The sequence below is a fragment of the Paramormyrops kingsleyae genome, chromosome 6 (assembly GCF_048594095.1).
Source record: "Paramormyrops kingsleyae isolate MSU_618 chromosome 6, PKINGS_0.4, whole genome shotgun sequence".
NCBI classification, from domain to species: Eukaryota; Metazoa; Chordata; class Actinopteri; order Osteoglossiformes; family Mormyridae; genus Paramormyrops; species Paramormyrops kingsleyae.
In genome coordinates, this window is record NC_132802.1 from 39097914 (window position 1) to 39170002 (window position 72089).

A 72089-nucleotide genomic window follows, 5' to 3' on the forward strand; every position below is an offset into this window, starting at 1 on the left:
ATACATCTTTGTCAGGATGTGGGGGGGGGGGGGAGGTCTATGACATTCGGGCTAAATGGGGGCAATAGCTTGGGGAGCCAGCCTATCTCAAAGCCTGTGGCCTGTTTGATTCTACCCCATGTTTCCTCCGTGTATGTCCGCTGTGATATGCTTAACAGACACGTTTGATGGCATTATTCTAACATAGCATGTTGCTAAATACCGCTCACTAGTTCCTACAGCTATTAAATGTATTTAAATGAAATCGGGGCATCTTGTTTAGAATAAAACTAAGAAAATACAGGAGATCGATCTTTCGCGTGTGTTGCTGCCGCCGCCATTTTGAAAGGCGCGTCTGCGTCACTGCGCATGCGCAAGCTTCGCATCCCATAAGGCAGTTATTTCGCCCGCATTGTTCAAACGGGTGGCACGCGCCTGGCCCTGCTCCTTGGATAATGGCAGCCTAGATCACGCTAGCTTTGTGCTACACTGACGGGACCCAGAGCCGCTATGGATGGATCTTCGCCTTTGGTGAAGTGTTTTTTTTTTCTCTTTGACATTGAAATAAAACTGTTAAACTGATTACGGCTTTTTCTCATTTTTAAAAACTTGGGCTAAAGTAGTTGTGCTTGTTTCACACTTTCTCTTGTTTCGCTTGGGTATGCCTCTACTTAAATATTGTGTCTCTAGTTAAAAGTTTTGGACCTGTGTCTCATTCACATAGGCTTTCACATATGCAAATTGCCACCCCTCTTCTGGGCTAATGCCGTACGCTCATTTTGACAACGAATTACCAGCGTTATTCGTTGATTTTTTTTGTCTAAAATGTTTATTATTCACATTGGTAGAAAAGTGCTTCAATACTTTAAAAAAAGGTCATGGTTTATTTGAAATAACTGGGCACTCCGTTTGTTGCTGCCATATTTTGAAATGGGTTGTCTAAGGAATCCTTATTCTTTGTTTGATGCCCCGGTTTCGGGTAAACATCCGCGACGGTTTATGACTACACCACATGGCCAAAGTGGCCTGCGAACGGACAATCACCCTGATAACAAAATACAACTAAATACATCTTTGTCAGGATGTGGGGGGGGGGGGAGGTCTATGACATTCGGGCTAAATGGGGGCAATAGCTTGGGGAGCCAGCCTATCTCAAAGCCTGTGGCCTGTTTGATTCTACCCCATGTTTCCTCCGTGTATGTCCGCTGTGATATGCTTAACAGACACGTTTGATGGCATTATTCTAACATAGCATGTTGCTAAATACCGCTCACTAGTTCCTACAGCTATTAAATGTATTTAAATGAAATCGGGGCATCTTGTTTAGAATAAAACTAAGAAAATACAGGAGATCGATCTTTCGCGTGTGTTGCTGCCGCCGCCATTTTGAAAGGCGCGTCTGCGTCACTGCGCATGCGCAAGCTTCGCATCCCATAAGGCAGTTATTTCGCCCGCATTGTTCAAACGGGTGGCACGCGCCTGGCCCTGCTCCTTGGATAATGGCAGCCTAGATCACGCTAGCTTTGTGCTACGCTGACGGGACCCAGAGCCGCTATGGATGGATCTTCGCCTTTGGTGAAGTGTTTTTTTTTCTCTTTGACATTGAAATAAAACTGTTAAACTGATTACGGCTTTTTCTCATTTTTAAAAACTTGGGCTAAAGTAGTTGTGCTTGTTTCACACTTTCTCTTGTTTCGCTTGGGTATGCCTCTACTTAAATATTGTGTCTCTAGTTAAAAGTTTTGGACCTGTGTCTCATTCACATAGGCTTTCACATATGCAAATTGCCACCCCTCTTCTGGGCTAATGCCGTACGCTCATTTTGACAACGAATTACCAGCGTTATTCGTTGATTTTTTTTTGTCTAAAATGTTTATTATTCACATTGGTAGAAAAGTGCTTCAATACTTTAAAAAAAAGGTCATGGTTTATTTGAAATAACTGGGCACTCCGTTTGTTGCTGCCATATTTTGAAATGGGTTGTCTAAGGAATCCTTATTCTTTGTTTGATGCCCCGGTTTCGGGTAAACATCCGCGACGGTTTATGACTACACCACATGGCCAAAGTGGCCTGCGAACGGACGATCACCCTGATAACAAAATACAACTAAATACATCTTTGTCAGGATGTGGGGGGGGGAAGAGGTCTATGACATTCGGGCTAAATGGGGGCAATAGCTTGGGGAGCCAGCCTATCTCAAAGCCTGTGGCCTGTTTGATTCTACCCCATGTTTCCTCCGTGTATGTCCGCTGTGATATGCTTAACAGACACGTTTGATGGCATTATTCTAACATAGCATGTTGCTAAATACCGCTCACTAGTTCCTACAGCTATTAAATGTATTTAAATGAAATCGGGGCATCTTGTTTAGAATAAAACTAAGAAAATACAGGAGATCGATCTTTCGCGTGTGTTGCTGCCGCCGCCATTTTGAAAGGCGCGTCTGCGTCACTGCGCATGCGCAAGCTTCGCATCCCATAAGGCAGTTATTTCGCCCGCATTGTTCAAACGGGTGGCACGCGCCTGGCCCTGCTCCTTGGATAATGGCAGCCTAGATCACGCTAGCTTTGTGCTACGCTGACGGGACCCAGAGCCGCTATGGATGGATCTTCGCCTTTGGTGAAGTGTTTTTTTTTCTCTTTGACATTGAAATAAAACTGTTAAACTGATTACGGCTTTTTCTCATTTTTAAAAACTTGGGCTAAAGTAGTTGTGCTTGTTTCACACTTTCTCTTGTTTCGCTTGGGTATGCCTCTACTTAAATATTGTGTCTCTAGTTAAAATTTCCGGACTTGAAATGCCCTTAGATTCAGAACATGAGAAGGGTAACACATTGAATAGACTAAAATGAAATTTGAATAAATAAATCATGTATATATGTTTTGTTTTAGGGCGTAACACTAGAAAACGCAGACGGTACGTTTTGCTGCTAGGTTGTTTCTCTTTTGTTTCAGGGACCGCAGGTCTGGGCCTTATGTCCTAAAAATTATATGACAATATTGCAAAATATTTATCACAAATGCATATGTAGAAAACAGACTACGACAGGTGCTTTTGAGTTTTTCTGATTATGATGACCGAATTGTTTTATTAAGAGTTATGGAGTATGTGACCGATATATTATTAAATTACACCAACAACCTCAATGGTATTTATGTAAAAATAGTATATTATGATTGTTAATTATGCAGATGTTTAGGCTATATTATGATGCTCAGGATACTCAAGTTAATGCTGATGATATGAATGCTCTATAAGATATTTTATCGATATCACAGCCTGATAACCTTACAAGCTGCATTACTTCTGCATGCATGTTATGTTGTTAGAATGAGCGTGCACCTCAGAGTAACAGTAAGTTTACACAATGTTTTATTGTTTATGTTTTAAAGCATCCAACGCATTTACAGGCCAGTCCTGATGCAACAAGGTTTTGCCTAGACGGTGTGTTCAGATGCCCATGCTGCACTTATGCAACTGACCAACAATTCAAATTTACAACACACATTCAGAGCCACGTGAGACATGCAGTACAGCATAGAGGTAATTCCTAATGATGTTTATTGGTCTATTGATTTTGGTGGTTTTAAAACATACACATGCTTAAATGTAGAATGCACTTCTTACAATCAAGATAGACAAAATGATGTGGAGTTCCTTAGTGGGAGTCCCTGAAGTCATGTGAATATTGGTAAGCTAATTTACCTATGTTTGTGTTTTGTTTGACACTGTAACTTTCTGATCAGCTACTCCTGACCTCACTCCCCCAGTCCCGTTCTGTGTATACCTTTCTTTTCTGTTGATAGCTTTGGTCTTCATGTTGCCGTCTTGCAGGTTTCTTCATCAGCAAATGCAACAATTATTGCAGACCCACAGGACACTTTCATTGTCTTTATTGCAGCCAAACAATAATACGCAAAGACCAGTTTAAACATCATGTATCCCAATGCATCAGTGAAACCAAGCCAACCACAACGGAAGCGCATCAGTCACCTCCCGCCTCTCCTGCTCCCTCCTTTACTGCTTCTGAAGCTGCATGTCCCCCTCCCCCAGTCCCCATCCTCCACCCCTCACTTTCTTCATGTTCCTCTGATCCTGGCTCCTCAGCAGCACCAGCACTACCACCCTCTCACCCAAAGAAAGCAGAAAACAGTGAAGTGTACTAGCTGTGGCCTAATCCTTAATAGACGGAACCTACGGATACATCTTCGAAGACGTCACACTCCCATCAAAATGGACATTACGGCACAGAACCACCTCAGTGCTCAGTGTGTTGATTACACAAATGGAGTGTTTGCAGTAGCAAAGTCTTTTATAGCACCCAGCACACCAGTACGTGTCATTAAAAGGACATGGGGTCCTGAACAAAAAACAATGTGTGAGCTGGATATCTGCAGAATTAATGCAGAGTTTGCAGAGAGGTCAAACCTTCGTCCATTTGAGTGCCACCACATTCAGTCCCTCGTGTACTGCCCTCCAGCCAGAATGGACACTCCATCACTTACAGAGGATGTTTTGCAGGTGATGGTACATGACAAGTGGTTTGGGGAAGACAAAAAGGAAAGGTGTTTGGTACGTCAGAGAGAAGCAAATGATGCAGGAGTCCCGTTGTCCTGTCTGGTGACTGTGTGTGGACCCCCCTACAAAAAGCACATTTCTGTATACGAGTCAACTATCTCCTATTACAGCCGGCTTGGCAGAGTGGTGGTAAGGTACAATTCTAAAATCATTTCATGGCATTGTCCTTGCGCGAACCCAAGGCAGTCATGCATACCTAAATATGTTGCCAAGTGGCATTTATTTGAAACAGACCAGGCACTCTTCAGAAAAACCAGAAGTGTGGAGGAGAACATCACAGAACATTTTCCAATTGACATGGAAAGTTTTGACCTAGAAGAAGGAGCTCCATACTCACCTGAAGGCAAAAATCTGTCGCGGATGGTTCAATACATTTTTCATAAGAAGAAACTGCCTGCGATTTTCCCCTCAGACGTGGTCAAGACCATTCATTTCCCTGTGCACTTCATACCATCAGAAACCTTTTGCTCAGAATGTTTAGAGCCCACTCCTCTAAGCGAACCTGTGCTGATTACATCTAAGGCTAAAATCCTAACAATCACTGATGTCATAGAAGGTATGTTCTCTCTTTATTTAAATATTTATTATCGATATTTTAACATTTCATTACTCACTACATGTACTGTAAATGTCAGTGTAGCCATGACTTCCACTATCAGCAGCTTAGCCTCCTTCCCAGCAATTCACACTTGTATGCTTACTGAGATAATTTCATACACTGGCTTTTAGTACTGTGCAAAGTATAGAGACATGTCACAGTGTAAAATGGTGAAAGATAAATGTGTAACATTTACTGGTGCTTGTGTCCATTAGGAATTTCAGTGTACAGAAAATGGTGCTACAGGTGTGGTATGGCATATCGATACCAGGAGTGGACTGATGGTGTCCACAATTTCGATGACCACACACTTCTGTCCATATACATGTGCCATTTTCTACGCAATACACTTCAGGTAGGAACCATGTTCTGTTGTTTTAATCATTTAAAACAATTACGAATACTTTATCAAAATAATATATTGTAAAGCCTTTAAATGTCATACATCAATTTCACAGACTCATCAGGCAGTAGGGAGTGCCATGGATGTGTTGGAGAAGACCTCTGGTAAAACCTATCCATCCAGGGAAAGGGTCCTGCAGGCTTATTTAAGCTTTGAAGCACTGTCAGACCTCGGTTACACATATGCTTGTGTATCGTGTGGTTATCATCCAGTATCTGTTGTGATGGACCTTCATGAGAAGGGCGTTTTTAGCATGCCTGGTAAGTGAACACATTTATTCATTTTCTTAGTCTTACATTGTTTCAAGCACCACATATCCAGCTATGACTGTTTGGAACATGCTTACTTAAGTCTTGCTTTCCTTAGTGAGCAGCATTGAGGAACCATCTCAGACTTTTGATGGAAAGGTAAGTGTTGAAAATTTCTGGGAGATGGTTTCCCTTGAAATGATCAGCCGTGGGTTGGTCCCAAGTAAGTACAGTCCGCACAATGTTCTAGGTGGGATGACAGTATTCTAGCATTTACTTTGTTTATCGTGGAATAATGTACTGTTATGTTAATAATATTTTCTAACATCATTTAAAGGCAACAAGTCAAACCCATTTGTCGTCCATCCCAGTTACCATAGTTGGGCTCCGTGGATTGGTCCTCACACAAGAGATAGGGATGTTGTACTCAACACTGAATACAAAGAAGTGTATTCTGCTTGTAGTGCAAAGGAGGAATCTGAGTTTAACCTCACAGAGGACCGACTGACTGATGAACTTCTTAAGCTCAAGGTACTGAACTTAAGTCAATTTTTGTCAGTTTTGTCAAAGATGTGTGTTTTTGAACCACGCCAGACCAACTATACTAATGTTCATTATAGATGGAAGCTGTGCGTGCTCTGTGCCGACAGTGTGGCATAGACCCCAAAGGCTCACGGATGGACCTGGTAACGAGACTTCAACAAGAAATGAAGAACAGAGCGAGTTATGATAAGGTGTTTTCACAGATCTGGGGAGCTTCTGGTAAGTTGTGTTCTATTACTGAGAGACCGTTTTTACAGACAGTTCTTAGTTTCATTACTTGGAATGGTTGCACTCTGATTTACAGTTTCCTTAAACAGGTGGATGGGCTGTGGTCACCTGTCCTTGTGCTGTGGTGTATGGTGTTAAGTTCAACATAAGGGCTGAGAGCCCCCGGGACTTTGCTGACCTTTTATTGTCGATGAAACATTTTCCAAACATTGTATTATATGATTTTGCGAGAGGGTTGGCAACACATACCAACCTAAGAGATCCAGAATCATTACCCTTCAAACCTCATGGGGGTAGGTTACTTGAGCCTACTGAAGATAACATCAGATGTGCCACTACTGGACAGATAAAAGTGAGCTTGCCATGGCTAGTCACCAAGAAGCCAGTTCCTGATGAAAATGGCCACCCTATAACTGGATCGTCTGAGCATTATGCTCTTTATGATAGATTTCATGAGGCAAACTCAAAAGATGCCAGGGATGTCTTGCGAAAGGTGGAACTGGTCCCAGAGTTACGTGGTTGGATCAACAGCCCGTGTGCTGAACAGCTCTTTGCTGGAATGAGGAAAAACAATCATTTTCTCAACATGATGACTCCCTCATCGCATGTCTTTTTGATGCGAAATATTTTGTGTCACTACAACAATGCTAGAAATTCAAGAACCATAGAAAGCATGAAGAAGAGATTGGGCAAAGGAGTGGACATACAGTTAAATTCCAATGGTCAGACAGTTTTGGGTATGTATTCCACCCTCATTCTAAATTATTAGTGGTAATGTCATGTTTATGTCATGTTTATGTAATTTTGCTGTCCGGTGCCGTGAAGTTATATTTGTCTTTTAATTGTAGGTGATTCCTCATGTTTATTTTGCAATTTGAAAGATCATAAAGCTATAACTTACAAATCTGTCAGAAATGCTAGACAGCATAGCGTTGATGAGAAATGCATGCAGTACAACCGATTTAACTCATTCTAAATCATTTGGTTTAAAATGTGCTTTTTTGCAGCACCAGCTGAAGCACCAGCCGAACAAGCACAAACAACAACAGCAGCACCAGCTCATGGTATGACAACTGCAGCATCCCCTGGTATGAAGACAATATATATTTTTTGAGGGCCTGGTTGTACAACTTAATAAAAACCTTAACACATCCATGTTTTTTAGAATATGTATACTTATGTATGTTTGCAGTGGGTACTTGATCTGCAGCTAAATGTATACCAACCTTCAGCCACCCTAAGAAAGTGTTATATGCTTCATAAGATGGCTCAGTATCACAGAAATGTGGTGAAACACTTATTTGGTTAATATTTTCATGCATGGTCTGATATGTATGACAGGAGATCTACCAGTGTGCAGTGATGACTGCTGGGGACTACCACATCTGGAGCACACAAGTGCCCGATCGGAAATCAGAGACTCAGAGGTGCATGTTTTATGTTTTGTTCCTCCGTATTTGTTTGTTTGTTTATATATTGATTGACTCATTTGATTGATTGCCGCATGGGCTCTCTTAGTCGCAAATTTGGAAACCATTTAACAATTGGCAACCATTTCATGTAATACAGTTGTCATTGTTTATGGGTGTTATAACTTTTAACATCTAATGTATCGGTTATTATATTATTTATAACTTGGAAACAAACTATTCATTAATCAGTAATACAATTCCTTTTGTGTCATACTTTTTAAATATTTTCTGTGATGCCTCGTAGTGCATGGCATATAAGTGAAGTGATTAGTTGTCATTGACACACCACAGCACACAGTGCACAACAACAAAATGTGTACTCTGCATTTAACCTATATGACACCATGACATTGCAGAGGAGAGCAGTGCTTGGGGGTGGTACCTTGCTCAGGGTACTTCAGTGGCACCTTTCGATTACAAGTGCACTTCCCTATCCATTAGGCCACCACTGACCCTATTACAAACAGCAGCATAATTTAATGGAGTCAGATTAATTGGTCTTAGTGATCTGATCTGAAGGTGGGGATTAGGGTTGTAACGGTATGAGATTTTCACGGTATGATAATCGTCTCAGAAAATATCACGGTTTCGTGGTATACGGTATTAAACTATCATTATTATTAGTATAATCATCAGCTACAATGACCCTTAAATGAATAAAAAGAGATATGGTTTTTGGATGAACATGGTTTATTGTAACAAACTTTTTTTTAATGAAAATAAAAAAAACTTATGGAAGTATGAGTCTAACTTTTGGGGGAAAAATAAATAAAATAAAGCTGCGCATCTCCCATTTGAACAAAATAAGGAATAAGTTATTTCTCTTTATATTAGACAAGAATAAATCAAACTGTCCTTCCTCTTTAACAGCATATATGGGAGAGCAATATGTGCAGGGTCATGTTTGTTAATATTTTCCTGAGATTATCATAGCAGCATGCATTTCTTTGCTTTTTTTCAGGTCAGATTATGATGAAGAAATGTAAGCATGTTGAGATTTTCAGGGCTCAATCTTGACCGCTGAGGTGAGAGAATGTGTCCACTTGTACTAAACACCTATGAGTTTTCAGTTAGTGTATTTGATGATTATTCTTTTAAATAAAATTATAAAATGATCATTAAGTGTTCTCTTGAGAGTAGCTCTGGATATGTTCATGTGTTCACGTCTTCACATAGTGAATGAGACAGCAGACGCTTTAAAAACCATGACCATCATGCAGTGGCGGTTTTAGGCATGGGCGAACGGGGCAGCCGCCCGGGGCGGCACTTTTTCATGTCACGTGGGGGGCGGCACACGAACTTGGAGGAAAACAAAAATAATCTAAATAAAGCGTTTTTCTAGAGGATGGGCGAGCGGAGACGATAAGGGATGAAGTTGGGAGGGCGCCGGGAGGGATTCTATGGGGGGCGGCACACGAACCTGGAGGACAAAATAATCATCTGTGCCGCTGTGTGTGTGTGTGTGTGTGTGTGTGTGTGTGTGTGTGTGTGTGTGTGTGTGTGTGTGTGTGGGGGGGGGGGGGGGGGGGGGTAGTTGGTTAATGAGCAAGCGGCAGCCTTTTTGCGCTGTATATTCACAGACGCACATCGCGATTTAATTTGCTGCACAGCTATATTTTGATTTATTCATCCATCTATCTATCAAATCGGACATTTTACGTGGCATCTGAATTATACTGTAATTGACTCCAATTACATGACTGGATTCCGGGATTCCCTCTGCATCACAGAAATAATACGGCTTTAAGTTATAAATGGAACTTACCTTTATCTTCACGGAGGGATGGTGTTCGCGAATATGGGAGAACATGTTCGACGTATTTCCTCCTTTTGCGGCCACTGTTCGTCCACATTTCTTGCAAACTGGATATCCACCCCACGATCATTTTTCGGATACCCAAAATATTCCCATACTGCAGATTTTAATTTTTTTTTCGGCAGGAAATAGAGATTAGAATTTGCAGCCACTATCGGACATTTTCGCCGCTGTGCATTTATGGGTGGAGTCTAAGCAGTAAAGCGGAAAGAAGTTGCATATACACAGCAGCGCAGGTGAGATCTGGTTTCTTTTTTTTTTTTCCAAACCGCGGATAGGCAAATGTGCATGATATGATAATCGTACATGTCAATATCACAATAAACCGCCATACCGGTATACCGTTACAACCCTAGTGGGGATTGATACACCTTACAAAGTTGATGCTGTAATATTTATCACTCTGATGCATTGTTCTGACCCATATGCATATAAGCCTTTCAGTCTGACAAGCTGGTAGTATCATGACTGCCTTTTTCCAGGTCTGGTGCCCAACGTGATCAAATTGTTTTACACCTGTGCCCTCAGGTGGAGTCAACTCTATGTGATACCATTACAATATGTCATAGTTTTACAATAGTTGTGACAATATAATTTCTTTTAGGAAAATTCAATGTGTTGAAAGCACAGATGGTAGAGGAGGAGGAATGGGTTCCATCTCCATTGAACAGGTATTTATGTAGCTGATCTTACAGCTGAACCTGCTGTTTTTCTCTTTTTTTCTCTGTGCTTACTGTGCTGTACCCTACAAAAATGTGAAAACAATGAGCTTCATTTTAAGCAGTTGGAGTTGGAATGTAGAAGTCATGCTATTTTTGTCTGTTTTTGTTATATTACAGAACTATTGTAAAATAATATTTGCGTGCTTGTATGATTTCTTTCACAGATCCCCCTCGACGTCCTGGAGGATATCCTTTTAGAAGTAGTCCTGTTCGAGGGTGACAAAGCTTTTTTAAAGCTGTCACTTGTTTGTCACCTTTTTTTGGGACTTAGTCGGAAGGGAAACATTCCGTGCCCGAGCGCATTTTCAGTGGCTTGACAGTAGGTATAAAACATATTATGATATTTGAATACCCTTTGAGTTAGGATGTTTGTATTCCCATTAACAAGGGATTTTACTCTAATGAATCATTCTTAAATTTGAAACCTACAGGTGTAGTCCCATGGAAACTGTACAGTGCGGCCTATCAAGCACAATTCCGACGATTGTATCGCCTGGAATGCTGCCAGCACTGTCTAGAGACTTATAAGAACAGCTTACCAGGTATGCATACTGTGTAAGAATGTTGACAATTGTTGCTGAAGTCAGTGGTTGCAAAAAGAAAGTCACCAGAACAATTTATTGTGTGTCAGGTCCTGAATATTTTCTTGAAAGTATGCAATGAAAAACATTGTTGCTCTGTTTTGATACTAAGTATGCTTGCTTATTATTTATTGTCCCATAGGCTACATTGGGCGTGGAAGACGAGGGGAACTTCACACAGCCTGGGTTCTGCAGCGAGTTCTGCAAACACCTTACGGAAGACTTGGGTGTGTGAATGGGTGGGTGGGTCAGTGAGTGAGTGAGTGAATGGGTGGGTATGTAAGGAAAATAGCAAATTGGATGACTTTGGAATAAAAAAATAACAGCTACTATGCCTCTGTTTCCTTGTCTACACACAGACTACACACATGACCGAACCACATTTTAAGTTTTATCAGCTTTTCATTAAAAAGCACAGTGGCACCCAATTGTGATGAGTTACTGTATGTGGAAATGAGTGGCACCTCTGTATCATTTGTGAATAATTTGTCATCTCATATCGACATTAAATCATAAGTTTATTTAATTTTAATGTTGGCACAGAAATAAGTTACAGTGCCTTTGGAAATGCAATAAAATGCTCATTTGGAAAACGTTTAACTATCCTTTGTAATTGAGTAAAATTATGATAACTGAATACTTTTATAAGGCACTGTATACTTGATTGCAATGGGTTTTATTACTTTCCGGCTATATTAATACACCAATCAATATGTTAACCAATCATCACAGACAAGCATTACATCGATATCGGATTGAAACTATATTATGGCCATCCTACAGCTACATAAACAAGGGTAAATAGTCCTACTTTCACTGTCCTGGAGAGAGAGAGCGAGAGAGACAGAGATGTAAACATGTAAGCAGCAGCAGAATAAAATAGAAATATGATTTCAGAATGTTTTACTTACTGTATGCAAATGTCATTTTCGAGAAATGTTTGGCTCGCATTATCACCAAATTGATGACAATATCACCATTTACTACAAAACTTTGAACTCAATAATTAACAAAATAATATATAAGAAATAAATTGAGAAACTAAATTTCCTGTTACAGACAATTTATCTTAAAATAGTTTGATGTTCAGAATGCTCCTCACTCCACTTCACGCAACTTTAAAACAAGCAAGGACCATGTTAGGCCAAAAGCTGAACAATGTTTGTGGGCAACACTCTTGATTTCCCCAGGAGATCTAGACATAGCATATATGCTCACCTAAAGGATTATTAGGAACACCTGTTCAATTTCTCATTAATGCAATTATCTAATCAACCAATCACATGGCAGTTGCTTCAATGCATTTAGGGGTGTGGTCCTGGTCAAGACAATCTCCTGAACTCCAAACTGAATGTCAGAATGGGAAAGAAAGGTGATTTAAGCAATTTTGAGCGTGGCATAGTTGTTGGTGCCAGACGGGCCGGTCTGAGTATTTCACAATCTGCTCAGTTACTGGGATTTTCACGCACAACCATTTCTAGGGTTTACAAAGAATGGTGTGCAAAGGGAAAAACATCCAGTATGCGGCAGTCCCGTTGGGCGAAAATGCCTTGTTGATGCTAGAGGTCAGAGGAGAATGGTCCGACTGATTCAAGCTGATAGAAGAGCAACTTTGGCTGAAATAACCACTCGTTACAACCGAGGTATGCAGCAAAGCATTTGTGAAGCCACAACACGCACAACCTTGAGGCGGATGGGCTACAACAGCAGAAGACCCCACCGGGTACCACTCATCTCCACTACAAATAGGAAAAAGAGGCTACAATTTGCACGAGCTCACCAAAATTGGACAGTTGAAGACTGGAAAAATGTTGCCTGGTCTGATGAGTCTCGATTTCTGTTGAGACATTCAAATGGTAGAGTCAGAATTTGGCGTAAACAGAATGAGAACATGGATCCATCATGCCTTGTTACCACTGTGCAGGCTGCTGGTGGTGGTGTAATGGTGTGGGGGATGTTTTCTTGGCACACTTTAGGCCCCTTAGTGCCAATTGGGCATCGTTTAAATGCCACGGCCTACCTGAGCATTGTTTCTGACCATGTCCATCCCTTTATGACCACCATGTACCCATCCTCTGATGGCTACTTCCAGCAGGATAATGCACCATGTCACAAAGCTCGAATCATTTCAAATTGATTTCTTGAACATGACAGTGAGTTCACTGTACTACAATGGCCCCAACAGTCACCAGATCTCAACCCAATAGAGCATCTTCGGGATGTGTTGGAACGGGAGCTTCGTGCCCTGGATGTGCATCCCACAAATCTCCATCAACTGCAAGATGCTATCCTATCAATATGGGCCAACATTTCTAAAGAATGCTTTCAGCACCTTGTTGAATCAATGCCACGTAGAATTAAGGCAGTTCTGAAGGCGAAAGGGGGTCAAACACCATATTAGTATGGTGTTCCTAATAATCCTTTAGGTGAGTGTATGTGTGTATGTGCACAATGAATGAATGGAATAAGCTGCTACAGTTACATTGAACCATGTGCTTGTGCTCATGTGCACAAGCACACACACACACACACACACACACGCCGATGGGCTTTAAAGTTTAACTTTAGGTTTGTGAAAGCAGACATAATTATTTCTGTCAGGACCTCGATGTGTATCCAAGCCCCAAAAACACACTAACTCAGGCGTTCACGCAACTTATCGCGAAAAACCAGACAGAAATAGACTTGAAAATTTTAAAGAAAAGACATTAGCGGTTTTTGTTAATGTTTAAAGGTATAAAAAAAAAACCTTTGCTGCCTTTCTTAAATGGCTAGAAAACATTGCCTCAACACTATTAAACACGGAATCCGCTGTTTGTAAACGGTCCGCATTTTACCCTCACCGCTAAAATAGTTGTGCTTGTTTCACACTTTCTCTTGTTTCGCTTGGGTATGCCTCTACTTAAATATTGTGTCTCTAGTTAAAAGTTTGGGACCTGTGTCTCATTCACATAGGCTTTCACATATGCAAATTGCCACCCCTCTTCTGGGCTAATGCCGTACGCTCATTTTGACAACGAATTGCCAGCGTTATTCGTTGATTTTTTTTGTCTAAAATGTTTATTATTCACATTGGTAGAAAAGTGCTTCAATACTTTAAAAAAAGGTCATGGTTTATTTGAAATAACTGGGCACTCCGTTTGTTGCTGCCATATTTTGAAATGGGTTGTCTAAGGAATCCTTATTCTTTGTTTGATGCCCCGGTTTCGGGTAAACATCCGCGACGGTTTATGACTACACCACATGGCCAAAGTGGCCTGCGAACGGACGATCACCCTGATAACAAAATACAACTAAATACATCTTTGTCAGGATGTGGGGCGGGGCAGGTCTATGACATTCGGGCTAAATGGGGGCAATAGCTTGGGGAGCCAGCCTATCTCAAAGCCTGTGGCCTGTTTGATTCTACCCCATGTTTCCTCCGTGTATGTCCGCTGTGATATGCTTAACAGACACGTTTGATGGCATTATTCTAACATAGCATGTTGCTAAATACCGCTCACTAGTTCCTACAGCTATTAAATGTATTTAAATGAAATCGGGGCATCTTGTTTAGAATAAAACTAAGAAAATACAGGAGATCGATCTTTCGCGTGTGTTGCTGCCGCCGCCATTTTGAAAGGCGCGTCTGCGTCACTGCGCATGCGCAAGCTTCGCATCCCATAAGGCAGTTATTTCGCCCGCATTGTTCAAACGGGTGGCACGCGCCTGGCCCTGCTCCTTGGATAATGGCAGCCTAGATCACGCTAGCTTTGTGCTACGCTGACGGGACCCAGAGCCGCTATGGATGGATCTTCGCCTTTGGTGAAGTGTTTTTTTTTCTCTTTGACATTGAAATAAAACTGTTAAACTGATTACGGCTTTTTCTCATTTTTAAAAACTTGGGCTAAAGTAGTTGTGCTTGTTTCACACTTTCTCTTGTTTCGCTTGGGTATGCCTCTACTTAAATATTGTGTCTCTAGTTAAAAGTTTTGGACCTGTGTCTCATTCACATAGGCTTTCACATATGCAAATTGCCACCCCTCTTCTGGGCTAATGCCGTACGCTCATTTTGACAACGAATTACCAGCGTTATTCGTTGATTTTTTTTGTCTAAAATGTTTATTATTCACATTGGTAGAAAAGTGCTTCAATACTTTAAAAAAAAGGTCATGGTTTATTTGAAATAACTGGGCACTCCGTTTGTTGCTGCCATATTTTGAAATGGGTTGTCTAAGGAATCCTTATTCTTTGTTTGATGCCCCGGTTTCGGGTAAACATCCGCGACGGTTTATGACTACACCACATGGCCAAAGTGGCCTGCGAACGGACGATCACCCTGATAACAAAATACAACTAAATACATCTTTGTCAGGATGTGGGGGGGGGGAGAGGTCTATGACATTCGGGCTAAATGGGGGCAATAGCTTGGGGAGCCAGCCTATCTCAAAGCCTGTGGCCTGTTTGATTCTACCCCATGTTTCCTCCGTGTATGTCCGCTGTGATATGCTTAACAGACACGTTTGATGGCATTATTCTAACATAGCATGTTGCTAAATACCGCTCACTAGTTCCTACAGCTATTAAATGTATTTAAATGAAATCGGGGCATCTTGTTTAGAATAAAACTAAGAAAATACAGGAGATCGATCTTTCGCGTGTGTTGCTGCCGCCGCCATTTTGAAAGGCGCGTCTGCGTCACTGCGCATGCGCAAGCTTCGCATCCCATAAGGCAGTTATTTCGCCCGCATTGTTCAAACGGGTGGCACGCGCCTGGCCCTGCTCCTTGGATAATGGCAGCCTAGATCACGCTAGCTTTGTGCTACGCTGACGGGACCCAGAGCCGCTATGGATGGATCTTCGCCTTTGGTGAAGTGTTTTTTTTTCTCTTTGACATTGAAATAAAACTGTTAAACTGATTACGGCTTTTTCTCATTTTTAAAAACTTGGGCTAAAGTAGTTGTGCTTGTTTCACACTTTCTCTTGTTTCGCTTGGGTATGCCTCTACTTAAATATTGTGTCTCTAGTTAAAAGTTTTGGACCTGTGTCTCATTCACATAGGCTTTCACATATGCAAATTGCCACCCCTCTTCTGGGCTAATGCCGTACGCTCATTTTGACAACGAATTACCAGCGTTATTCGTTGATTTTTTTTGTCTAAAATGTTTATTATTCACATTGGTAGAAAAGTGCTTCAATACTTTAAAAAAAAGGTCATGGTTTATTTGAAATAACTGGGCACTCCGTTTGTTGCTGCCATATTTTGAAATGGGTTGTCTAAGGAATCCTTATTCTTTGTTTGATGCCCCGGTTTCGGGTAAACATCCGCGACGGTTTATGACTACACCACATGGCCAAAGTGGCCTGCGAACGGGTCAGGGTAAAATGCGGATTCCGCCGGATTCCGCCGAACGTAAACAAAAGGAGGAGCTCAGCGTTGCGGTGCAACTGCGCAGTCAGTACAATACGGATGTCCGAAATCGTATTGTTCTTAATGTTAACATTAATGTCATTGTTAATTTGTTAAACATGTGAAAATGTTCTATATATTATCTGTTGAGCGTTCTCTGGTCGAGGATAATCTACATTTTTCCCCTCTCTTTTCCCGTCAGACAGATGTGGATGTCCATGGCTACCAACGTCACTGTTCATGGATGCCTGTTAATTCCTGACGAATAAAATAAATCATAATAAATCAATAAATAAATATGTCTTTCACCAAACATGTCAGTATTTTATTGTAATTCTGTATTTCTGTAGATCTCACATCCAAGCACTATTGAACTGTTTTGGTGTTATCTGATTAAATTTTCTCATATAAGTACAGCTATAGCCTACTGTACAGCTTGAAAGCACTCCTGTGAAATATCTACGTAGAAACGTGGTTGCCACTCTACAAGCCATTTTATCAGAATTAATACACGAAATAAATAAAAGAAAAAGGATATTGCAATTAAAGCATCTGTTATATTGAAACATGGAAGTGGCACGTAGAAATCCTGCCCTGGGACATGTGATATATTTCCGGAAAGCTGGCAATTTGTACTATACGAAAATGCATGGAAGTTCCCAGGGCAGGATTTCTAAATGTGCACTTCGCCCTGTACACTGTAACCATGGGGAAGCTGCCATAAATAATCTAAAACTAAAAGTCCACGGAAGTGGCACGTAGAAATCCTGCCCTGGGACATGTGCTATACTGCCGGAAAGCTCGCAATTTCTACTATACGAAAATGCATGAAAGTGCCCGGGGCAGGATTTCTAAATGTGCATTTCGCCCTGTACACTGTAACCATGGGGAAGCTGCCATAAATAATCTTCAACTAAAAGTCCACGGAAGTGGCACGTAGAAATCCTGCCCTGGGACATGTGATATACTGCCGGAAAGCTCGCAATTTGTACTATACGGAAATGCATGAAAGTTCCCAGGGCAGGATTTCTAAATGTGCATTTCGCCCTGTACACTGTAACCATGGGGAAGCTGCCATAAATAATCTTCAACTAAAAGTCCACGGAAGTGGCACGTAGAAATCCTGCCCTGGGACATGTGCTATACTGCCGGAAAGCTCGCAATTTGTACTATACGAAAATGCATGAAAGTGCCCGGGGCAGGATTTCTAAATGTGCATTTCGCCCTGTACACTGTAACCATGGGGAAGCTGCCATAAATAATCTTCAACTAAAAGTCCACGGAAGTGGCACGTAGAAATCCTGCCCTGGGACATGTGATATACTGCCGGAAAGCTCGCAATATGTACTATACAGAAATGCATGAAAGTTCCCAGGGCAGGATTTCTAAATGTGCATTTCGCCCTGTACACTGTAACCATGGGGGAGCTGGCATAAATAATCTTCAACTAAAAGTCCACGGAAGTGGCACGTAGAAATCCTGCCCTGGGACATGTTATATATTGCCGGAAAGCTCGCAATTTGTACTATACGAAAATGCATGAAAGTGCCCGGGGCAGGATTTCTAAATGTGCATTTCGCCCTGTACACTGTAACCATGGGGGAGCTGGCATAAATAATCTTCAACTAAAAGTCCACGGAAGTGGCACGTAGAAATCCTGCCCTGGGACATGTGATATACTGCCGGAAAGCTCGCAATTTGTACTATACGGAAATGCATGAAAGTTCCCAGGGTAGGATTTCTAAATGTGCATTTCGCCCTGTACACTGTAACCATGGGGAAGCTGCCATAAATAATCTTCAACTAAAAGTCCACGGAAGTGGCACGTAGAAATCCTGCCCTGGGACATGTGATATACTGCCGGAAAGCTCGCAATATGTACTATACGGAAATGCATGAAAGTTCCCAGGGCAGGATTTCTAAATGTGCATTTCGCCCTGTACACTGTAACCATGGGGGAGCTGGCATAAATAATCTTCAACTAAAAGTCCACGGAAGTGGCACGTAGAAATCCTGCCCTGGGACATGTTATATATTGCCGGAAAGCTCGCAATTTGTACTATACGAAAATGCATGAAAGTGCCCGGGGCAGGATTTCTAAATGTGCATTTCGCCCTGTACACTGTAACCATGGGGAAGCTGCCATAAATAATCTTCAACTAAAAGTCCACGGAAGTGGCACGTAGAAATCCTGCCCTGGGACATGTGCTATACTGCCGGAAAGCTCGCAATTTGTACTATAGCCTACGAAAATGCATGAAAGTTCCCGGGGCAGGATTTCTAAATGTGCATTTCGCCCTGTACACTGTAACCATGGGGGAGCTGGCATAAATAATCTTCAACTAAAAGTCCACGGAAGTGGCACGTAGAAATCCTGCCCTGGGACATGTGATATACTGCCGGAAAGCTCGCAATATGTACTATACGGAAATGCATGAAAGTGCCCGGGGCAGGATTTCTAAATGTGCATTTCGCCCTGTACACTGTAACCATGGGGAAGCTGCCATAAATAATCTTCAACTAAAAGTCCACGGAAGTGGCACGTAGAAATCCTGCCCTGGGACATGTGATATACTGCCAGGAAGGTCGGAATTTGTACTTTACGAAAATTCAAGATTGAAGATTCAAGATTCAAAAGGTTTATTCGTCACGTACACAGTTGTACACATACAACATGTAGTGGAATGTAACCCTGGTCACTCTGAGCAGCTGTGCATGATAAGAGAGTAACAAAATATAGAAAAAATAAGAAAAATAGTAAAATAAAAAATATATGAAATGTTCAGCTGTACATAATCTATACATAAGTGATAGGTAAGAGGTATATAAGTGCAATGTGGAAGAGGCCTGAGGTATGTGCCAATGATTTGGACAGCGTGAAGCAGTACCTAGAGGCATTGAGTATTGTCCTGATTTAGGAGCATTATGACCTGGGGGAAAAAGCTCTTCCTTAACCTTTCCGTTCTGTGGTGCGTTTCCCAAAACCATAGTTCGAAGGAACGTTCGCAAACACTATCCTTAAGTTGCGTATTTCAAACAACTCACGAGCTGTAGTTAGAAGCTTAATACCGGGTAAATACGTCAGCGATGGTGGAAAATGCATTCTAAGCAGTGGCGTAGGCAGAAATTGTATTTTGGGCGGGCCATTGAAAAAGTGAGCGGGCCTATATTTTTTCCTAGAAAAAATATTACTCAAATAATAATTAAACCTTAGAGAGTAGAAAAAATAATAGACAAACAAACTGCAAAAACACACCTTTATTTTGCAATATTCGGCAAAGGCAATAACAAAACACCGTCTAACCATCATGTTCAACAATAAAAATAAACTAAAAATGTATTTTGATCAAACTTGCCTGGGTGGGCCAGGGAGTAATGTGGGCGGGCCAGTGCCGCCCTGGCCCATTACTGGCTACGCGCCTGATTCTAAGAAGGGTATAGTCACCGTGTAAGTAAAAAATTTAATAATCTTTCATAACTAATAGGGAATAATTTAGCTCTACGATCATATATAATGTGAAGTTGTGTGAAAATGTAGTTTGAAACGTAATTGTTGTGTGGGTCTCTGGTCATAAGTACGGTAACTGTCGGTAGTGAGCAATAGGGACACCTTGCTGGGTGATGCGGGAAGAATCCTCTGTGTGACCCATCTGTACGTTGACGTCGAAATTCAACTCACCAGTGGCACTTGCACTCTCATCTAGCACATATTGTATGTTCTAGTCACTCTTTGGCTTCTTCTCATGTTTAGAAACATGTGTGAACAGTTTTGAGTCATTGTGTTTAAATGATGACTACTGTATGGTGGCTGTGCTGAACTTCTGCAGCCTGTGTTTTCTATTTTGCATCAAAGTTCACCACAGTGCTAAATGTGTTTTGATGAATGGGAATGTGTTTAGAGTTTTGCTCAAATCTGCAAATTGTGTTTAAAGTTTCACCAGAACAGTGATTGATTCAATAAATGAGTTTTGGCAATTGGAAGTTTTGTTCCAAGAATGAGGTTTAGTCTTTTAGCAATTCAGAAAAACTGTAACAGAAACATAAGGCAAGGTAAACTTTAACTTACCAAAGCTCTTTGGGGCGGTCAAACCAGATGTGTCCAGTTTGTACAGATACTGCACAGTTAGGGGTAAAATGCTGTTATGGGCAGGGTTAATCAATTGTACAGTTGTGCTTAAAATGAGGTATAAAATCCTTCAAATACTACAAAAGTTATGTAAGAGAACTTTTGTTTTTTGTTTTGTAAACAAGTACACCTACTCTTACAGTTTTAGACTTAACAGGTTTAAAAGAATTTTGTGTTATATTATATTATATTATATTATATTATATTATATTATATTATATTATATTATATTATATTAACATGACTATAGCGAATGTCTGTCAGCCCCTTTTGACAGAAGGGCCTTTTACCTATGTTTTCATAGAATCTGAGCTGGAAAAGTCAGATTGCTATGCCAAGAGTACAACTAATTTGAGATAATGCAAAAAACAGTGTCTGTGAAGTCATTTGAAGACTGAATTGTGTTACAGTGGAAAAAAAACTCAACAGCACAATAAAGGGCAAGTGACTCAGGCAAAGTCAGTCAGAAGGGTGTGTGAACATGATTGGCAAACTGGGTGATAAGTATAATGATGAATGCCTGCTCACCAGTAAGTTTATGCTTATTTCCTTACAGTATCTCTTGAGGAGGCCTGCCAATGGTGTGGACAGTTTCAAAATGAAGATGGTGACTGGGTGAGGAAAATTACTGTAGTCATTTGATAGATGGGAAAATATGGCTACTTGTCCTATACTGTATGTTGTTAATCCCACTGTAGATACTCTGTGATGGATGCCAGAGGTGGCAACACCGTGTCTGTACTGGCATGACCAAGAGCCAATTCAAACACAGAACAAATGTTAAATGGTATTGCACAGCATGTGAAGAGGAGTCTTCTTTATAAAAACGTAGCCACACTACAGTGGTATGCAAAAGTCTGCAACCACTTGTTAATTTAGCATTTTTTCCAACTTTTGACCTTTTACTTTTAACTCCTTCGTTGAGCCAATATATTTATTTGAAAACAGTGTTACAGGGGACAGTAATAAAAATCAAGTTTTTATTCTAGCTTGGATTTACTTTTCTGAGTTTGTTTGTTAAAGCTCCCATGTCAGTTGTCTTATTGAGTAATATGCGTAATGTACTTCTCTGGCCAAAGGTGCAAAATAAATGAGTATACTTCATATATAGTAGAACAGACATGCGTCAAGCTTTCTTCATGTTCGTGTAGGTGGCCTTGAAAAAGGACTTTTTGTGTCTCAGTGATGGCTCAGTATCTGGTGGGCCACACTTTGTTCTTCATCACCTGCCTGCACCATGTTGGCTTTGAGTGAACCAGTTTGATGAGGTGATCATGGGTGATATCAGGATTCCAGGCTGCAATGAGTGACTCAGTCAACTCATGTTGTGATTTTGGATGTCTCTTGGATATCTCCAAAGCCACCTTGTGCCACAAGTTCTCAATCGGATTCAGATCGGGAGATTGGGCAAGCCAGTCAATTGATCGATGTTGTTCTGACGCTTCCAGTTGATCACCTGTTTGGAGCAATGGCACGGTGCATTGTCATCTTGGAACAGGAACCAGCTTGTAAACAGCTGCTGCACTGACGGCACCATACACTTTTGCAGTACTGTGATGTACTTGGTCCCACTGACCATGCCGTCAACGATGTGCAGACGTCCGACGCCACTGGCGGCCATGCAGCCCCAGACCATGACCTTCAAAGGATGCTTCACAGTGAGGTTGAGGCACTCAGACTTGAACTCCTCTCCAGGAAACCTCCTCACATAGGTGTCTGCCTGGCTACCAAACAGGCAGAAAGTGCTTTCATCGCCGGAAAGCACCTTTTCACATGGACCTTTCACATGTCCAGCGTGAGTTCTTCCGCGTCCAGTCAACCCGGTTGCACCTTTGGACATCAGTCATCAGTGGCTTGTTGCGTGCCTTGCAACCTCACAGACCAAACTGCGGGCACCGGCGACAAAACTGTTGATGAGGTGACACTGACATGGCAGCTGTCTGACCACCCACGCAGTAGCTGAGGTGAGGTCAACTTGCGATTGCTCAATGGAATGCGTCAAAGTGCATGACCCTAGCATGATTGTCATGCTTGTGGATGACCAGACCGAGGCGTGTCTGCCACCAAACTCACTTTCTTCTTTTGTAGAATCTTTACAAGTGCTCTGTGACTGCAGCCGACTTTGTTAGTAATCTGGCAGCATGAAAATCCATGAAAATTTGTTGTTCCAAGGAATATTTCTTAAATAATAGTTTATTTTCATTTGTAATTCTTCATTCTGCCAATGCATATTTATTTATTTAATAAATTGTGTTGTTCACAAAACTACAAAAAGTAATGTGAGAACATAGTAATTCACTACATTCACTACTGTTCATGGCTTAAGGGCCATTTGTTAGACTGCACAACACAATTGTGAAAGAAGGTGAGAGCTCCCCTAGTGGCTATGGGAGTGTATTTCCATAGAGCAGATATTATGTACACTGTATGGCAGCCTCATTGCTTTTAGAGCACAAGGTGGGATAGAAGGACAAATCAAATCAATTTGCTCATTTAATATTTAATAATTTTTTTAGGCTTGATTTTTGGAAGCCCAAATTTAGAAACCCACCGCAACTGAAAATGGAATGCCACAGATATAAGTCTCTTCCATGTATTGTTAACCATTTGTTGGCCCAGAGTAATAGCTTTTAGGCTAGGGATCTGTGTCAGCAATTGGAATATTGCTGGCTTAAATCATGGTGAAAGGTTAAAACAAAGGCAGTACCCTGTCATGCTATGCAAATATACATCAGAGCTATTGGTCTTCAGGAGAGTGGGCAGGTCCAGGAGCTGCAGAGTGAAATAAACTTTATAATCTGTGTCAATGAGCACTGCCTTGCCTGAAATGCTTACCTGGAAATTAACTTAAACGTGTATTACATATTATAGGAGAAATACTTAAAAATTAATTAGATTGGCTGGCTGGCTCTTGAAAGTAGGAACTGTAAATAAACTGACCTTAATGAGTATTACAGTCAGGTACATTGCAATTCATTCCACTTGAAAAGTTACAACTGAAGCTAGTTCAGTGTAAGTGTATAGCTCAGTAGTCTAAGTATGTGGCCTTGTAATCCAGAGGTTGCTGGTTCAAACCCAGCTTCAACTAGATAAGTGCATGTTTAGGGGCCCTTGAACCATGAAAAGTAGTGAATTGCCATGTTCTCAAATTACTTTTTGTAGATTTCTGAACAACACCATTTATTAAACAAACAAATCCGCATTTGCAGAATGAAGAATTAAAAATGAAAATAAACTATTATTTAAGAAATATTCCTTGGAACAACAAATTTTCATGGATTTTCATGCTGCCAGATTACTAACAAAGTCGGCTGCAGTCACAGAGCACTTGTAAAGATTGTACATGAGAAGAAAGCGAGTTTGTTGGCAGACACACCTCAGTCTGGTCATCCACATGCATCAAAATCATGCTAGGATCATGCACTTTGACGCATTCCATTGAGAAGTCACAAGTTAACCTCACCGTGTCATGTCAGTGTCACCTCATCAACAGTTTGTTGCCGGTGCCCGCAGTTTGGTCTGCGGGGTTGCAAGGCACGCAACAAGCCACTGATGACTGATGTCCAAAGGTGCAACCGGGTTGACTGGACACGGAAGAACTCACGCTGGACATGTGAAAGGTCCATGTGAAAAGGTGCTTTCCGGCGATGAAAGCACTTTCTGCCTGTTTGGTAGCCAGGCAGACACCTATGTGAGGAGGTTTCCTGGAGAGGAGTTCAAGTCTGAGTGCCTCAACCTCACTGTGAAGCATCCTTTGAAGGTCATGGTCTGGGGCTGCATGGCCGCCAGTGGCGTCGGACGTCTGCACATCGTTGACGGCATGGTCAGTGGGACCAAGTACATCACAGTACTGCAAAAGTGTATGGTGCCGTCAGTGCAGCAGCTGTTTACAAGCTGGTTCCTGTTCCAAGATGACAATGCACCGTGCCATTGCTCCAAACAGGTGATCAACTGGAAGCGTCAGAACAACATCGATCAATTGACTGGCTTGCCCAATCTCCCGATCTGAATCCGATTGAGAACTTGTGGCACAAGGTGGCTTTGGAGATATCCAAGAGACATCCAAAATCACAACATGAGTTGACTGAGTCACTCATTGCAGCCTGGAATCATGTTATCAGCCATGATCACCTCATCAAACTGGTTCACTCAAAGCCAACATGGTGCAGGCAGGTGATGAAGAACAAAGTGTGGCCCACCAGATACTGAGCCATCACTGAGACACAAAAAGTCCTTTTTCAAGGCCACCTACACGAACATGAAGAAAGCTTGACGCATGTCTGTTCTACTATATATGAAGTATACACATTTATTTTGCACCTTTGGCCAGAGAAGTACATTACGCATATTACTCAATAAGACAACTGACATGGGAGCTTTAACAAACAAACTCAGAAAAGTAAATCCAAGCTAGAATAAACACTTGATTTTTATTACTGTGTCCCCTGTAACACTGTTTTCAAATAAATGCATTGGCTCAACGAAGGGGTTAAAAATAAAAGGTCAAAAGTTGGAATAAATTCTAAATTAACAAGCGGTTGCAGACTTTTGCATACCACTGTAGTGTGGCTGCGTTTTTATAAAGAAGACTCCTCTTCACATGCTGTGCAATACCGTTTAACATTTGTTATGTGTTTGAATTGGCTCTTGGTCATGCCAGTACAGACACGGTGTTGCCACCTCTGGCATCCATCACAGAGTATCTACAGTGGGATTAACAACATACAGTTTAGGACAAGTAGCCATATTTTCCCATCTATCAAATGACTACATTAATTTCCTCATCCAGTCACCATCTTCATTTTGAAACTGTCCACACCATTGGCAGGCCTCCTCAAGAGATACTGTAAGGAAATAAGCATAAACTTACTGGTGAGCAGGCATTCATCATTATACTTATCACCCAGTTTGCCAAGAATGTTCACACACCCTTCTGACTGACTTTGCCTGAATGACTTGCCCTTTATTGTGCTGTTGTGGTTTTTTTTTTTCCACTGTAACACAATTCAGTCTTCAAATGACTTCACAAACACTGTTTTTTGCATTATCTCAAATTAGTTGTACTCTTGGCATAGCAATCTGACTTTTCCGGCTCAGATTCTGTGAAAACATAGGTAAAAGGCCCTTCTGTCAAAAGGGGCTGACAGACATTCGCTATAGTCATGTTAATATAATATAATATAATATAATATAAAATTCTTTAAAACCTGTCAAGTCTAAAACTGTAAGAGTAGGTGTACCTGTTTACAAGACAGAAAACAAAAGTTCTCTTACATAACTTTTGTAGTATTTGAAGGATTTTATACCCCATTTTAAGCACAACTGTACAATTGATTAACCCTGCCCATAACAGCCTTTTACCCCTAACTGTGCAGTATCTGTACAAACTGGACACATCTGGTTTGACCGCCCCAAAGAGCTTTGGTAAGTTAAAGTTTACCTTGCCTTATGTTTCTGTTACAGTTTTTCTGAATTGCTAAAAGACTAAACCTCATTCTTGGAACAAAACTTCCAATTGCCAAAACTCATTTATTGAATCAATCACTCTTCTGGTGAAACTTTAAACACAATTTGCAGATTTGAGCAAAACTCTAAACACATTCCCATTCATCAAAACACATTTAGCACTGTGGTGAACTTTGATGCAAAATAGAAAACACAGGCTGCAGAAGTTCAGCACAGCCACCATACAGTAGTCATCATTTAAACACAATGACTCAAAACTGTTCACACATGTTTCTAAACATGAGAAGAAGCCAAAGAGTGACTAGAACATACAATATGTGCTAGATGAGAGTGCAAGTGCCACTGGTGAGTTGAATTTCGACGTCAACGTACAGATGGGTCACACAGAGGATTCTTCCCGCATCACCCAGCAAGGTGTCCCTATTGCTCACTACCGACAGTTACCGTACTTATGACCAGAGACCCACACAACAATTACGTTTCAAACTACATTTTCACACAACTTCACATTATATGTGATCGTAGAGCTAAATTATTCCCTATTAGTTATGAAAGATTATTAAATTTTTTACTTACCCGGTGACTATACCCTTCTTAGAATGCATTTTCCACCATCGCTGATGTATTTACCCGGGACTAAGCTTCTAACTACAGCTCAAGAACTGTAGTTCAAACTACGCAACTTTACAACAGTGTTGCTCCATTATGGTCTTGGGAAATGCATCCCAGAACGGAAAGGTTAAAGAGGAGCTTTTTCCCCCAGGTCATAATGCTCCTAAATCAGGACAATACTCAATGCCTCTAGGTGCTGCTTCACACTGTCCAAATCATGGGCACATACAGTACCTCAGACCTCTTGCACATTGCACAGCAAAATACCTCTTACCTATCACTTATGTATAGATAATGTACAGCTGAACATTTCATATATTTTTTATCATATTATTTTTCTTATTTTTTTCTATATTTTGTTACTCTCTTATCATGCACAGCTGCTCAGAGTGACCAGGGTTACATTCCACTACATGTTGTGTGTGTACAACTGTGTACATGACGAATAAACCTTTTGAATCTTCAATCTTAAATTTTTGTAAAGTACAAATTCTGACCTTCCTGGCAATATATCACATGTTCTGGGGCCTCATTTCTACATGCCACTTCTGTGGACTTTTAGATTATGTAGGGCAGTTTCCCTATTGTTACAGTGTATAGGACAAAATGGATAATTACAAATCCTGCCCCAAACACTTTTAAATGTTTTCGTAAAATACAAATTTAGCCTTTTCCACTACTACTGTATATGCCAACCCTGGGGGACTTATTTCTACATGCTACTTCCATGTTTAAATGTAACAGATCTGCTTTGCAATTTTCTTTTTCTTTCTTGTAATAATTCTGATATAATGACTTATACAGTGCCAACCAATGTGACGTTTCTATAATAGTGTAGATATTTCACATGAGTGTTTGCAAGGTGTACAGTAGCCTTACTTATATGAGAAAATGAAACCAGACAACACGAAGATATAGTTCGATAGTGTTTCGATATGAGATCTACAAAAATACTTAAGAATACACTTTATTGGTGAAAGAAAAATTTTTATTTATTGATTTATTACGATTTATTTTACTCATCCAGAACAGGCACCCACAAACTGTGACGTTCATGGTAGCTGGACGTCCAAATGCAAATTATACACGACTAGAGAACGCTCAACAAATTATATATTTTCAATTTTATTTTTCAAAAAAACCAACAATGAAATAATTGTTAAACATTAACAACAATAAGGACAATCGTATTGTACTCTGTAATATGGATGACAAAATTGCACTGGCTGAACGCGCAGCTGCTGCGCCTTCCTGAGCTCCTCGAATACCCCTTTGTTTACATCCAGCGTATACTCCACCCCTGCTGCCGACGGCAGATCACGCTCCACGTAACGTCAGCTGCAGACACACCTCGAACGCACCCCGTGATTAGGTAACGTCGTATGGGTTTCTTTCTATGCCACGTGATCTGTCTACGCGGCGTGCGTCTTTTGCGACACGTCTGTTTATAAACACGGAATCCGCTGTTTGTAAACAGTCCGCATTTTACCCTGACCCCCTGCGAACGGACGATCACCCTGATAACAAAATACAACTAAATACATCTTTGTCAGGATGTGGGGGGGGGGAGAGGTCTATGACATTCGGGCTAAATGGGGGCAATAGCTTGGGGAGCCAGCCTATCTCAAAGCCTGTGGCCTGTTTGATTCTACCCCATGTTTCCTCCGTGTATGTCCGCTGTGATATGCTTAACAGACACGTTTGATGGCATTATTCTAACATAGCATGTTGCTAAATACCGCTCACTAGTCCCTACAGCTATTAAATGTATTTAAATGAAATCGGGGCATCTTGTTTAGAATAAAACTAAGAAAATACAGGAGATCGATCTTTCGCGTGTGTTGCTGCCGCCGCCATTTTGAAAGGCGCGTCTGCGTCACTGCGCATGCGCAAGCTTCGCATCCCATAAGGCAGTTATTTCGCCCGCATTGTTCAAACGGGTGGCACGCGCCTGGCCCTGCTCCTTGGATAATGGCAGCCTAGATCACGCTAGCTTTGTGCTACGCTGACGGGACCCAGAGCCGCTATGGATGGATCTTCGCCTTTGGTGAAGTGTTTTTTTTTCTCTTTGACATTGAAATAAAACTGTTAAACTGATTACGGCTTTTTCTCATTTTTAAAAACTTGGGCTAAAGTAGTTGTGCTTGTTTCACACTTTCTCTTGTTTCGCTTGGGTATGCCTCTACTTAAATATTGTGTCTCTAGTTAAAAGTTTTGGACCTGTGTCTCATTCACATAGGCTTTCACATATGCAAATTGCCACCCCTCTTCTGGGCTAATGCCGTACGCTCATTTTGACAACGAATTACCAGCGTTATTCGTTGATTTTTTTTGTCTAAAATGTTTATTATTCACATTGGTAGAAAAGTGCTTCAATACTTTAAAAAAAAGGTCATGGTTTATTTGAAATAACTGGGCACTCCGTTTGTTGCTGCCATATTTTGAAATGGGTTGTCTAAGGAATCCTTATTCTTTGTTTGATGCCCCGGTTTCGGGTAAACATCCGCGACGGTTTATGACTACACCACATGGCCAAAGTGGCCTGCGAACGGACGATCACCCTGATAACAAAATACAACTAAATACATCTTTGTCAGGATGTGGGGGGGGGGGGAGGTCTATGACATTCGGGCTAAATGGGGGCAATAGCTTGGGGAGCCAGCCTATCTCAAAGCCTGTGGCCTGTTTGATTCTACCCCATGTTTCCTCCGTGTATGTCCGCTGTGATATGCTTAACAGACACGTTTGATGGCATTATTCTAACATAGCATGTTGCTAAATACCGCTCACTAGTTCCTACAGCTATTAAATGTATTTAAATGAAATCGGGGCATCTTGTTTAGAATAAAACTAAGAAAATACAGGAGATCGATCTTTCGCGTGTGTTGCTGCCGCCGCCATTTTGAAAGGCGCGTCACTGCGCATGCGCAAGCTTCGCATCCCATAAGGCAGTTATTTCGCCCGCATTGTTCAAACGGGTGGCACGCGCCTGGCCCTGCTCCTTGGATAATGGCAGCCTAGATCACGCTAGCTTTGTGCTACACTGACGGGACCCAGAGCCGCTATGGATGGATCTTCGCCTTTGGTGAAGTGTTTTTTTTTCTCTTTGACATTGAAATAAAACTGTTAAACTGATTACGGCTTTTTCTCATTTTTAAAAACTTGGGCTAAAGTAGTTGTGCTTGTTTCACACTTTCTCTTGTTTCGCTTGGGTATGCCTCTACTTAAATATTGTGTCTCTAGTTAAAATTTCCGGACTTGAAATGCCCTTAGATTCAGAACATGAGAAGGGTAACACATTGAATAGACTAAAATGAAATTTGAATAAATAAATCATGTATATATGTTTTGTTTTAGGGCGTAACACTAGAAAACGCAGACGGTACGTTTTGCTGCTAGGTTGTTTCTCTTTTGTTTCAGGGACCGCAGGTCTGGGCCTTATGTCCTAAAAATTATATGACAATATTGCAAAATATTTATCACAAATGCATATGTAGAAAACAGACTACGACAGGTGCTTTTGAGTTTTTCTGATTATGATGACCGAATTGTTTTATTAAGAGTTATGGAGTATGTGACCGATATATTATTAAATTACACCAACAACCTCAATGGTATTTATGTAAAAATAGTATATTATGATTGTTAATTATGCAGATGTTTAGGCTATATTATGATGCTCAGGATACTCAAGTTAATGCTGATGATATGAATGCTCTATAAGATATTTTATCGATATCACAGCCTGATAACCTTACAAGCTGCATTACTTCTGCATGCATGTTATGTTGTTAGAATGAGCGTGCACCTCAGAGTAACAGTAAGTTTACACAATGTTTTATTGTTTATGTTTTAAAGCATCCAACGCATTTACAGGCCAGTCCTGATGCAACAAGGTTTTGCCTAGACGGTGTGTTCAGATGCCCATGCTGCACTTATGCAACTGACCAACAATTCAAATTTACAACACACATTCAGAGCCACGTGAGACATGCAGTACAGCATAGAGGTAATTCCTAATGATGTTTATTGGTCTATTGATTTTGGTGGTTTTAAAACATACACATGCTTAAATGTAGAATGCACTTCTTACAATCAAGATAGACAAAATGATGTGGAGTTCCTTAGTGGGAGTCCCTGAAGTCATGTGAATATTGGTAAGCTAATTTACCTATGTTTGTGTTTTGTTTGACACTGTAACTTTCTGATCAGCTACTCCTGACCTCACTCCCCCAGTCCCGTTCTGTGTATACCTTTCTTTTCTGTTGATAGCTTTGGTCTTCATGTTGCCGTCTTGCAGGTTTCTTCATCAGCAAATGCAACAATTATTGCAGACCCACAGGACACTTTCATTGTCTTTATTGCAGCCAAACAATAATACGCAAAGACCAGTTTAAACATCATGTATCCCAATGCATCAGTGAAACCAAGCCAACCACAACGGAAGCGCATCAGTCACCTCCCGCCTCTCCTGCTCCCTCCTTTACTGCTTCTGAAGCTGCATGTCCCCCTCCCCCAGTCCCCATCCTCCACCCCTCACTTTCTTCATGTTCCTCTGATCCTGGCTCCTCAGCAGCACCAGCACTACCACCCTCTCACCCAAAGAAAGCAGAAAACAGTGAAGTGTACTAGCTGTGGCCTAATCCTTAATAGACGGAACCTACGGATACATCTTCGAAGACGTCACACTCCCATCAAAATGGACATTACGGCACAGAACCACCTCAGTGCTCAGTGTGTTGATTACACAAATGGAGTGTTTGCAGTAGCAAAGTCTTTTATAGCACCCAGCACACCAGTACGTGTCATTAAAAGGACATGGGGTCCTGAACAAAAAACAATGTGTGAGCTGGATATCTGCAGAATTAATGCAGAGTTTGCAGAGAGGTCAAACCTTCGTCCATTTGAGTGCCACCACATTCAGTCCCTCGTGTACTGCCCTCCAGCCAGAATGGACACTCCATCACTTACAGAGGATGTTTTGCAGGTGATGGTACATGACAAGTGGTTTGGGGAAGACAAAAAGGAAAGGTGTTTGGTACGTCAGAGAGAAGCAAATGATGCAGGAGTCCCGTTGTCCTGTCTGGTGACTGTGTGTGGACCCCCCTACAAAAAGCACATTTCTGTATACGAGTCAACTATCTCCTATTACAGCCGGCTTGGCAGAGTGGTGGTAAGGTACAATTCTAAAATCATTTCATGGCATTGTCCTTGCGCGAACCCAAGGCAGTCATGCATACCTAAATATGTTGCCAAGTGGCATTTATTTGAAACAGACCAGGCACTCTTCAGAAAAACCAGAAGTGTGGAGGAGAACATCACAGAACATTTTCCAATTGACATGGAAAGTTTTGACCTAGAAGAAGGAGCTCCATACTCACCTGAAGGCAAAAATCTGTCGCGGATGGTTCAATACATTTTTCATAAGAAGAAACTGCCTGCGATTTTCCCCTCAGACGTGGTCAAGACCATTCATTTCCCTGTGCACTTCATACCATCAGAAACCTTTTGCTCAGAATGTTTAGAGCCCACTCCTCTAAGCGAACCTGTGCTGATTACATCTAAGGCTAAAATCCTAACAATCACTGATGTCATAGAAGGTATGTTCTCTCTTTATTTAAATATTTATTATCGATATTTTAACATTTCATTACTCACTACATGTACTGTAAATGTCAGTGTAGCCATGACTTCCACTATCAGCAGCTTAGCCTCCTTCCCAGCAATTCACACTTGTATGCTTACTGAGATAATTTCATACACTGGCTTTTAGTACTGTGCAAAGTATAGAGACATGTCACAGTGTAAAATGGTGAAAGATAAATGTGTAACATTTACTGGTGCTTGTGTCCATTAGGAATTTCAGTGTACAGAAAATGGTGCTACAGGTGTGGTATGGCATATCGATACCAGGAGTGGACTGATGGTGTCCACAATTTCGATGACCACACACTTCTGTCCATATACATGTGCCATTTTCTACGCAATACACTTCAGGTAGGAACCATGTTCTGTTGTTTTAATCATTTAAAACAATTACGAATACTTTATCAAAATAATATATTGTAAAGCCTTTAAATGTCATACATCAATTTCACAGACTCATCAGGCAGTAGGGAGTGCCATGGATGTGTTGGAGAAGACCTCTGGTAAAACCTATCCATCCAGGGAAAGGGTCCTGCAGGCTTATTTAAGCTTTGAAGCACTGTCAGACCTCGGTTACACATATGCTTGTGTATCGTGTGGTTATCATCCAGTATCTGTTGTGATGGACCTTCATGAGAAGGGCGTTTTTAGCATGCCTGGTAAGTGAACACATTTATTCATTTTCTTAGTCTTACATTGTTTCAAGCACCACATATCCAGCTATGACTGTTTGGAACATGCTTACTTAAGTCTTGCTTTCCTTAGTGAGCAGCATTGAGGAACCATCTCAGACTTTTGATGGAAAGGTAAGTGTTGAAAATTTCTGGGAGATGGTTTCCCTTGAAATGATCAGCCGTGGGTTGGTCCCAAGTAAGTACAGTCCGCACAATGTTCTAGGTGGGATGACAGTATTCTAGCATTTACTTTGTTTATCGTGGAATAATGTACTGTTATGTTAATAATATTTTCTAACATCATTTAAAGGCAACAAGTCAAACCCATTTGTCGTCCATCCCAGTTACCATAGTTGGGCTCCGTGGATTGGTCCTCACACAAGAGATAGGGATGTTGTACTCAACACTGAATACAAAGAAGTGTATTCTGCTTGTAGTGCAAAGGAGGAATCTGAGTTTAACCTCACAGAGGACCGACTGACTGATGAACTTCTTAAGCTCAAGGTACTGAACTTAAGTCAATTTTTGTCAGTTTTGTCAAAGATGTGTGTTTTTGAACCACGCCAGACCAACTATACTAATGTTCATTATAGATGGAAGCTGTGCGTGCTCTGTGCCGACAGTGTGGCATAGACCCCAAAGGCTCACGGATGGACCTGGTAACGAGACTTCAACAAGAAATGAAGAACAGAGCGAGTTATGATAAGGTGTTTTCACAGATCTGGGGAGCTTCTGGTAAGTTGTGTTCTATTACTGAGAGACCGTTTTTACAGACAGTTCTTAGTTTCATTACTTGGAATGGTTGCACTCTGATTTACAGTTTCCTTAAACAGGTGGATGGGCTGTGGTCACCTGTCCTTGTGCTGTGGTGTATGGTGTTAAGTTCAACATAAGGGCTGAGAGCCCCCGGGACTTTGCTGACCTTTTATTGTCGATGAAACATTTTCCAAACATTGTATTATATGATTTTGCGAGAGGGTTGGCAACACATACCAACCTAAGAGATCCAGAATCATTACCCTTCAAACCTCATGGGGGTAGGTTACTTGAGCCTACTGAAGATAACATCAGATGTGCCACTACTGGACAGATAAAAGTGAGCTTGCCATGGCTAGTCACCAAGAAGCCAGTTCCTGATGAAAATGGCCACCCTATAACTGGATCGTCTGAGCATTATGCTCTTTATGATAGATTTCATGAGGCAAACTCAAAAGATGCCAGGGATGTCTTGCGAAAGGTGGAACTGGTCCCAGAGTTACGTGGTTGGATCAACAGCCCGTGTGCTGAACAGCTCTTTGCTGGAATGAGGAAAAACAATCATTTTCTCAACATGATGACTCCCTCATCGCATGTCTTTTTGATGCGAAATATTTTGTGTCACTACAACAATGCTAGAAATTCAAGAACCATAGAAAGCATGAAGAAGAGATTGGGCAAAGGAGTGGACATACAGTTAAATTCCAATGGTCAGACAGTTTTGGGTATGTATTCCACCCTCATTCTAAATTATTAGTGGTAATGTCATGTTTATGTCATGTTTATGTAATTTTGCTGTCCGGTGCCGTGAAGTTATATTTGTCTTTTAATTGTAGGTGATTCCTCATGTTTATTTTGCAATTTGAAAGATCATAAAGCTATAACTTACAAATCTGTCAGAAATGCTAGACAGCATAGCGTTGATGAGAAATGCATGCAGTACAACCGATTTAACTCATTCTAAATCATTTGGTTTAAAATGTGCTTTTTTGCAGCACCAGCTGAAGCACCAGCCGAACAAGCACAAACAACAACAGCAGCACCAGCTCATGGTATGACAACTGCAGCATCCCCTGGTATGAAGACAATATATATTTTTTGAGGGCCTGGTTGTACAACTTAATAAAAACCTTAACACATCCATGTTTTTTAGAATATGTATACTTATGTATGTTTGCAGTGGGTACTTGATCTGCAGCTAAATGTATACCAACCTTCAGCCACCCTAAGAAAGTGTTATATGCTTCATAAGATGGCTCAGTATCACAGAAATGTGGTGAAACACTTATTTGGTTAATATTTTCATGCATGGTCTGATATGTATGACAGGAGATCTACCAGTGTGCAGTGATGACTGCTGGGGACTACCACATCTGGAGCACACAAGTGCCCGATCGGAAATCAGAGACTCAGAGGTGCATGTTTTATGTTTTGTTCCTCCGTATTTGTTTGTTTGTTTATATATTGATTGACTCATTTGATTGATTGCCGCATGGGCTCTCTTAGTCGCAAATTTGGAAACCATTTAACAATTGGCAACCATTTCATGTAATACAGTTGTCATTGTTTATGGGTGTTATAACTTTTAACATCTAATGTATCGGTTATTATATTATTTATAACTTGGAAACAAACTATTCATTAATCAGTAATACAATTCCTTTTGTGTCATACTTTTTAAATATTTTCTGTGATGCCTCGTAGTGCATGGCATATAAGTGAAGTGATTAGTTGTCATTGACACACCACAGCACACAGTGCACAACAACAAAATGTGTACTCTGCATTTAACCTATATGACACCATGACATTGCAGAGGAGAGCAGTGCTTGGGGGTGGTACCTTGCTCAGGGTACTTCAGTGGCACCTTTCGATTACAAGTGCACTTCCCTATCCATTAGGCCACCACTGACCCTATTACAAACAGCAGCATAATTTAATGGAGTCAGATTAATTGGTCTTAGTGATCTGATCTGAAGGTGGGGATTAGGGTTGTAACGGTATGAGATTTTCACGGTATGATAATCGTCTCAGAAAATATCACGGTTTCGTGGTATACGGTATTAAACTATCATTATTATTAGTATAATCATCAGCTACAATGACCCTTAAATGAATAAAAAGAGATATGGTTTTTGGATGAACATGGTTTATTGTAACAAACTTTTTTTTAATGAAAATAAAAAAAACTTATGGAAGTATGAGTCTAACTTTTGGGGGAAAAATAAATAAAATAAAGCTGCGCATCTCCCATTTGAACAAAATAAGGAATAAGTTATTTCTCTTTATATTAGACAAGAATAAATCAAACTGTCCTTCCTCTTTAACAGCATATATGGGAGAGCAATATGTGCAGGGTCATGTTTGTTAATATTTTCCTGAGATTATCATAGCAGCATGCATTTCTTTGCTTTTTTTCAGGTCAGATTATGATGAAGAAATGTAAGCATGTTGAGATTTTCAGGGCTCAATCTTGACCGCTGAGGTGAGAGAATGTGTCCACTTGTACTAAACACCTATGAGTTTTCAGTTAGTGTATTTGATGATTATTCTTTTAAATAAAATTATAAAATGATCATTAAGTGTTCTCTTGAGAGTAGCTCTGGATATGTTCATGTGTTCACGTCTTCACATAGTGAATGAGACAGCAGACGCTTTAAAAACCATGACCATCATGCAGTGGCGGTTTTAGGCATGGGCGAACGGGGCAGCCGCCCGGGGCGGCACTTTTTCATGTCACGTGGGGGGCGGCACACGAACTTGGAGGAAAACAAAAATAATCTAAATAAAGCGTTTTTCTAGAGGATGGGCGAGCGGAGACGATAAGGGATGAAGTTGGGAGGGCGCCGGGAGGGATTCTATGGGGGGCGGCACACGAACCTGGAGGACAAAATAATCATCTGTGCCGCTGTGTGTGTGTGTGTGTGTGTGTGTGTGTGGGGGGGGGGGGGGTAGTTGGTTAATGAGCAAGCGGCAGCCTTTTTGCGCTGTATATTCACAGACGCACATCGCGATTTAATTTGCTGCACAGCTATATTTTGATTTATTCATCCATCTATCTATCAAATCGGACATTTTACGTGGCATCTGAATTATACTGTAATTGACTCCAATTACATGACTGGATTCCGGGATTCCCTCTGCATCACAGAAATAATACGGCTTTAAGTTATAAATGGAACTTACCTTTATCTTCACGGAGGGATGGTGTTCGCGAATATGGGAGAACATGTTCGACGTATTTCCTCCTTTTGCGGCCACTGTTCGTCCACATTTCTTGCAAACTGGATATCCACCCCACGATCATTTTTCGGATACCCAAAATATTCCCATACTGCAGATTTTAATTTTTTTTTCGGCGGGAAATAGAGATTAGAATTTGCAGCCACTATCGGACATTTTCGCCGCTGTGCATTTATGGGTGGAGTCTAAGCAGTAAAGCGGAAAGAAGTTGCATATACACAGCAGCGCAGGTGAGATCTGGTTTCTTTTTTTTTTTTCCAAACCGCGGATAGGCAAATGTGCATGATATGATAATCGTACATGTCAATATCACAATAAACCGCCATACCGGTATACCGTTACAACCCTAGTGGGGATTGATACACCTTACAAAGTTGATGCTGTAATATTTATCACTCTGATGCATTGTTCTGACCCATATGCATATAAGCCTTTCAGTCTGACAAGCTGGTAGTATCATGACTGCCTTTTTCCAGGTCTGGTGCCCAACGTGATCAAATTGTTTTACACCTGTGCCCTCAGGTGGAGTCAACTCTATGTGATACCATTACAATATGTCATAGTTTTACAATAGTTGTGACAATATAATTTCTTTTAGGAAAATTCAATGTGTCGAAAGCACAGATGGTAGAGGAGGAGGAATGGGTTCCATCTCCATTGAACAGGTATTTATGTAGCTGATCTTACAGCTGAACCTGCTGTTTTTCTCTTTTTTTCTCTGTGCTTACTGTGCTGTACCCTACAAAAATGTGAAAACAATGAGCTTCATTTTAAGCAGTTGGAGTTGGAATGTAGAAGTCATGCTATTTTTGTCTGTTTTTGTTATATTACAGAACTATTGTAAAATAATATTTGCGTGCTTGTATGATTTCTTTCACAGATCCCCCTCGACGTCCTGGAGGATATCCTTTTAGAAGTAGTCCTGTTCGAGGGTGACAAAGCTTTTTTAAAGCTGTCACTTGTTTGTCACCTTTTTTTGGGACTTAGTCGGAAGGGAAACATTCCGTGCCCGAGCGCATTTTCAGTGGCTTGACAGTAGGTATAAAACATATTATGATATTTGAATACCCTTTGAGTTAGGATGTTTGTATTCCCATTAACAAGGGATTTTACTCTAATGAATCATTCTTAAATTTGAAACCTACAGGTGTAGTCCCATGGAAACTGTACAGTGCGGCCTATCAAGCACAATTCCGACGATTGTATCGCCTGGAATGCTGCCAGCACTGTCTAGAGACTTATAAGAACAGCTTACCAGGTATGCATACTGTGTAAGAATGTTGACAATTGTTGCTGAAGTCAGTGGTTGCAAAAAGAAAGTCACCAGAACAATTTATTGTGTGTCAGGTCCTGAATATTTTCTTGAAAGTATGCAATGAAAAACATTGTTGCTCTGTTTTGATACTAAGTATGCTTGCTTATTATTTATTGTCCCATAGGCTACATTGGGCGTGGAAGACGAGGGGAACTTCACACAGCCTGGGTTCTGCAGCGAGTTCTGCAAACACCTTACGGAAGACTTGGGTGTGTGAATGGGTGGGTGGGTCAGTGAGTGAGTGAGTGAATGGGTGGGTATGTAAGGAAAATAGCAAATTGGATGACTTTGGAATAAAAAAATAACAGCTACTATGCCTCTGTTTCCTTGTCTACACACAGACTACACACATGACCGAACCACATTTTAAGTTTTATCAGCTTTTCATTAAAAAGCACAGTGGCACCCAATTGTGATGAGTTACTGTATGTGGAAATGAGTGGCACCTCTGTATCATTTGTGAATAATTTGTCATCTCATATCGACATTAAATCATAAGTTTATTTAATTTTAATGTTGGCACAGAAATAAGTTACAGTGCCTTTGGAAATGCAATAAAATGCTCATTTGGAAAACGTTTAACTATCCTTTGTAATTGAGTAAAATTATGATAACTGAATACTTTTATAAGGCACTGTATACTTGATTGCAATGGGTTTTATTACTTTCCGGCTATATTAATACACCAATCAATATGTTAACCAATCATCACAGACAAGCATTACATCGATATCGGATTGAAACTATATTATGGCCATCCTACAGCTACATAAACAAGGGTAAATAGTCCTACTTTCACTGTCCTGGAGAGAGAGAGCGAGAGAGACAGAGATGTAAACATGTAAGCAGCAGCAGAATAAAATAGAAATATGATTTCAGAATGTTTTACTTACTGTATGCAAATGTCATTTTCGAGAAATGTTTGGCTCGCATTATCACCAAATTGATGACAATATCACCATTTACTACAAAACTTTGAACTCAATAATTAACAAAATAATATATAAGAAATAAATTGAGAAACTAAATTTCCTGTTACAGACAATTTATCTTAAAATAGTTTGATGTTCAGAATGCTCCTCACTCCACTTCACGCAACTTTAAAACACGCAAGGACCATGTTAGGCCAAAAGCTGAACAATGTTTGTGGGCAACACTCTTGATTTCCCCAGGAGATCTAGACATAGCATATATGCTCACCTAAAGGATTATTAGGAACACCTGTTCAATTTCTCATTAATGCAATTATCTAATCAACCAATCACATGGCAGTTGCTTCAATGCATTTAGGGGTGTGGTCCTGGTCAAGACAATCTCCTGAACTCCAAACTGAATGTCAGAATGGGAAAGAAAGGTGATTTAAGCAATTTTGAGCGTGGCATAGTTGTTGGTGCCAGACGGGCCGGTCTGAGTATTTCACAATCTGCTCAGTTACTGGGATTTTCACGCACAACCATTTCTAGGGTTTACAAAGAATGGTGTGCAAAGGGAAAAACATCCAGTATGCGGCAGTCCCGTTGGGCGAAAATGCCTTGTTGATGCTAGAGGTCAGAGGAGAATGGTCCGACTGATTCAAGCTGATAGAAGAGCAACTTTGGCTGAAATAACCACTCGTTACAACCGAGGTATGCAGCAAAGCATTTGTGAAGCCACAACACGCACAACCTTGAGGCGGATGGGCTACAACAGCAGAAGACCCCACCGGGTACCACTCATCTCCACTACAAATAGGAAAAAGAGGCTACAATTTGCACGAGCTCACCAAAATTGGACAGTTGAAGACTGGAAAAATGTTGCCTGGTCTGATGAGTCTCGATTTCTGTTGAGACATTCAAATGGTAGAGTCAGAATTTGGCGTAAACAGAATGAGAACATGGATCCATCATGCCTTGTTACCACTGTGCAGGCTGCTGGTGGTGGTGTAATGGTGTGGGGGATGTTTTCTTGGCACACTTTAGGCCCCTTAGTGCCAATTGGGCATCGTTTAAATGCCACGGCCTACCTGAGCATTGTTTCTGACCATGTCCATCCCTTTATGACCACCATGTACCCATCCTCTGATGGCTACTTCCAGCAGGATAATGCACCATGTCACAAAGCTCGAATCATTTCAAATTGATTTCTTGAACATGACAATGAGTTCACTGTACTACAATGGCCCCAACAGTCACCAGATCTCAACCCAATAGAGCATCTTCGGGATGTGGTGGAACGGGAGCTTCGTGCCCTGGATGTGCATCCCACAAATCTCCATCAACTGCAAGATGCTATCCTATCAATATGGGCCAACATTTCTAAAGAATGCTTTCAGCACCTTGTTGAATCAATGCCACGTAGAATTAAGGCAGTTCTGAAGGCGAAAGGGGGTCAAACACCATATTAGTATGGTGTTCCTAATAATCCTTTAGGTGAGTGTATGTGTGTACTGTATGTGCACAATGAATGAATGGAATAAGCTGCTACAGTTACATTGAACCATGTGCTTGTGCTCATGTGCACAAGCACACACACACACACGCCGATGGGCTTTAGAGTTTAACTTTAGGTCTGTGAAAGCAGACATAATTATTTCTGTCAGGACCTCGATGTGTATCCAAGCCCCCAAAACACACTAACTCAGGCGTTCACGCAACTTATCGCGAAAAACCAGACAGAAATAGACTTGAAAATTTTAAAGAAAAGACATTAGCGGTTTTTGTTAATGTTTAAAGGTATAAAAAACCTTTGCTGCCTTTCTTAAATGGCTAGAGAACATTGGCTCAACACTATTAATAGTTTATATGAGGATGGGGTCTTTGCAACAGTCACAATCCTATCAGTCAAGTATAGCCTGCCAAAGAAACATCTGTTTCATTTATTTCAAAGCAGACACTTTGTGCAAAAGCTGTTTCCTCATTTCCCTAACGGCAACCAGAATTGGAGGGTCCTTAAAGACCTTTCATAAGACTTGGGGCCCTATCCTGAGGTTTATCAAAGACCAGGTTCTAACACTAGCGGAGACTGTTGCTGTTTAAGTACTAGATGGGAAGACCCCAGCAATGAAATTCGTAACATTTCAAGATGTATAGGTCGTAAAACTGCTTGTATTTTATACTTTTAAAGACTATTGACCAGCTTTGGTGCCTCCTTTAAAATGTACATGTGGTGAGCCAATTTTTGCCCATTTATGAATGGCAGCTAAAGTTTTTTATACCTTTAAATATTAACAAAATCAGTTAATATCTTTTCTTTAAAATTTACAAGTCTATTTCTGTCTGGTTTTTCGCGATAAGTTGCGTGAACGCCTGAGTTAGTGTGTTATGGGGCTTGGACATACATCGCGGTCCTGTACTTTCACAGACCTGAAGTTAAACTCTAAAGCCCTGATAACAAAATACAACTAAATACGTCTTTTAAGTTATTTACTCGTTTTGATTAGCTATCCGTTGGTGAAATTAGCTAAATGTTGCTAAACAGTCGGGAGTTGTGGTGTGAGTCTGACTTTTATTTAAATTAGAAATTGCCATCATTAAAATGATGGTCCTGCCTAAAATCAATTACTTGTTCTCAATGATCCCTAATAAACCCTCTATGGCTTGGTTTAAATCACTAGACTCAAGCATCTCGTCATTTTTATGGAAGAACAAACCATCATGGATAAGCTTGAAAACTCTGCAAAAAGCCAAAGGTAATGGTGGTCTAGAACTACCAAGTTTCTATCACTACTTCTTAGCCAACAGACTGCAGTATATATCAAATTGGATCAAATCAAGCCCGGTAGATAGTCCATGGATGGACTTAGATCAAGCAATCTGCAGAGAAGTAAAATTGTCTGATTTGCCTTTTATAAGTCCTACTATTAAGCGGTATAAATGTTTTAAGAGCCTTAGTATTACCACCTCATTAATAGCCTGGTGGGAATTTTTAAAAATTACTAGGTCTCCACTTATTCCCTGCAAACTAACACCCATTTGGAACAATCCAGATATTTGCCAAAAAAAGATAACATTGAACTTTCCCTTATGGCATGATAAAGGGATTAGAAATCTTGAACATGATATTCAAAACAGGAAATTTATTTCATTCGACGAACTAGTCTCAAAATACGGAATTAGCAACAGTAAATTTCTTGAGTACCAGCAACTGAAGTCCATTATTCAGGCAAGGTTCAATCTTAATCAGTTTAACTTAGAAATACCTCCATGGCTGCTAGAATTTTTTAATCTTTCTAGCCCCAAATTATTGACAAAAATGTATAAGTTATTGTCAAAAATGGATGACTCAATTTCCCTTCCAATCTCAAAATGGGAGAAAGATCTATCCATCGATTCAGATCAAAACTTTTGGAAAGAAATATGTTTAAACACCTTCAAAATGACTAAAAACCCAAACTTACAGCTTATACAATACAAAACTCTGCATAGAACTCATTATACAGGACAAAGGATGTTCCAAATGGGCCTTATCCACTCAAACCTATGCACCCACTGCTCAGGTGAATTTGCGGAGAACTACATGCATGCCATATGGTACTGCACCCCAGTTCAGAAGTTCTGGCAAAGGATATGTGAGGATCTATCAATTTGGTTTAATTGCTATATCCCAACCTCACCTACATTGTGCATTTTAGGTGATGCAAGTGTATTAGATATGGAAGAAAATAAAGTGCACATGATCCTTACTGCCTTAGGCATTGCAAAGAAAACTATCTTCATGAACTGGAAATCAAAAAATAATTTATGTGTTACTCAGTATAGAAATTTAATTCTAGACCACATAAGTCTGCAGAGAATGTCTGATTCCCTCCAAAAAAATCAATTGGGCAAATTGGATTCTCTCTGGTCCATTCTGACCAATTCCATTACATAGGGGGGGTGGTCGGCTGTGGTCTCGTCTCCTCGGGGTTCTGGCGGGTGGCGGGGTTGGGCCCCCGGGCTATGGGCGGCTAGTGGCTTCTTGGAGCTGGGGGGGCTGTGGCTGCCGTCCTGTGATGTCTGGTTGTCTGCCCTGGCTGGTGGTGGTGGGGGGGGCTTGGACGGGTGCTGCTCGGCAGTCATGGGGCGTGGGGTCTGGGGCGCCGGTGGTAGCGGGGGCTGGCCCTGGGATGGGTGGTTGGCCTCTTCGGTGCGGGCTTGGGTGGGGGGGTCTGGGGCTCTGGTGCCTGGGGCCTGGCCGTTTCCTCGGTGGGTGCCTTCCTGCGCGGGGGTGGCCTGTGGTCCCTCCGGGGCGCTGCCAGGGGGGGTGGGTCGGTCCATGTCTGGGGGGCCAGCCTGCGCTGTTTGGGGGGTGGCATGTCTCGAGCCCGGGCTGGTCTGCCACTTTTTTGTCGTCGAATGAGTGGGTGACTGAGTGCGGGCTGCCCTTCGGGGTGGGGGTGGGGGGGGGCTAGCTCTTGGCGTCGGCACTGCTCCGGGGCATTGTCGCCGGGGGCTCCGGGTCCGCTCCATCCCATGCCGCGGTGGGGGGCTGGGGTGCCTAATGAGCCAGCTGGTTAGCTGGCTCTCTTCTGCCAGGGGGTAGTAAGCTCCCCCCTGGTATCATGAATCCCAGCCCCTCTCCCCCCTCACTCACATAACATGCCACGCACACATGTAGGATCTCGGGGTGGGAATGTGCCGCGCACGCTGCGGTGAGGGGGCCATCCACATGGCCTTACTCGCTGTGCTGTGCGGCCCTCTGCCTCCCCTTGTTTTAATTGTACTTTAGTCACCACATATCAGTATACACACAGGGCCTTGGGGGGTGGGGGCACTACTCAGAGGTTGGTGGGTGGGGCCGCTTAGGTGGTCTCACTTACCTCTTCACTGCTGCCCGCCCCTCAATTTTACTTACACCATATACATTGAGGGTCTTGGCGGGTGGGGGGGGGGTAATGGGGAGGAGAGCTGTGTGCAAGCAGCGCTCCTCCTCGCTTCCCCCGTCAATTTTAAATCCATCTTAAGTTTCTCAACAGTCATACTCATCCGGTACACCACATACACTCACAATCACCAACACATGCATCCAACACTTCACCTCTCACACAGGGGAGGAGAGTGGGCGGGTCTTCCTACACCCCTGCTCCCTGCCCGCGATGGTGGGGGGGCACTCGGGTAGTCGTCCGGCTGGCGGCGCCCTGGGGTTGCGGCTGGCGCTGGGGGGTGGCATCCGTTCCCCCGCATGGCGGAGGGCGGTCCAGAGTGGATGGGCTTATGTCTTTTTGTCTCTGTGTATGTGTCTGTTGTGTGAGTGGGTGTATGGTCTATGTGTATGGCTGAGAAGTGTGTCTGCGAAGTGTCTGTGTGGGCGGTGTGGGCCTGGGTCCGGGGCTAGCTGCTCCTTCCTGGGCGCGGCTGCCTCCTTGGCATGGTTGCTGTCCCTCCTCCCCGGGTGGTGGCCTGGGGGGGGCTCGGGCCTCTCCGGCGCGGGTGGGGCTCTCTGCCGGGGGCCGGTCGGCTCCCAGCCGCCTGGGGTCCTGGCCCGTGCGGGAGCGGCCGTCACCCTCGCGGGGTCGGCTGCCTGTTGCCTATGGTTCTCTGGGGCTCGTGCCCTTTTGGCTGCGGGGGCTGTGCCTGGGTCCTCCCTCCTCCTCCTGCTGGGGTGGGGACCCGGATGTCGTGGGCACGTGGGGCCTTGGCTCTTCCGTGCTCATGGGGGGCTGCGGACGCCTTGGGTCTCCTGGGCCTGTCTCCGCCGGCCTCTGGTTCTTGTGGGGTGTGGTTGCGGCCCCCCACCCTCGCTATCAAGTGCATTCCATGGAGAATTTCACATGCACCCAACACACGAATACATGTTCAAACACCTCCCCAAAACAGATGAACACACATGCTCCCTTCCAAGCACATGCTACAATTTTGTATGTCTGTATATCTGTTTTATTTTCTTTATTTCTGGTTGTGTCTTTGTATTTATGCTTTTTTGGTTGTATTTCAAATGCGTTTTTTTTTCTTTCTTTTTTTTCTTGCCTTATGTGCTTTTTACGTTACTCCTGTCTTTCTTAGCCTCTCTGTCCCACTGTTGTCTCCGCCTTTGTTCGTGTTTGTTCGTCCTTATGTTTTTTTTTTTGTTTTTTTTCTCTCTCTCTCTCTCTCTCTCTTTCCTTCTTTCTCTTTCATTTCTCTCCCTACCCCTTTTCTTCACTCATTTTCCTAATCTATCACTTCCTTCCGGGCAGCACGGCAACTGTAATATTTTACATGTATTAAATAAGATACAATGAAATATACGAATAAAAAGAAATTGACCAACATGAAGGGCCTATACAGAGTTTATAGAGCCCCTCATGGTAAAGCAAATATGTCTGACACAGCAGTGCATTCAGACCATTATTCTGCTTGCAAAAGCTGCCGGACAGGACACATTAAAAAAAAAAAAAAACATTTAATTATTATAATATATTTGCTTTACATGGTAAAGTCTAAATATGACCTCACTAAATAAGTCAATTCTGAAAGGGTTGCATGAAGAAATCAGATAACATTGCAGTAGAGTATTATAGAAAAAAATGATAATTTAGACATATTCAAAAAACAGTAAGGATAACAAGGTGTGCAACTCTAAACCCAAAAACCTTACCACATAATAACCACATCCTCTTGCCAGATTGATTAATTAAAAAGAACACGACGACAATATTGTTTCTGGAACCTTACTGGGTATTACTAATAGACGGAATCTGAGACCGAAGACTTGAAAAATACTCCAGGAAGGGCCCCCATACCTTCTGAAATTCTTTGGTGGTATCACTAATCGAGTAGCGTATCTTTTCGAGGCTTAAACAGGACATAAGGTCCCTCATCCATTGAGCATGGGTGGGTGGAGCAGCACCTTTCCATCTGAGTAAGACTGCACGTCTGGCTAGAAGGGAAGCAAATGATAGTGTCCGGCGTTTCACCGGGGTCAGACATGTATCAGCATCACTGAGGCCAAAGAGCGCGATCAAAGGGTCGGGGTGTATAGGCTGTTTGAGGACTAAGGACAGGGTTTGAAATATCCCCCTCCAGTATTCTTCAAGACTAGGACATGGCCAGTACATGTGAATAAGCGAAGCATCCTCATTTCCACACTTGTCACAGCGGGGATCCAGATTCGGGTAAATACGCGATAGTTTGACTTTGGACATATGAACTCTGTGCACAACTTTAAACTGTAAAAGACAATGGCGGGCACATAAAGATGTTGAATTAACCAACTTAAATATTGAGTCCCAAGTGTCCTCACTCAATGAGCAGTTTTGATTCTATTAATAGAAGGACATTTCATACCAGCCAGTTTGTCATAAATAACGGATATTAACCCTTTGCGCGTTGGTTGCAAAGTAAGAAACATATCAGCTGCATTCATAACTGGTGACTCAGGGAAAGTCCGAATTAGAGATTTGAGAAAGTGTCTAATCTGCATATATCTAAAAAAAATGAGTATTTGGGAGATCAAATTTATCAGAAAGTTGAGTAAAAGATGCGAAGCTATTGTTGAAAAACAAATCATTAAAACACACAATTCCCTTTCTATGCCAATCATAAAATACAGGGTCGGATAAAGAGGGCTGAAAAAGATGATTTGATAAAATTGGACTCAAAAGAGAAAAACCAGTTAAATTGAAGTGTTTTCTCATCTGAGCCCATACTCTCACAGTATGCCAGACAACCGGATTATCAATTGACTTGTTTCGGGCTAAAGGAAGTGAGGATCCAAGAAGTGCCAAAACAGAAGATTCTTTAGCTGAATTCAATTCCAATGACACCCAGGATGGACAATTATCTTTGTTTTGGGAATAGAACCAAAACGCAATACAGTGTATATTAGCTGCCCAATAGTAATAACAGAAATTAGGCAAAGCCAGGCCTCCATAACGCCTAGATTTCTGGAGATGAGCTTTATTCAAACGGGGATGCCTTCCTCTCCATATATAAGAGGATATATCTGAATCTAAAGAAACAAAAAAAGATTTAGGAATAAAGGTAGGTATTGACTGTAACAGATACAAAAATTAAGGTAGTACGTTCATTTTAACAGAATTTATTCTCCCCACTAAAGATACTTTAAAATGTTTTTAAATGAAAAATTCATACAAATTCATAAGATGACAGGCAGACTACAGTCACTCAGTGTCTCCACCCTCCGTTACTGCTTTTCCGCTACAGGATGTTGGGGAGCCTGTAACTGGGAACTGTGTATGTTTGCGCTGAAACTGGGCACTGTGTGTGTCTATGTGTGTGCGCTGAAACTGGGCACTGTAACAAACACTGGTTTGTTACCAGATGTCTGCAATTATACTCCTGTCCTCTAAGGGTCAGTATAATTTCCAAGAGGACTATAAGGACCAAGAGCCTATATAAGGGCAAGGGCAGCCATGTTTGTTGAGGCTCAGAATAAAGGAAGTAAGTCCTTATTTGAGGAACGGGAAGCGTTCATGGCTCAATGTAAGATGATTTTCTGAATGATATGGATGTATTGTTTGTTAAATTTAGTAACAATTATTTGAATGATATACATGTGTATTTGTTGGGTTTAGCAAAAAGTGGGATGTATGATTTTTTATTTTCAGAAAGGCCTTTTTTTCCGGGTGAGGGTAAAATGCGGATTCCGCCGGATTCCGCCGAACGTAAACAAAAGGAGGAGCTCAGCATTGCGGTGCAACTGCGCAGTCAGTACAATACGGTTGTCTGAAATCGTATTGTTCTTAATGTTAACATTAATTTCATTGTTAATTTGTTAAACATGTGAAAATGTTCTATATATTATCTGTTGAGCGTTCTCTGGTCGAGGATAATCTACATTTTTCCCCTCTCTTGTCCCGTCAGACAGACGTGGATGTCCATGCATGCTACCAACGTCACTGTTCATGGATGCCTGTTCCTGACGAATAAAATAAATCATAATAAATCAATAAATAAATATGTCTTTCACCAAACATGTCAGTATTTTATTGTAATTCTGTATTTCTGTAGGTCTCACATCCAAGCACTATTGAACTGTTTTGGTGTTATCTGATTAAATTTTCTCATATAAGTACAGCTATACTGTACAGCTTGAAAGCACTCCTGTGAAATATCTACGTAGAAACGTGGTTGCCACTGTACAAGCCATTTTATCAGAATTAATACACGAAATAAATAAAAGAAAAAGGATATTGCAATTAAAGCATCTGTTATATTGAAACATGGAAGTGGCACGTAGAAATCCTGCCCTGGGACATGTGATATACTGCCGGAAAGCTGGCAATTTGTACTATATGGAAATGCATGAAAGTGCCCAGGGCAGGATTTCTAAATGTGCATTTCGCCCTGTACACTGTAACCATGGGGAAGCTGCCATAAATAATCTTCAACTAAAAGTCCACGGAAGTGGCACGTAGAAATCCTGCCCTGGGACATGTGATATACTGCCGGAAAGCTGGCAATTTGTACTATACGAAAATGCATGAAAATGCCCGGGGCAGGATTTCTAAATGTGCATTTCGCCCTGTACACTGTAACCATGGGGAAGCTGCCATAAATAATCTTCAAGTGGCACGTAGAAATCCTGCCCTGGGACATGTGATATATTGCCAGCTAGGAAGGTCGGATTTGTACTTTACGAAAATTCAAGATTGAAGAATGAAGATTCAAAAGGTTTATTCGTCACGTACACAGTTGTACACATACAACATGTAGTGGAATGTAACCCTGGTCACTCTGAGCAGCTGTGCATGATAAGAGAGTAACAAAATATAGAAAAAATTAGAAAAATAATAAGATAAAAAATATATGAAATGTTCAGCTGTACATAATCTATACATAAGTGATAGGTAAGAGGTATATAAGTGCAATGTGCAAGAGGCCTGAGGTATGTGCCAATGATTTGGACAGTGTGAAGCAGTACCTAGAGGCATTGAGTATTGTCCTGATTTAGGAGCATTATGACCTGGGGGAAAAAGCTCTTCCTTAACCTTTCCGTTCTGGGGTGCGTTTCCCAAGACCATATGTATAGTTCGAACGAACGTTCGCAAACACTGTCATTAAGTTGCGTAGTTCGAACAACTCACGAGCTGTAGTTAGAAGCTTAGTCCCGGGTAAATACATCAGCGATGGTGGAAAATGCAGTCTAAGAAGGGTATAGTCACCGTGTAAGTAAAATTTTTTAATAATCTTTCATAACTAATAAGGAATAATTTAGCTCTACGATCATATATAATGTGAAGTTGTGTGAAAATGTAGTTTGAAACGTTATTGTTGTGTGGGTCACTGGTCATAAGTATGGTAACTATCGGTAGTGAGCAATAGGGACACCTTGCTGGGTGATGCGGGAAGAATCCGCTATGTGACCCATCTGTACGTTGACGTCGAAATTCAACTCACCAGTGGCACTTGCACTCTCATCTAGCACATATTGTATGTTCTAGTCACTCTTTGGCTTCTTCTCATGTTTAGAAACATGTGTGAACAGTTTTGAGTCCTTGTGTTTAAGTGATGACTACTGTATGGTGGCTGTGCTGAACTTCTGCAGCCTGTGTTTTCTATTTTGCATCAAAGTTCACCACAGTGCAAAATGTGTTTTGATGAATGGGAATGTGTTTAGAGTTTTGCTCAAATCTGCAAATTGTGTTTAAAGTTTCACCAAAAGAGTGATTGATTCAATAAATGAGTTTTGGCAATTGGAAGTTTTGTTCCAAGAATGAGGTTTAGTCTTTTAGCAATTCAGAAAAACTGTAACAGAAACATAAGGCAAGGTAAACTTTAACTTACCAAAGCTCTTTGGGGTGGTCAAACCAGATGTGTCCAGTTTATACAGATACTGCACAGTTAGGGGTAAAAGGCTGTTATGGGCAGGGTTAATCAATTGTACAGTTGTGCTTAAAATGGGGTATAAAATCCTTCAAATACTACAAAAGTTATGTAAGACAACTTTTGTTTTTTGTCTTGTAAACAAGTACACCTACTCTTACAGTTTTAGACTTAACAGGTTTTAAAGAATTTTATATTATATTATATTATATTATATTATATTATATTATATTAACATGACTATAGCGAATGTCTGTCAGCCCCTTTTGACAGAAGGGCCTTTTAGCTATGTTTTCACAGACTCTGAGTCTGAAAAATCAGGGGTAGAAATAATTTGAGATAATGCAAAAAACAATGTGAGAGGAATGGATGTGTGGTTGCAATGACAGATAACATCACACGGTATGTGTAAAAGTCATTTGAAGACTGAATTGTGTTACAGTGAAAAAAACCCACAACAGCACAATAAAGGGCAAGTGACTCAGGCAAAGTCAGTCAGAAGGGTGTGTGAACATGCTCGGCAAACTGGGTGATAAGTATAATGATGAATGCCTGCTCACCAGTAAGTTCATGCTTATTTCCTTACAGTATCTCTTGAGGAGGCCTGCCAATGGTGTGGACAGTTTCAAAATAAAGATGGTGACTGGTTGAGGAAATTGATGTAGTCATTTGATAGATGGGAAAATATGACTACTTGTCCTATACTGTATGTTGTTAATCCCACTGTAGATACTCTGTGATGGATGCCAGAGGTGGCAACACCGTGTCTGTACTGGCATGACCAAGAGCCAATTCAAACACATAACAAATGTTAAATGGTATTGCACAGCTTGTGAAGAGAAGTGTTCGCTATAAAAACGCAGCCACACTACAGTGGTATGCAAAAGTCTGCAACCGCTTGTTAATTTAGCATTTTTTCCAACTTTTGACCTTTTATTTTTAACCCCTTCATTGAGCCAATGCATTTATTTGAAAAACAGTGTTACAGGGGACACAGTTGGGTATTAAAATCAAGTTTTTATTCTAGCTTGGCTTTACTTTTCTGAGTTTGTTAAAGTTCCCATGTCAATCATCTTTTTGAGTAATTTGCGTAATGTACTTCTCTCGCCAAAGGTGCAAAATAAATGAGTAATACTATATAGTAGAACAGACATGCGTCAAGTTTTCTTCATGTTCGCGTAGGTGGCCTTGAAAAAGGACATTTTGTGTCTCAGTGATGGCTCAGTATCTGGTGGGCCATACTTTGTTCTCCATCACCTGCCTGCACCATGTTGGCTTTGAGTGAATGAGTTTGATGAGGTGATCATGGGTGATAACATGGTTCCAGGCTGCAATGAGTGACTCAATCAACTCATGTTTTGATTTTGGATGTCTCTTGGATATCTCCAAAGCCACCTTGTGCCACAAGTTCTCAATGAGATTCAGATCGGGGGATTTGGCAAGCCACTCAATTGATCGATGTTGTTCTGACGCTTCCAGTTGATCACCTGTTTGGAGCAATGGCACGGTGCGTTGTCATCTTGGAACAGGAACCAGCTTGTAAACAGCTGCTGCACTGACGGCACCATACACTTTTGCAGTACTGTGATGTACTTGGTCCCACTGACCATGCCGTCAACGATGTGCAGACGTCCGACGCCACTGGCAGCCATGCAGCCCCAGACCATGACCTTCAAAGGATGCTTCACAGTGAGGTTGAGGCACTCAGGCTTGAACTCCTCTCCAGGAAACCTCCTCACATAGGTGTCTGCCTGGCTACCAAACAGGCAGAAAGTGCTTTCATCGCTGGAAAGCACCTTTTCCCACCGTTTCACATGTCCAGCGTGACTTCTTCCGTGTCCAGTCAATCCGGTTGCACCTTTGGACATCAGTCATCAGTGGCTTGTTGCGTGCCTTGCAACCCCACAGACAAAACTGTTGATGAGGTGACACTGACATGGCAGCTGTCTGACCACTCACGCAGTAGCTGAGGTGAGGTCAACTTGCGATTGCTCAATGGAATGCGTCAAAGTGCATGATCCTAGCATGATGTTGATGCATGTGGATGACCAGACCGAGGCGTGTCTGCCACCAAACTCACTTTCTTCTTTTGTAGAATCTTTACAACTGCTCTGTGACTGCAGCCGACTTTGTTAGTAATCTGCCAGCATGAAAATCCATGAAAATTTGTTGTTCCAAGGAATATTTCTTAAATAATAGTTTATTTTCATTTGTAATTCTTCATTCTGCCAATGCATATTTATTTGTTTAATAAATGGTGTTGTTCACAAAACTACAAAAAGTAATGTGAGAACATAGTAATTCACTACATTCACTACTGTTCATGGCTTAAGGGCCATTTGTTAGACTGCACAACACAATTGTGAAAGAAGGTGAGAGCTCCCGTAGTGGCTATGGGACTGTATTTCCATAGAGCTGATATTATGTGTGGCAGCCTCATTGCTTTTTAGATCACAAGGTGGGATAGAAGGACAAATCAAATCAATTTGCTCATTTAATATTAAAATTTTTTTATTAGGCTTGATTTTTGGAAGCCCAAATTTAGAAACCCACCGCAACTGAAAATGGAATGCCACAGATATAAGTCTCTTCCATGTAGTAGTATCTATTTGTTAACCCAGAGTGATAGCTTTTTGGCTAAGGATCTGTGTCAGCAGTTGGAATTATTGCTGGTTTAAATTATGTGAATGCCATGACAAATCCTACTCTATTAGCTACTTGAGCAGTTGCTCTATTTTGGGTGTGATGTTAATTTTCATTTAGCCTGGTAAGGAGGTTTAATGTACAGGGAAATTGGGTGGTTAGTGGCTAAATTATCACTCCAGCTGCTAGAAATAAACTGTGCATAGTTCTTGTGCGTGAGATGGCTTGTTATGAGAATGCAACAATATTGCAGCAGGAAAACAAGCACTGAGAAAACACTTTTTTTTTTCATTACTCCATGGACATACATCTTTCAAGATACCACCCAAATACCCTCAATGGAACATAAGCCAATAGATCCTACTAGGATCCACTGTTGGAAATGCAGTCACTACTTAAAGTCTCTGGGGTATTTATACTGTTGCCCTATGAAACACCATCATAGTGAAAGGTTAAAACAAAGGCAGTACCCTGTCATGCTATGCAAATATACATGAGAGCTATTGGTCTTCAGGAGAGTGGGCAGGTCCAGGAGCTGCAGAGTGAAACAAACTTTATAATCTGTGTCAATGAGCACTGCCTTGCCTGAAATGCTTACCTGGAAATTAACTTAAACGTGTATTACATATTACAGGAGAAATACTTAAAAATTAATTAGATTGGCTGGCTGGCTCTTGAAAGTAGGAACTGTAAATGAACTGACCTTAATGAGTATAATAGTCAGGTACATTGCAATTCATTCCACTTGAAAAGTTACAACTTAGACTAGTTCAGTGTAAGTGTATAGCTCAGTAGTCTAAGTATGTGGGCTTGTAATTCAGGGGTTGCTGGTTCAAATCCAGCTTCAACTAGATAAGTGCATGTTTATGGGCCCTTGAACCATGAAAAGTAGTGAATTGCCATGTTCTCAAATTACTTTTTGTAGATTTGTGAACAACACCATTTATTAAACAAACAAATCTGCATTTGCAGAATGAAGAATTAAAAATGAAAATAAACTATTATTTAAGAAATATTCCTTGGAACAACAAATTTTCATGGATTTTCATGCTGCCAGATTACTAACAAAGTCGGCTGCAGTCACAGAGCACTTGTAAAGATTGTACATGAGAAGAAAGCGAGTTTTGTGGCAGACACGCCTCAGTCTGGTCATCCACATGCATCAAAATCATGCTAGGATCATGCACTTTGACGCATTCCATTGAGAAGTCACAAGTTAACCTCACCGTGTCATGTCAGTGTCACCTCATCAACAGTTTGTTGCCGGTTCCCGCAGTTTGGTCTGTGGGGTTGCAAGGCACGCAACAAGCCACTGATGACTGATGTCCAAAGGTGCAACCGGATTGACTGGACACGGAAGAACTCACGCTAGACATGTGAAACGGTGGGAAAAGGTGCTTTCCAGCGATGAAAGCACTTTCTGCCTGTTTGGTAGCCAGGCCGACACCTATGTGAGGAGGTTTCCTGGAGAGGAGTTCAAGCCTGAGTGCCTCAACCTCACTGTGAAGCATCCTTTGAGGGTCATGGTCTGGGGCTGCATAGCTGCCAGTGGCGTCGGACGTCTGCACATCTTTGATGGAATGGTACATCACAGTACTGCAAAAGTGTATGGTGCCGTCACTGCAGAAGCTGTTTAAAGGCCGGTTCCTGTTCCAAGATGACAATGCACCGTGCCATTGCACCAAAAAGGTGATCAACTGGAAGTGTCAGAACAACATCGATCAATTGACTGGCTTGCCCAATCTCCCGATCTGAATCCGATTGAGAACTTGTGGCACAAGGTGGCTTTGGAGATATCCAAGAGACATCCAAAATCAAAACATGAGTTGATTGAGTCACTCATTGCAGCCTGGAATCATGTTATCACCCATGATCACCTCATCAAACTGGTTCACTCAATGCCGACACGGTGCAGGCAGGTGATCAAGAACAAAGTGTGGCCCACCAGATACTGAGCCATCACTGAGACAAAAAAAGTCCTTTTTCAAGGCCACCTACACGAACATGAAGAAAGCTTGACGCATGTCGGTTCTACTATATATGAAGTATACTAATTTATTTTGCACCTTTGGCCAGAGAAATACATTACGCATATTACTCAATAAGACAATTGACATGGGAGCTTTAACAAACAAACTCAGAAAAGTAAATCCAACCTAGAATAAAAACTTGATTTTTATTACTGTGTCCCCTGTAACACTGTTTTCAAATAAATATATTGGCTCAACGAAGGAGTTAAAAGTAAAAGGTCAAAAGTTGGAAAAAATGCTAAATTAACAAGTGGTTGCAGACTTTTGCATACCACTGTAGTGTGGCTGCGTTTTTATAAAGAAGACTCCTCTTCACAAGCTGTGCAATACCATTTAACATTTGTTATGTGTTTGAATTGGCTCTTGGTCATGCCAGTACAGACACGGTGTTGTCACCTCTGGCATCCATCACAGAGTATCTACAGTGGGATTAACAACATACAGTATAAGACAAGTAGCCATATTTTCCCATCTATCAAATGACTACAGTAATTTTCCTCACCCAGTCACCATCTTTATTTTGAAACTGTCCACACCATTGGCAGGCCTCCTCAAGAGATACTGTAAGGAAATAAGCATGAACTTACTGGTGAGCAGGCATTCATCATTATACTTATCACCCAGTTTGCCAAGCATGTTCACACACCCTTCTGACTGACTGCCTGAGTCACTTGTCCTTTATTGTGCTCTTGTGGGTTTTTTTCACTGTAACACAATTCAGTCTTCAAGTTACTTTTACACATACCGTGTGATGTTATCTGTCATTGCAACCACACATCCATTCCTCTCACACTGTTTTTTGCATTATTGCAAATTAGTTCTACCCCTGACTTTTCCGGCTCAGATTCTGTGAAAACATAGCTAAAAGGCCCTTCTGTCAAAAGGGGCTGACAGACATTCGCTATAGTCATGTTAATATAATATAATATAATATAATACAAAATTCTTTAAAACCTGTTAAGTCTAAAACTGTAAGAGTAGGTGTACTTGTTAACAAAACAAAAAACAAAAGTTCTCTTACATAACTTTTGTAGTATTTGAAGGATTTTATACCCCCATTTTAAGCACAACTGTACAATTGATTAACCCTGCCCATAACAGCATTTTACCCCTAACTGTGCAGTATCTGTATAAACTGGACACATCTGGTTTGACCGCCCCAAAGAGCTTTGGTAAGTTAAAGTTTACCTTGCCTAAAGACTAAACCTCATTCTTGGAACAAAACTTCCAATTGCCAAAACTCATTTATTGAATCAATCACTCTTTTGGTGAAACTTTAAACACAATTTGCAGATTTGAGCAAAACTCTAAACACATTCCCATTCATCAAAACACATTTTGCACTGTGGTGAACTTTGCAAAATAGAAAACACAGGCTGCAGAAGTTCAGCACAGCCACCATACAGTAGTCATCATTTAAACACAATGACTCAAAACTGTTCACACATGTTTCTAAACATGAGAAGAAGCCAAAGAGTGACTAGAACATACAATATGTGCTAGATGAGAGTGCAAGTGCCACTGGTGAGTTGAATTTCGACGTCAACGTACAGATGGGTCACACAGAGGATTCTTCCCGCATCACCCAGCAAGGTGTCCCTATTGCTCACTACCGACAGTTACCGTACTTATGACCAGAGACCCACACAACAATTACGTTTCAAACTAAATTTTCAGACAACTTCACATTACATGTGATCGTAGAGCTAAATTATTCCTTATTAGTTATGAAAGATTATTAAATTTCTTACTTACACGGTGACTATACCCTTATTAGACTGCATTTTCCACCATCGCTGATGTATTTACCCGGGACTAAGCTTCTAACTACAGCTCAAGAACTGTAGTTCGAACTACGCAACTTTACAACAGTTTTGCTCCACTATGGTCTTGGGAAATGCATCCCAGAACGGAAAGGTTAAAGAGGAGCTTTTTCCCCCAGGTCATAATGCTCCTAAATCAGGACAATACTCAATGCCTCTAAGTACTGCTTCACCCTGTCCAAATCATTGGCACATACCTCAGGCCTCTTGCACATTGCACTTATATACCTCTTACCAATCACTTATGTATAGATTATGTACAGCTGAACATTTCATATATTTTTTATCATATTATTTTTCTTATTTTTTTCTATATTTTGTTACTCTCTTATCATGCACAGCTGCTCAGAGTGACCAGGGTTACATTCCACTACATGTTGTGTGTGTACAACTGTGTACATGACGAATAAACCTTTTGAATCTTCAATCTTAAATTTTTGTAAAGTACAAATTCCGACCTTCCTGGCAATATATCACATGTTCTGGGGCCTCATTTCTACATGCCACTTCTGTGGACTTTTAGATTATGCAGGGCAGCTTCCCTATTGTTACAGTGTATAGGACAAAATGGATAATTACAAATCCTGCCACAAACACTTTTAAATGTTTTCATAAAATTTAACCTTTTCCACTACTACATGCCAAGCCTGGGGGACTTATTTCTACATGCTACTTCCATGTTTAAATGTAACAGATGCTTTGCAATTTTCTTTTTCTTTCTTGTATTAATTATCATATAATGACTTGTACAGTGCCAACCAATGTGACGTTTCTATAATAGTGTCGATATTTCACATGAGTGTTTGCAAGGTGTACAGTAGCCTTACTAATTATATGAGAAAATGAAACCAGACAACACAAACATACAGTTCGATAGTGTTTCGATATGAAATCTACAAAAATACGTCAGAATACACTTTTTTTGGTGAAAGAAACATTTTTATTTATTATTACGATTTATTTTATTTATCAAGAACAGGCACCCACAAACTGTGACGTTCATGGTAGCTGGACGTCCAAATCCAAATTATCCGCGACTAGAAAATGCTCAACATGATATATAGAACATTAAAAAACAAAAAAAACAACCAACAATTAAATAATTGTTAAACATTAACAGCAATAAGGATTTCGGACAATCGTATTGTACTCTGTAATATGGATGACAAAATTGCACTGGCTGAACGTGCTGAGCTCCTCGAATACCCCTTTGTTTACATCCAGCGTATACTCCACCCCTGCAGGCGACGGCAGATTGCGCTCCACGTCACGTCAGCTGCAGACACACCCTTTTTTTCCCCCCCTGATTTACTTGCAACTGCCAACCTTCTCTTTCCGACTTCACATCCTACCATTGTTTGGACCATCCTCACCTGGAAGAGGACGTTTGGTGTCCACTTTGGACTGTGCTATTCATTTCAGTTGTATGGTTATCCATCTCAACACCAGTTTTCTTGAGTTATTGTTAATTCATTATTTACATGTACATTTGCTGCTCACCTTTGTTAGTAAATATTCTTTGGTCTGTGAACTGATGGTGTATTTCTCTTTACGCCACCCTGAAATGTCCCTCCCTACGTATAGTGTGTAATAGGTTGGTTCTGAGGCAGGAATCAGCAGTGTTACATAAGTGGTGCCTGAACAGGGACCAGGGTTTAACAATTCATTGTATCTTGCATTAGTAGTGGTGTTGCCATGACTAGCAGCAGCCCTCATGTTCTTTCTTATGTTCTACTTAAGAAATTTACAAATGAGAGGAGGCCATTCGGTCCATCAAGCTCGTTTGGGGATAACTTAACTAATAGCTCAGAGTTATTAAAATCTTATCTAGCTCAGATTTAAAGGAGCCCAGGGTTTTAGCTTCCGCTACACTAGCAGGAAGACTATTACATACTCTAACTACACGCTGTGTAAAGTAGGGCTGTCGCGATAACCGCAATATTGTAATATCGCGCTATTGACAAGCCAACCGCAGAGGAAGGAAAGCAACCGCAGAAACCGCGGCAACCGCAGGGACAAGGTTAATTTTTTTTTCTTCTTCTTCATGAGGCTGTGGCCTTATTGTTTTACAATTCATCACCTGTATTGAATGTTAAATAAATTAATAATGATACCAGAGTGTTACGAGTGTCATTTTCCCGCGAACTGTTAATATCCGGGGTTTCGTTGATTTTGAATATTGAAACGATGGCAGGCGCTCTCCTCCCAAAACCTAATGTCACGTCGCCAGTTTGGGAACATTTCGGCTTTCAACCCAATGAAAAGGGTGAGCCGGCAAATTTAGATGAACCGATTTGCAAAATTTGTGGCAAAAAGGTCCCTGTGACACGCGGCAATACATCTAATTTGCGGTGTCATCTCGCTAACTGTCATCCAGCCATTGAAGCGCAGCTGCCTCTTCCAGCATCAGGTCGCGGAGCAACATCAAAAAGAACAGCTGAGGCCGGTACTAGCCGACAGTTAGGAGTAGCTGAAGCCTTTGCGAAATCGGTCAAATACAACCGTGAAAGTAACCGGTATAAATGTCTTACAGCCGCTGTTACACAGTATCTAGTTGAGGAGATGGTTCCATTCAATACAGTGGAGAAACCTTTTTTCGTTTTTCAAATTGGAAAAAATAATTTCTTATTGTTTGTTTATTGTTAGCCTACTTTAGAATGATTTGATTTCGTTTTTTAAATTGGAAAAGGCATGTTCTTATTGCTGTTTGGCATTAAAAAAATAAACAAAAAATGTTTTGTCTCTCTGTCAGTTAAAAAGCAACAATATATGCTACATAACTCAGCAATAGAGCTTTGTATGCAGTAAAATCAAGATTTTTATTTATTTATTTATTTTTAAACGGCGGTAATACCGCATACCGCGCTATTGAGCCACCCATAAAAACCGCAAGGGAAATTTCCTAACCGCGACAGCCCTAGTGTAAAGAAGTGCTTCCTCAAATTTAATTTAAAATCCCGCTGATTTCCACTTATGGCCACGAGTTCTAGTATTTAAACAAATATTGAAGTAGCCATTCGGCTGAACAGCATGCAGACCCGTTAGAATCTTATAGACCTGGATCATGTCCCCCCCTTAGTCTCCTTTGCTCAAGGCTAAACAGATTCAGCTCAGCTAACCTCTCCTCATAAGACATTCCTCTAAGACCAGGAGTCATTCCCGTAGCCCTCCATTGCACCTTTTCTAAGGCAGCAATGTCCTTCTTAAGGTATGGTGACCAAACCTGCACACAATATTCTAGGTGGGGTCTTACCAAGGAATTATATAAATGTGACATCACCTTCCTTGACTTAAACTCCACACACCTAGATATATAACCCAACATTCTGTTTATCTGTGTTAGAGACACGGGATGAGTTCCATGACTCAGACTTCACAGCTGGTCCATTTGTGACTCGACGAGAACCTTTGCAGAGGAGCATGCACAACTGCCTCCTAAGGGAAAAGCACCTCTTGCCCCTTTTTCTCCAGAGCAGTTACAGGAGATGTTAACCCGGTTGCAGGTAGTGGAATCGTTGGTGGAGAAAATCAACTCTGACTTCAGCACTTTTCAAACTTCTCTAGACACTTGCCAGGTATATGTACAAGGAGTGGAGGACAAGGCAAAGGCAATGGAAGAAAGATTTCAGTAGAGATTGAGTACAGAGGTAGATAGAATAAAACAACTTGTGGACTTACAGATGCAAGAGCTAGGTCAGTCAGTCTATGGATTGTTTGCAGAGGAGAGATGGACAATTGAAGGCTTTAATACAGACACGTGTTCTGCCATCTTCTACACCTGTCCAGGTTTACCCATCTTTTTGTCATTCCCATCCATCTGGCTGCCAAGGGCGTCATTTTAAAACGACCATTAAGATTGAGTTTCCACATTTTGGCCAGGGATCAGATGAAGATCCAGTGGCATATATTAAGAGGTGTGAAGAATTCTTAGCTGTTAGACCAATGAGCGATGTGGAAGTACTAGCTACAATGTCATCTGTTCTGTCAGGTACTGCTAAAGATTGGTGGTTGGCAGAGAGAAGAGCCATTGGAACATGGAGTCAATTTAAGGATGCTTTCCTAAGATCTTTTCTTTCTGAGGATTATGAAGCAGAAGCAGAGAGAAGAATCCATGAGAGGAAACAAGGACCCCAAGAGACCATCCGTAACTTTGCTTTCCAGTACAGGGCACTGTGTCTGCGATGGAAGAATGACATGACAGAGAAGGATGTGGTACATGCTATTCTGCGTAATTATAATCCCTGTCTGGCAAGCCTACTGAGAGGTACTGCTAAAACTGTGGAAGAGTTAGTGAGAGTGGGAACACTGATTGAACAGGATTGGCAGGAAGTCAAATGCTATCTTAATCAGTTCAACCACCCAAGAGCTGACCAACAACATAAACAAACTTCGAGTAAGGTTAGCCATACAAACACCTTACAGATGCAAGGAAGGGTGTCCATTACTTTCAAAGCGCTCACATTACCAATCACCATCAGGGGGCAGCAGTTTTTGGCAATGGTAGATACAGGCAGTTCTCTTTCATTAATACAGTGTGTGTGTTTGTGTGTGTGTGTGTGCGCGCTGTAACTGGGCACTGGGTGTGTGTGTGCTGTAATGGGGCACTGTGTTAGTGTGCGTGAGCTCTAACCGGGGGCTCTGTGTGTTTGTGTGTGTATGCTGTAATGGGGCTCTGTGTCAGTGTGTGTGAGCTCTGACCGGGGGCTCTGTGTATGTGTGTGTGCTCTAAGTGGGCGCTGTGTGTGTGTGTGTGTGTGTGTGTGTGTTCGTGTTCTAAGTGGGCGCTGTGTGCATGTATGTGCTGTAACAGGGCTCTATGTGGGTAGTGTGTGTTTGTGTGTGCTGTAACAGGGCACTGTGTGTGTATGTGTGTGTGTGTACTACATGTGGGGACTGTGTGTGTGTGCACGCGCTGTAACTGGGCACTCTGTGTGTGTGTGGGTTTGCATAGGTCGCATTTGATAAAATTGTCCCCAAAGTGTAGTGAAACACACACATACACACAGACAAACAAATACACAATAAATTTACCTTGTGAATTATCCTGGCCGAATATAAGTATTGCAATTACCAGAAAATATCATTTTGATGTTTTTAAATGGTAGTACTCAATTTTGGCCACCAGACGGCAGCATAAAATGTGCCTGTGCTGTAACAGGGCACTGTGTCTGTGTGTATGCACTATAACAGGGCACTGTGTGTGCGTGCGTGCGTGCGTGCGTGCGCTAGCTGGGGGCTCTGTGTGTGTGTGTGTGTGTGTGTGTGCTGTAACAGGGCACTGTGTGAATGTGTGTGAGCTCTGACCGGGGACTGTGTGTGTAACTGGGCACTGTGTGTGTGCTGTAACTGAGTCCTGTATGTGTGTGTGTGCTGTAACAGGGCACTGTGTGTGTGTGTGTGTGTGCGCGTGAGCTGTGACCGGGGGCGTTCTGTTTGTTTGTGTGTGTGTGTGTGCGTGCATGTGTGTGCTGTAACAGGCCTCTGTGTCTGTGTGTGTGGGCTGTAACAGTGCACAGTGTGTGTGTGTGCGTGCATGTGTGTGCTGTAACAGGCCTCTGTGTCTGTGTGTGTGGGCTGTAACAGTGCACAGTGTGTGTGTGTGCGCTGTAACTTGGCACAGTGTGTGTGTGTGTGTGCGCGTGAGCTGTGACCGGGGGCGTTCTGTTTGTTTGTGTGTGTGTGCGTGCATGTGTGTGCTGTAACAGGCCTCTGTGTCTGTGTGTGTGGGCTGTAACAGTGCACAGTTTGTGTGTGTGCGCTGTAACTGGGCACTGTGTGTGTGTGTGTGTGTTTGTGTGTGTGTGTGTGTGTGTGTGCTGTAACAGGGCACTGTGTGAATGTGTGTGAGCTCTGACCGGGGGCTCTGTGTGTGTGTGTGTGTGTGTGTGTGTGCTCTAAGTGGGCGTTGTGTGTGTGTGCTGTAACTGGGCACTGTGTGTGTGTGTGTGTGTGTGTGTGTGTGTTCCCTGTAACTGGGCATTGTCTGTGTGTGTGTGTGTGTGTGTGTGTGTGTTTGTGTGTGTGTGTGTGTGAGCTCTAGCCGGGGGCTGTGTGTGCTGTAACAGGGCACTGTGTGAATGTGTGTGAGCTCTGACCGGGGGCTCTGTGTGTATGTGTGTGTGTGTGTGCTCTAAGTAGGCGTTGTGTGTGTGTGCGCTGTAACTGGGCACTGTGTGTGTGTGTGGGTTTGCATAGATCACATTTGATAAAATTGTCCCCAAAGTGCAGTAAAACACACACATACACACACACACAATAAATGTACCTTGTGAATTATCGTAATAACCGTGGGAAAATTATTTTTCTATTTTCTTGCTGCCATCTCCTGGCCGAATGCAAGTATTGCAATTACCAGAAATGATCATTTTTAATGTTTTTAAATGGTAGTACTCAATTTTGGCCACCAGACGGCAGCATAAAATGTGTGTGTGCAGTAACAGGGCACTGTGACTGTGTGTGTGAGCTCTAGCCGGGGGCTGTGTGTGCTGTAACAGGGAACTGTGTGAATGTGTGTGAGCTCTGACCGGGGGCTCTGTGTGTGTGTGTGCTGTAACAGGGAACTGTGTGAATGTGTGTGAGCTCTGACCGGGGGCTCTGTGTGTATGTGTGTGTGTGTGTGTGTGTGTGCTCTAAGTAGGCGTTGTGTGTGTGTGCGCTGTAACTGGGCACTGTGTGTGTGTGTGGGTTTGCATAGATCACATTTGATAAAATTGTCCCCAAAGTGCAGTAAAACACACACATACACACACACACAATAAATGTACCTTGTGAATTATCGTAATAACCGTGGGAAAATTATTTTTCTATTTTCTTGCTGCCATCTCCTGGCCGAATGCAAGTATTGCAATTACCAGAAATGATCATTTTTAATGTTTTTAAATGGTAGTACTCAATTTTGGCCACCAGACGGCAGCATAAAATGTGTGTGTGCAGTAACAGGGCACAGTGACTGTGTGTGTGAGCTCTAGCCGGGGGCTGTGTGTGTGTGTGTGCTGTAACAGGGAACTGTGTGAATGTGTGTGAGCTCTGACCGGGGGCTCTGTGTGTGTGTGTGCTGTAACAGGGCACTGTGTGTGTGTGCGTGCCGTAAGTAGGCGCTGTGTGTGTGTGTGTGTGTGTGCTGTAACAGGGAACTGTGTGAATGTGTGTGAGCTCTGACCGGGGGCTCTGTGTGTGTGTGTGTGCTGTAACTGGGCACTGTGTGTGTGTGCGTGCCGTAAGTAGGCACTGTGTGTGTGTGTGTGTGTGTCTGCGTGCCGTAAGTAGGCGCTGTGTGTGTGTGTGTGTGTGCGTGCCGTAAGTAGGCGCTGTGTGTGTGTGTGTGTGTGTGCGTGCCGTAAGTAGGCGCTGTGTGTGTGTGTGTGTGTGCGTGCCGTAAGTAGGCGCTGTGTGTGTGTGTGTGTGTGTGTGCACTGTAACAGTGCCCTGAGTGTGTGTGAGCTCTAACCGGGGACTCTGTGTCTGTGCTGTAACTGGGCACTGTGTGTGTGTGTGGGTTTGCATAGGTCGCATTTGATAAAATTGTCCCCAAAGTGCAGTAAAACACACACATACACAGACATACACAATAAATTTACCTTGTGAATTATAATAACCGTGGGGAAATTATTGTTCTATTTTCTTGCTGCCATCTCCTGGCCGAATGTAAGTATTGCAATTACCAGGCATTACTTAAAGCTTCTGCAACCTGAGAAATGCTTCCACAGGTGGCTGGGGCTTGAGTGTGGACCAATACGGGGGTGAGGTTCAGCTAGGGTAGCATAATGCAGGTAGGTAACTATCACAGAAGTGTAACAGGACCGTTGCAAAACCATAACACACCGGTTAGAGGTCAGTCTTCCTCCTCTGTTGTGGCAGTCATTGTATTTGTATTTCTGTGAGGCATTTCTATGGATCAGCTGAGAAACAATAGACTTTGAGGTGTATCACAGGGACTGACTAATAGCAGTGCCCCAAAGCCCTAGGTTGTTTTTACGGTTGACAAGATTGAAAACGTTCCTGTTCTCTATCCATGAATGTAATGACTTCCTGCATGGTGACACAGGAGAAGAAGACTGAAAGGGAAGCTAGGAGAAGGAGGGTGTGTGCGGTGTCGCTCTGTTAAGATCTACGAGGTCTTTGCTCCAGGAGGCCTGGACATTGCAGGCAGGCAGCTATTTACCTTTAATCAGCTGTGCCAATTATGCAGAATCAATGACTTCTTGTGGTGTCCTTTGTTCCCCTTGATATGGCCTTCAGGATGCTGCAGGCAAGGTTCTGGACCACTGGACTATCATGTCCCGGGAGGAGGAGATCTGTCCATCTAGGAGAAAGAAGGCCAGGCCATCGCAGTGCCCTCATCAAAGACTGACTCTGACATCAGGACTTTCATCGAGAGCAACAACTGCTCTCGTAGCCCCAGCCTGCTGACGCACCTCGAGAACAGCAGTCTCTCCACTATACACCACTTTCAGAACATCCCCAACAGCCTGGCCTTCCTGCTTCCTTTCCAGTACATCAACCCAGTGTCTGCCCCCATGCTGGGTCTGCCCCAAAATGGGCTCATGCTGGAGCAGCCAGGTCACAGGCCACGGGAGTCCAGTCTGCCAAACCTGAGTGACCCCAACGAGAGCAGTGAGTCGGAGGTGTCTCTCTCACCGTTCCGCTATGGGCAAAGCCCAGGCCTGGGGGGCACCGGTGTCACTGTGGCGATCGAGCCTAAGCCTGAGCCTGCTAGCGTAACAACCATCTCCCCGACCCCCACCTCCCAGCAGCCTCAACAGCAGCAAGCACCAATGCAGCAGCAGCAGCTGGCTGGACTGAGTGAGCAACATGCATTTGTTAAGAGTGAGCAAGCCAAGAGCATCGTTACCTCGTCCTTCTCCTCCAAGATGCATCACATGCGGCACATGGGTTCTATCTCACGCAAGGGCCGAGTGTGCTGCAACGCATGCGGCAAGACCTTCTATGACAAGGGCACCCAGAGGATCCACTACAATGCTGTGCACCTGAAGATCAAGCACCGCTGCACTATCGAGGGCTGCAACATGGTGTTCAGCTCCCTGCGCAGCCTCAACCGGCACAGCGCCAACCCTAACCCCCGATTACACATGCCCATGCTGAGGAACAACCGTGACAAGGACCTCATCCGCTCCAGCGTTGGCTCTGGCACATCTGTCATCTCCAGCACCAAAAGCAGTTTGACTCTGACCAGCCTGGGACGGCCACCTCTTGGCTTCACTACCCCACCGCTCGAGCCCATGCTGCAGTCTCCCCTGCAAAGTTCTCTGATCTTCCCATCCTTGAAATCAGTCCAGCCAGTACAACCGATACCCCCATTCTATTGTGCGCTGTTGTCCCCTGGGGATCTTGTCAGTTCATCGGTCTCCCTGCCCACCAGCTCCATACTCCCTCCGGCCTCTAACAACATGTCTCTCATGGAGCAGCAGGCCTCGGCCTCTGGCTCCCGCAATCCTCTAGTGGCCGAGGCAGGGCTTGTCAGCCACAAGCTGCCTGGTACTGGCATCCAGGAACATTTTGTTGACCCCACACCCAAGAAGAAGCCCCGCAAATCCAGCATGCCAGTGAAAATTGAGAAGGAGGTCATCAGCGTGGCTGATGTGTTCGACGACAAAGAGGAGGAGGAGGAGGATGAGGAAGGGGTCAGGGTCCTGAATGGAATGACTAGCACCCAGGGATGCCACCATCCACATTCCCACCTTTACAACAACAGCAACCACAGTGGGGGCAGCAGCCAAGCATCTCCCAGCCGGGATGAGGTGAGCCCTGGGCTGGCACTGAGGAGCATTCTCCAGCTGGAGCAGGATGAAGCTCGGACTACCAGCAAGAGGTGGAGGGGGCCAGCGAAGGGGAGGGTGGCTCAAACAGGGCAGACTGGGTGAGGGGTGGTGCCAGGGAGGGGTTCCCAGAGCTGCCGGGCCAGGGGGTCGACCCGAGTGCTGTCCTGTGCATGCTGTGCCACAAACCATACAGCTGCAAGGGCACTCGCTTCAAGACGGTACATCTGCACCAGATGCAGCGCCGCAAGGTTCCGGGCTGCAGCCTCACATTCTCCTCGACGCGGAGCTGCAACCAGCAGAGCAGAACCCCAGCCTGCGCCAGCATGTGGCCAAATGACTGCCCCCCACCCCCAGGCCTCCTACTTTCACACTGTACTTGTGGAAGTCTCTAGACACGCTTGGATGGGTAGCTCTGCTGCTGCTGCATCCCTGTGGCCCCAACACGTCCTGTCACTTCCATGGAAACCCTCGTCCATCTCCAAAGAAACTGTTCGGACACTTCTTTTGTGACTGTTGCTCGCAGAAATGGTAGTAATAAGAAGAGAGCCTTCTCGGTGTATTATTAGTGTAATAATAGCTTTTAAATGACCCATTAACAGAGCATGACAGCCTCATCTGTAAATAACATCCCAGAGGGTTCTTTATGTAAAAAATGTACTGAGGGTGTCAGTGCCCATGCTTGTTTCATTTCATGGCACCTCCAGCTCTCAGACTGAAGGAAAATGTAGCCTCTAGCTCATTTGATTTCTTTATTTTCACTTTGATGCACACTTCAGACTTAAAAAAAAAAGCTCAAATTCTTTTATAAATGTACCAATGCAGAGAAGGCCTGCATGCTTTTGGCTTCTGAACATAGGATTTGTTCTTTGTGTTGCCACATTTGTATGTTGACCCAGTCTTGCACTTTTCAAGTCTACAAGGGCAGACTGGGTGAGGGTGTAATATTTTGTGTGTCTTGAGGTCACCTGCCTCTAAGGTGTTTTAAGAAAATGCTGATGACATGATTTTCTGCTTTCCATTTGAAACAACCATTGAGTCTTAGCGCAATAGCAGATAAGCAGAGTAATATTAATCTCTGCTTTTAGCTCTCATAAGAGCAGCCCAAGTGCTGTTCAAGGTATTGTTCAGAGAAAGATCTCTGAGGTGTTCCCAGGGAGTGATCTCTGAGGTATCATCCAGAGTGTGATATCCAAGCTTAGTTGTTACTTCATTAATGTTCCTTCCAGAAGTTGACAAGATTTCTGTATCTCTATATTATTTACATTTTAATGCTTCATTTAAGGTGATCCAGGTGCTTTCTGAAGACTGCATAAATCAAGCATGTATTTGAACTTAACTGTGACGAAAAACAAATGAAGTGTTTTCATATTTCAGGCTGGGGACACAAGCGTAAGACACGAGTTTTAAGTTTGCTCTCCAGAAAATCTGGCCACAAGTCACTTTGGGTCCTCACTTAGTGTTCTGATGTGCTGTACCGTCACTAGAGGTGCATAAGTATAGGTAGCCACTGGAGACAAACTTCACCAGATCATTCAGCATTTGGATATACACTCACCTAAAGGATTATTAGGAACACCTGTTCAATTTCTCATTAATGCAATTATCTAATCAACCAATCACATGGCAGTTGCTTCAATGCATTTAGGGGTGTGGTCCTGGTCAAGACAATCTCCTGCGGTCTGTTTCACAAAGCAGGATTACTTGCTTAGCCGGATAACTTGCCAGATTTAAGGTAGTCTGAGCTAAATAGACCTTATTTTCATCAACTTACATTTAGCCCAGGCTACCTTACCTTAGTATTTCACAATCTGCTCAGTTACTGGGATTTTCACGCACAACCATTTCTAGGGTTTACAAAGAATGGTGTGCAAAGGGAAAAACATCCAGTATGCGGCAGTCCTGTGGGCGAAAATGCCTTGTTGATGCTAGAGGTCAGAGGAGAATGGGCCGACTGATTCAAGCTGATAGAAGAGCAACTTTGGCTGAAATAACCACTCGTTACAACCGAGGTATGCAGCAAAGCATTTGTGAAGCCACAACACGCACAACCTTGAGGCGGATGGGCTACAACAGCAGAAGACCCCACCGGGTACCACTCATCTCCACTACAAATAGGAAAAAGAGGCTACAATTTGCACGAGCTCACCAAAATTGGACAGTTGAAGACTGGAAAAATGTTGCCTGGTCTGATGAGTCTCAATTTCTGTTGAGACATTCAAATGGTAGAGTCAGAATTTGGCGTAAACAGAATGAGAATCCATCATGCCTTGTTACCACTGTGCAGGCTGGTGGTGGTGGTGTAATGGTGTGGGGGATGTTTTCTTGGCACACTTTAGGCCCCTTAGTGCCAATTGGGCATCGTTTAAATGCCACGGCCTACCTGAGCATTGTTTCTGACCATGTCCATCCCTTTATGATCACCATGTACCCATCCTCTGATGGCTACTTCCAGCAGGATAACGCACCATGTCACAAAGCTCGAATCATTTCAAATTGGTTTCTTGAACATGACAATGAGTTCACTGTACTAAAATGGCCCCCACAGTCACCAGATCTCAACCCAATAGAGCATCTTTGGGATGTGGTGCACAGCAAATTCAAAAGTGTTGAAATCATGGTGTTAGAGCTTTTAGAGTTAAAGTGTTCAGGTTTCAGAGTTAAATGTGGCTGCACTAACGTCACATAGTGTTACTACACTGTTAAACACGGCGTTCTATTCCGGTGATCCCGGTTTCTGACACACTACGTCGTCAGTCTCTACATCCGGGAATTTTTCCCGCTTACTCGGCTTTTCAGTTTGAAGGCGCCAAGTTCATATGTCGTGAAGCGAAGCGTAGCGAAATTGGTGAGTATTACTTACTTAAATAGTTCATCTTTTGGTATTTGGCTTGCCATTTCGTCATATACAGTATGTTTATTATACTCATATAGGCTATCAAAATACATATGGTTGACGGGTTTTTGCTTTTTTTTTTTTTTTACCAACTAATATATTAGAAAACGTAGCCGAGTAAGCGGTTAGCCTGTTCGTCTCTGGCACATGAGGCAATGTTAATAGACTCGAATATTTTAGTAGACTATGCGATTTTACAGTGTTTCAGTTGTTTTTTTTTTCCAAACTACGGTTAGATTCCCGTTATCTATACTGTTGTGCGATATCTGTTTAGCCTCTGCAATTTGCCTTATACAGTAAGTTTTTTTCTTGATTGGCGGGTTTTCTCCGCAGCGTTCACTTGCATAGCTTAAAACGTTTAAAAGTAAGGGAATTTACTATTTAAATTACGAAGGTTTTACCTTTTTACTGGTGCATACAGTTACTTTTAACATTAAGGTAGATATTACGTTTAAGATTAAGGTACATATTTTAGCTTGGCTTTAATGACATGGGCCATTTTTGGCCACGCTTGAATTGCTCCTAGCGCCTGATTCACAATATGGCTAAAGGTCCTGTCCACGCGGGCGTTTGAGTCTAGGATAAATGAAATCACTCTGAGCGACCTATGCATTTTATTTGCGTTTTGTAGTGGTGCCTGGCTGACGTTCTTTTCCCTCTGTTCAAGGCCAACCTGCAGCCCATATCGTAGTTTCCAGATTGTAGTTTTGTGTGTTGACCAGTAATCATGCATTCAACCATGTTTAAAGCGTCAAAAAGCAGCTGTCGCTATTCTGCGTTTTCTTTTGCCAAAACACTAGCAATCATTATATCATAGGGCATATTCGGTCCGTCAGATGCTATGTAAACGCAATATGGCACATCTGACCGAAGGCAGGTCATGAGAGTGTATACATTCACTTGAAACAGGAGCTACGAAGTTAATATTTTGTGTTGTATACTGTGATTCTTTTTTCTAGGGAGCAGTGTCCACGGCAGTTGTTTTGCCTTTACAGCTTATAATGATTGTAAAAGTGCAATAGAATAGGCAAGGGTAGAAGGGCTGTTCTGCAGGATAAATTTATAGAAGTCGCCAATAAGCTTAGAAGCAGAACGTCCATGGTGGTATTTTCCGAAATACTCCCCGTGCCACGCGCAAGTGAGGCTAAGTTAGCTGAGATAAGGAGATTAAATGCGTGGCTAAAAGGATGGTGTAGGAAAGAGGGGTTTAGGTTTATGGGGCACTGGAGGACCTTCTGGAACAGGTGGGACCTGTTCAAGCCGGATGGGTTGCATCTGAACCGGAGGGGAACCAGTGTACTGGGAAGGCGTATTTGTAGAGTAGTTGAGGAATGTTTAAACTAGGGACTGGGGGGGCAGGGAGGTTAGTTAAGTATGTAACTGGGGGGAAACGGAAAGCCCAAAAAAATCATATTATAAGTAGGCACTGTAATAAGCCTACCCTTTGTTGTCTGTATTTAAACGCCAGGAGTATTAGGAATAAAATTCATGATTTAGAGGCTCTTATCTCATCGGACTCTTATGATATTATAGCAATAACTGAAACGTGGTTGAGTGATAAGGATGGACAAGAATATAATATGGATGGTTACACATTGTTCCGTAAAGACCGTATAGGTAAGAAGGGAGGTGGTGTTGCAGTATATGTAAAGGAAATCTTGCAGGCAAGGGAGCTTACTGATATAAGTAAAAGTACGGAAGCTATATGGGTAAAATTAGATGCTACAAACTCAAATAGCCTAATTGTCGGTGTTTGTTACAGAGCACCCAATGTAGCTGCTGAGGAAAGCAGATTGTTATACAGTGATATTAGGATTATGAGCAATAAAAATGATGTGGTAGTTATGGGTGATTTTAATCTACCGGGGATACAGTGGGACATTGTTGCTGGCTCTTCTGAAAATGAACTTGAGATGGTGGAATTAGTACAGGATTGTTTTTTTACTCAGTTTGTTAACACCCCTACCAGGGGAGATGCCATTCTTGATCTTGTTTTGTCTAATAACCAGGACAGGATTGGTAAATTAGATGTTTTAGAACCACTTGACAGTAGCGATCATAACATGGTTAAATTTGAGGTTAAGTTTAGTGCCCGAAGAGCAAAGTCCAAATCAAAAATATATAATGTTAGGAAGGCTAACTTCAATTGTATGAGATTAAAACTAGAAACCGTGAACTGGATGGAGTTAAATAACAAAACTGTTGAAGAGGCATGGGAATTTTTTAAAAGCACATTATTGCAAGTACAAGAGGACTTTATACCTGTTTCTAGCAAGAATAAATCTAGGAAATTGCAACCTAGGTGGTTTAATAGGGACATAAAGTATAAAGTAAGGAGGAAAAGGGCTTTGTTCCAGAGATGGAAAATAACTGATGATGACATAATAAAGCAAGAGTATCTAAATCTACAGGCTGAATTAAAAAATGACATTAGACGAGCTAAAAGGAATGTCGAAAGGAAGATCGCATTGGAGGCTAAGGATGACGTTAAAAGTTTCTTCCAGTATTTTAACTCTAAAAGAGCTCTAAAAGCTGAAATTACTAATCTGCAGGATAGTAAGGGTCTTATAATTGAAAACGACATTGACATAGTAAATGAGTTCAATGATAGTTTTGCACGGGTATTCACTGTCGAGGACACTAGTAACTTACCAGTTCTTATTACTAATTCAACATCGTCTATAACTAATATATATATAACTGAAGCTGATGTTTTGCAAAGCCTAGCTAAGCTCAAAATAAATAAATCACAGGGCCCTGATGGCATCTTACCTATAGTGTTAAAAGAGATGAGGGATATTA

The 72089-nt window shown here is 42.1% G+C and overlaps 4 long non-coding RNA genes and 1 pseudogene across 4 annotated transcripts; all 5 read left to right on the forward strand.

Annotated features, from left to right (window-relative positions):
• The first annotated feature begins 7585 nt into the window (after positions 1-7585).
• Positions 7586-9413, forward strand: LOC140591802 (uncharacterized). The gene is made up of 3 exons (XR_011992103.1): positions 7586-7666; positions 7920-8005; positions 9012-9413. It is a non-coding gene; the product is annotated as an uncharacterized lncRNA (long non-coding RNA).
• Positions 9414-16519: 7106 nt separating this feature from the next.
• LOC140591803 (uncharacterized) lies at positions 16520-16873 on the forward strand. The gene is made up of 2 exons (XR_011992104.1): positions 16520-16603; positions 16761-16873. It is a non-coding gene; the product is annotated as an uncharacterized lncRNA (long non-coding RNA).
• Positions 16874-34833: 17960 nt separating this feature from the next.
• On the forward strand, positions 34834-36661 carry LOC140591804 (uncharacterized). The gene is made up of 3 exons (XR_011992105.1): positions 34834-34914; positions 35168-35253; positions 36260-36661. It is a non-coding gene; the product is annotated as an uncharacterized lncRNA (long non-coding RNA).
• Positions 36662-47424: 10763 nt separating this feature from the next.
• Positions 47425-48269, forward strand: LOC140591720 (uncharacterized). Its single transcript, XR_011992033.1, has 2 exons — positions 47425-48000; positions 48158-48269. It is a non-coding gene; the product is annotated as an uncharacterized lncRNA (long non-coding RNA).
• Positions 48270-64841: 16572 nt separating this feature from the next.
• Positions 64842-66786, forward strand: LOC140591834 (zinc finger protein basonuclin-2 pseudogene; annotated as a pseudogene).
• The last annotated feature ends 5303 nt before the right edge of the window (positions 66787-72089 follow it).